General features: G+C 44.3%; 1 protein-coding gene across 1 annotated transcript; it reads left to right on the top strand.

Moving 5' to 3' along the window:
• The first annotated feature begins 16,446 nt into the window (after positions 1-16,446).
• On the top strand, positions 16,447-71,546 carry LOC122919357 (ras-like protein family member 11A-like). The gene is made up of 4 exons (XM_044268323.1): positions 16,447-16,745; positions 23,331-23,387; positions 24,672-24,754; positions 69,257-71,546. The coding sequence occupies exons 1-4, from the start codon at positions 16,625-16,627 to the stop codon at positions 69,722-69,724; spliced, it is 729 nt and encodes a 242-aa protein (XP_044124258.1). The 5' UTR covers positions 16,447-16,624; the 3' UTR covers positions 69,725-71,546.
• The last annotated feature ends 543 nt before the right edge of the window (positions 71,547-72,089 follow it).

The raw sequence follows: 72,089 nt of genomic DNA, 5'->3' as shown, positions 1-72,089 counted from the left end.
AGAATGCACTGATGCACAACCACTTATGTTTCCTGATGATGAGGACATGGCAATACCACCTCAGCATGTCTCTGATGATGACGAAACACAGGTGCCAACTGCTGCGTCTTTCTGCAGTGTGCAGACTGAACAGGAGGTCAGGGATCAAGACTGGGTGGAAGACAATGCAGGGGACAATGAGGTCCTAGACCCCACATGGAATGAAGGTCGTGCCACTGACTTTCACAGTTCGGAGGAAGAGGCAGTGGTGAGACCGAGCCAACAGCATAGCAAAAGAGGGAGCAGTGGGCAAAAGCAGCCGCCAAGAGACTCCGCCTGCTACTGACCGCCGCCATCTGGGACCGAGCACCCCAAAGGCAGCTTCAAGGAGTTCCCTGGCATGGCACTTCTTCAAACAATGTGCTGACGACAAGACCCGAGTGGTTTGCACGCTGTGCCATCAGAGCCTGAAGCGAGGCATTAACGTTCTGAACCTTAGCACAACCTGCATGACCAGGCACCTGCATGCAAAGCATGAACTGCAGTGGAGTAAACACCTTAAAACCAAGGAAGTCACTCAGGCTCCCCCTGCTACCTCTTCTGCTGCTGCCGCCTCGGCCTCTTCTGCTGCTGCCGCCTCGGCCTCTTCCTCCGCCTCTGGAGGAACGTTGGCACCTGCCGTCCAGCAAACGGGATGTACCACCAACACCACCACCTCCGTCACCAAGCATCTCAACCATTTCACACGGCAGCGTTCAGTTCTCCATCTCACAAACATTTGAGAGAAAGCGTAAATTCCCACCTAGCCACCCTCGATCCCTGGCCCTGAATGCCAGCATTTCTAAACTACTGGCCTATGAAATGCTGTCATTTAGTCTGGTGGACACAGACAGCTTCAAACAGCTCATGTTGCTTGCTGTCCCACAGTATGTTGTTCCTAGCCGGCACTACTTCTCCAAGAGAGCCGTGCCTTCCCTGCACAACCAAGTATCCGATAAAATCAAGTGTGCACTGCGCAACGCCATCTGTGGCAAGGTCCACCTAACCACAGATACATGGACCAGTAAGCACGGCCAGGGACACTATATCTCCCTAACTGCACACTGGGTAAATGTAGTGGCAGCTGGGCCCCAGGCGGAGAGCTGTTTGGCGCACGTCCTTCCGCCGCCAAGGATCGCAGGGCAACATTCTTTGCCTCCTGTTGCCACCTCCTCCTACTCAGCTTCCTCCTCCTCTTCTTCCACCTGCTCATCCAGTGAGCCACACACCTTCACCACCAACTTCAGCACAGCCCGGGGTAAACATCAGCAGGCCATTCTGAAACTCATATGTTTGGGGGGCAGGCCCCACACCGCACAGGAGTTGTGGCGGGGTATAGAACAACAGACCGACGAGTGGTTGCTGCCGGTGAGCCTCAAGCCCGGCCTGGTGGTGTGCAATAATGGGCGAAATCTCGTTGCAGCTCTGGGACTAGCCGGTTTGACGCACATCCCTTGCTTGGCGCATGTGCTGAATTTGGTGGTGCAGAAGTTCATTCACAACTACCCCGACATGTCAGAGCTGCTGCATAAAGTGCGGGCCGTCTGTTCGCGCTTCCGGCGTTCACATCCTTCCGCTGCTCGCCTGTCTGCGCTACAGCGTAACTTCGGCCTTCCCGCTCACCACCTCATATGCGACGTGCCCACCAGGTGGAACTCCACCTTGCACATGCTGGACAGACTGTGCGAGCAGCAGCAGGCCATAGTGGAGTTTCAGCTGCAGCACGCACGGGTCAGTCGCACTACGGAACAGCACCACTTCACCACCAATGACTGGGCCTCCATGCGAGACCTGTGTGCCCTGTTGCGCTGTTTCGAGTACTCCACCAACATGGCCAGTGGCGATGACGCCGTTATCAGCGTTACAATACCACTTCTATGTCTCCTTGAGAAAACACTTAGGGCGATGATGGAAGAGGAGGTGGCCCAGGAGGAGGAGGAGGAGAAAGAGGGGTCATTTTTAGCACTTTCAGGCCAGTCTCTTCGAAGTGACTCAGAGGGAGGTTTTTTGCAACAGCAGAGGCCAGGTACAAATGTGGCCAGCCAGGGCCCACTACTGGAGGACGAGGAGGAGAAGGATGAGGATGAAGCATGGTCACAGCGGGGTGGCACCCAACGCAGCTCGGGCCCATCACTGGTGCGTGGCTGGGGGGAAAGGCAGGACGATGACGATACGCCTCCCACAGAGGACAGCTTGTCCTTACCTCTGGGCAGCCTGGCACACATGAGCGACTACATGCTGCAGTGCCTGCGCAACGACAGCAGAGTTGCCCACATTTTAACGTGTGCGGACTACTGGGTTGCCACCCTGCTGGATCCACGGTACAAAGACAATGTGCCCACCTTACTTTCTGCACTGGAGTGTGATAGGAAGATGCGCGAGTACAAGCGCACGTTGGTAGACGCGCTGCTGAGAGCATTCCCAAATGTCACAGGGGAACAAGTGGAAGCCCAAGGCCAAGGCAGAGGAGGAGCAAGAGGTCGCCAAGGCAGCTGTGTCACGGCCAGCTCCTCTGAGGGCAGGGTTAGCATGGCAGAGATGTGGAAAAGTTTTGTCAACACGCCACAGCTAACTGCACCACCACCTGATACGCAACGTGTTAGCAGGAGGCAACATTTCACTAACATGGTGGAACAGTACGTGTGCACACCCCTCCACGTACTGACTGATGGTTCGGCCCCATTCAACTTCTGGGTCTCTAAATTGTCCTCGTGGCCAGAGCTAGCCTTTTATGCCTTGGAGGTGCTGGCCTGCCCGGCGGCCAGTGTTTTGTCTGAACGTGTATTCAGCACGGCAGGGGGCGTCATTACAGACAAACGCAGCCGGCTGTCTACAGCCAATGTGGACAAGCTGATGTTCATAAAAATGAACCAGGCATGGATCCCACAGGACCTGTCCATCCCTTGTGCAGATTAGACATTAACTACCTCCCCTTAACCATATATTATTGTACTCCAGGGCACTTCCTCATTCAATCCTATTTTATTTTCATTTTACCATTAAATTGCGAGGCTACCCAAAGTTGAATGAACCTCTCCTCTGTCTGGGTGCCGGGGCCTAAATATATGCCAATGGACTGTTCCAATGTTGGGTGACGTGAAGCCTGATTCTCTGCTATGACATGCAGACTGATTCTCTGCTGACATGAAGCCAGATTCTCTGTTACGGGACCTCTCTCCTCTGCCTGGGTGCCTGGGCCTAAATATATGACAATGGACTGTTGCAGTGGTGGCTGACGTGAAGCCTGATTCTCTTCTATGACATGCAGACTGATTCTCTGCTGACATGAAGCCAGATTCTCTGTTACGGGACCTCTCTCCTCTGCCTGGGTGCCTGGGCCTAAATATATGACAATGGACTGTTCCAATGTTTGGTGACGTGAAGCCTGATTCTCTGCTATGACATGCAGACTGATTCTCTGCTGACATGAAGCCAGATTCTCTGTTATGGGACCTCTCTCCTCTGCCTGGGCCTAAATATATGACAATGGACTGTTCCAATGTTGGGTGACGTGAAGCCTGATTCTCTGCTATGACATGCAGACTGATTCTCTGCTGACATGAAGCCAGATTCTCTGTTACGGGACCTCTCTCCTGTGCCTGGGCCTAAATATATGACAATGGACTGTTGCAGTCGTGGCTGACGTGAAGCCTGATTCTCTTCTATGACATGCAGACTGATTCTCTGCTGACATGAAGCCAGATTCTCTGTTACGGGACCTCTCTCCTCTGCCTGGATGCCTGGGCCTAAATATATGACAATGGACTGTTGCAGTGGTGGCTGACGTGAAGCCTGATTCTCTTCTATGTCATGCAGACTGATTCTCTGCTGACATGAAGCCAGATTCTCTGTTACGGGACCTCTCTCCTCTGCCTGGGTGCCTGGGCCTAAATATATGACAAGGGACTGTTGCAGTGGTGGCTGACGTGAAGCCTGATTCTCTTCTATGACATGCAGACTGATTCTCTGCTGACATGAAGCCAGATTCTCTGTTACGGGACCTCTCTCCTCTGCCTGGGTGCCTGGGCCTAAATATATGACAATGGACTGTTGCAGTGGTGGCTGACGTGAAGCCTGATTCTCTTCTATGTCATGCAGACTGATTCTCTGCTGACATGAAGCCAGATTCTCTGTTACGGGACCTCTCTCCTCTGCCTGGGTGCCTGTGCCTAAATATATGACAAGGGACTGTTGCAGTGGTGGCTGACGTGAAGCCTGATTCTCTTCTATGACATGCAGACTGATTCTCTGCTGACATGAAGCCAGATTCTCTGTTATGGGACCTCTCTCCTCTGCCTGGGCCTAAATATATGACAATGGACTGTTCCAATGTTGGGTGACGTCAAGCCTGATTCTCTGCTATGACATGCAGACTGATTCTCTGCTGACATGAAGCCAGATTCTCTGTTACGGGACCTCTCTCCTCTGCCTGGGTGCCTGGGCCTAAATATATGACAATGGACTGTTACAGTGGTGGCTGACGTGAAGCCCGATTCTCTGCTATGACATGCAGACTGATTCTCTGCTGACATGAAGCCAGATTCTCTGTTACGGGACCTCTCTCCTCTGCCTGGATGCCTGGGCCTAAATATATGACAATGGACTGTTGCAGTGGTGGCTGACGTGAAGCCTGATTCTCTTCTATGACATGCAGACTGATTCTCTGCTGACATGAAGCCAGATTCTCTGTTACGGGACCTCTCTCCTCTGCCTGGGTGCCTGGGCCTAAATATATGACAATGGACTGTTGCAGTGGTGGCTGACGTGAAGCCTGATTCTCTTCTATGACATGCAGACTGATTCTCTGCTGACATGAAGCCAGATTCTCTGTTACGGGACCTCTCTCCTCTGCCTGGGTGCCTGGGCCTAAATATATGACAATGGACTGTTGCAGTGGTGGCTGACGTGAAGCCTGATTCTCTGTTATGACATGCAGACTGATTCTCTGCTGACATGAAGCCAGATTCTCTGTTACGGGACCTCTCTCCTCTGCCTGGGTGCCTGGGCTTAAATATATGACAATGGACTGTTGCAGTGGTGGCTGACGTGAAGCCTAATTCTCTTCTATGACATGCAGACTGATTCTCTGCTGACATGAAGCCAGATTCTCTGTTACGCGACCTCTCTCCTCTGCCTGGGTGCCTGGGCCTAAATATATGCCAATGGACTGTTGCAGTGGTGGCTGACGTGAAGCCTGATTCTCTTCTATGACATGCAGACTGATTCTCTGCTGACATGAAGCCAGATTCTCTGTTACGGGACCTCTCTCCTCTGCCTGGGTGCTGGGCCTAAATATATGACAATGGACTGTTACAGTGGTGGCTGACGTGAAGCCTGATTCTCTTCTATGACATGCAGACTGATTCTCTGCTGACATGAAGCCAGATTCTCTGTTACGGGACCTCTCTCCTCTGCCTGGGTGCCTGGGCCTAAATATCTGACAATGGACTGTTACAGTGGTGGGTGACGTGAAGCCAGATTCTCTGCTATGGGACCTCTCTCCAATTGATATTGGTTAATTTTTATTCATTTCCCTATCCACATTTGTTTGCAGGGGATTTACCTATATGTTGCTGCCTTTTGCAGCCTTCTAGCTCTTTCCTGGGCTGTTTTACAGCCTTTTTAGTGAAGAAAAGTTCGGGTCCCAATTGACTTCAATGGGGTTCGGGACGAAGTTCGGATCGGGTTCGGATCCCGAACCCGAACATTTCCAGGAGGTTCGGCCGAACTTCTCGAACCCGAACATCCAGGTGTCCGCTCAACTCTACTTAGAATGTCTAGTCTATGGGGGGGAATGTATTAGGACTGGCACTTCTTATGCCAGTATTAATTAGAAAATACAATGTTGTCAAAAGCCTCTTAATAATTCCTGTGCATTTCCTGAGGTGCATACACAAGAATTGAAAATCTAGATTTCTGGCTTCACCCAGTTTTTAGAAAAGTGGTGAGAGCAGTGAAAAACTGAAAAAATTTGCACATTTTAACACTTTTGTGTGGCAGCACCCAAAAGCGGTAAAAAGAAGAGCAGTTTCTCATCTAATCAGAACGCTTTTCAACCCCAGTGTTGCCCTCTGGATTATGAAGATTCGTAGGGTAGGTTTACACAGTCAGATTTTTGAAGACAAAACCAGGATTAAAAAAAGAGGTGAGGTAGTATCTGTCATTTAGGGTATGAAAACACGACTGGCATGCGGCTATACCCTGATACTTATGATTCACACCTGGTTTTTGCTTCACAAACTGCATCAGAAAACCAGACTGTGCAGTATGAACCAGTGTAAACAAAGAAGAAGCTCCAGAGCTCATCCAAGCATCAGCGGGGGTGCAGAGACCCTCTTTGATTTAATATTGATGGCCTTCCCTAAGGATAGGTCATCAATTTAAAAACAGTGGATAATCTCTTCTTGCAAAAACAGCACCATCCCTGTCCACAGGTTGTGGGCAGTATTACAGATCTAACCCATTGACTCCAATGGAGCAGAGCTGCAATACCAGACATAAATGATAGACAGAGGTGGTGCTTTTTTTGGAAGAAAGCAGCCATATTTATCCCTACGTCCTATGACAGCACCAGGAGAGAGGATCCGCATCCCAGGACAGGAAACCCTCAGGTATAAATTAAAAGGAGCCTCTCCCTCATTCAGGTTTTTTATTTTTACATGGGGAGCAGTTTCTCCTTGGATTAAGGCTGGCTGGGCAGAGGTGTGCGCCGAGTGAGTTCCCCGCTACGCACACCTTGAAGACGCATACTGTCGTCGGTCTCTGTACGGATACGGCGGTACTCACTGGAGGGCAGCAGGCACGGAGAGCGATCCCTGCTTCGCCTCATGGCGTTTGGCAGCTGGCCCCCACAGAGCAGGCAAGTAAGAGGGGGCGGAGCTTGAATGAGCGCTTTTTTCAAAGCAGCAGAGCGGTAGTGACGAGCTCAAAGGCGCCTGATACATAAGAGGAAGCGCTAATCAGGTGATACTGGCGTCCCATGCTGGATTCAGAGAATTCTTCAGCCTAGTTCAAGCCTGCCTTAGGATCTTTGCAGGGTTCTTCCAGATCCATGGCCACAAGAGGTATCCCAGTATGGAGAGCTCTGGGGAGAGCCCAAGAGACCCAGTTAACCCTGCACCTGTGGTATGAATGAGGGTATGGGTCTATCTTCAATGTAATGGACTTTTTTGGGGATTATTATTTTATCCTGGCCTTATGTTTTTGTTTTCTTCCTAGGATAAACCTAAAAAAGCGGCCGCTAAAACGCGTCATAAAAAATGTGGCCTCTGTAAAACAAAACTAGATTCCGCTTATACTAAACCGCTATGTGGAGCATGCATTGAAAATACCATTGCTTAAGAATCCCCGGGTATGGTTAGATGCATGAAGAAAATGATTAGGGAAGAAGTCAATAGTACCTTGCAATCTAGAAAAGAACACCGTCACCATAGGCAGAGAGGTTCTAGAGAAAAGTCCGCTTTAACTTTGCGGGATTCTGAAGTTTCCAGTTCTGAGGAATTCCCAGAAAGCGGGGAAGTAGATACAGATTCTTCATCCTCTGATGACGAAGGTGGCGGTAGACCGTTTTTTCCCATTCAAGATGTAGATCAGCTTGTTAAAGCTGTTAGAGCAACCATGAATTTTGAAGATGCTAAAGAAGTCTGATCTGTACAGGACATCATGTTTGAGGGGCTACAAACAAAAAAGAAAAGAGCATTTTTTTATCCAGAAAAATATCGAGGCCATGATCAACAGGGAATGGAAACATCCGGATAAACGCAGTTTCATCCCAGGCTCGGTTAAGAGAAAATATCCCTTAGAAGAAGGTGATTGTTTTTTATGGGATAAAGCCCCTAAAATCGATGCCCCCATAGCTAAAGTCTCACGTAGATCCTCACTGCCTTTTGATTATCTCGGTCAACTCAAGGACGCGATGGATAGGAAGGCGGATAGGTTTTTTAAGAAGAACTTGGGAGTCCATTGGAGCGTCATTTAAACCTAATATCGCTTCTACTTGTACGGCGAGAGCAAAAGTTTTGTGGATTATACAACTGGAGGCTCAGATAAGGGATAAAACCCCCAGAGCAGCAGGTTTTTGGGCTGATGCATCGGCTGATGCTGTTAGACTGCTGGGGCCTCATCTATGGCTAATTTTGCTCATCGAGCATTATGGCTGAAAAATTGGTCGGGTGATGTAGCCTCTAAAAGTCGCCTTTGTAGCATCCCATGTGAGGGTAAATACCTTTTTGGCTCAACCCTAGACAATATCCTAGAGAAAGCAGGAGATAGAAAGAATGGTTTTCCATCTTCCATTCCTCCTTCCTTTTGTAGACAGAATTTCTCTTTTCAAAGGGGCAGGCGGTTTAAGGATAGGGAAAAAAGGCCAGGGAGAAAGAACGATAAGTGGAAATTTTCCAGATCCAGAGCTATTATTATTGTTTTTATCAGGAATCAGCCCTCTGATACTGCCAGAAAAGATAATCCACAATGATTAAAAAATCTCCTCCCAGCCTGGACAAAAATAACAAACAGCACCTGGATCCTTCGATCATTAAAAGAGGGATTCAGAATAGATTTAAAATATTCCCCTACAGAAAAGTTCAGAGTAACCCAAGTAGGACGCTCAGTTCAGGCCTCCTTAGAAAAAGAGGTTTTAAGTCTTCTTCAGAAGGGAGCACTTATTCCATGTCCAGAAAGAGAAGAAGGTACGGGATACTATTCCACTCTCTTTTTAGTCAAAAAACCAAGTGGAGACTACAGAACGATTATAAACCTAAAGTCTCTAAACAGATATCTACAATACAGACGGTTCAAGATGGAGACAATAAAGGACTGTTTTATGGCAGTATTGGACATCAAGGATGCCTATTACCATCTTCCTATTTTTCCAGAACACCAGAAATACCTCCGATTGACACTGAGATTTCAGGGGCGATTTAGGCATTTTCAATTCCTGGTATTGCCCCTTGGGATGTCAATGGCCCTGATAATATTTACAAAACTGGTCTCAGAGATGGCAGCCCATGTAAGGGAAAAGAACATCCTGTTCGTACAATATCTGGACGACTTCCTGATTGTAGCCCAAGTCAAGAATGTTTATATCATGCTCATCAGGTGACACAGATCATGTCGTCCTTGGGTTGTATCCTAAACAATGAGAAATCGAGGCTATTCCAGAAAGGAAGCAGCGGTTCCTGGGAATAATGCTGAACTCAGTGGTTCAGAGATCCTTTTTAACTCCAGAAAAAATCCAGACAGTAAGGTCAGTGGTTCACTCCCTGATAGACAACCCTCGACTTTCTATAAGGAAAGTGATGTCAGTGTTGGGAACCCTGACCGCCTGTATCCCGTTTATGCAGTGGTCCCAGGTACATTGCAGAGCTCTTCATTGGGAGATCTTAGGGCCTTGGTCAGGCGAGGCAAGAGACCTGGAGAACAAAGTTTTAATCTCCGCTCAGACATGTCAGGCCCTAGAGTGGTGGCTTTCTCTGGACAATCTGGTCCAAGGCGTTCCTTGGAGAATAGTTAACCCCCTTGTGATAGCCACGGTGTCACAACCAGACATCTGAGAAGCTCTGACAGATGCCTTTCAGAACCTCCTCCTTGAGCTTTCTTTGTTTTGGTTTTCAGTTCCTCATCTCGTTAGCCTCTCTCAGCTGTCATGTAGTTGGACTGATTGCATCCCTTTAAATTCCTCCCCATAATGCATTAGTGTGCGGTTTATACAACTTCCTGGAGTGTGTGTGCATGCTGATCCTATTTCCCAGTCTTCTACAAGATAAGTGTTGTACATTAATTTGTGATTTTCTGTTTGCTGGATCCCAGGTGACCCTGACTCCCTCCGTGTCTAGTGTAGGGAGCCGGTGGTCGTGTCCCCTCACTATTGTAGGGTATTCAGGTGTTATACAGTCGAGGTACGAGGATATGCGATCATCTACCATTGGGATGTTCGCATAGGCTGAGCAGTCAGGGAGAGTGCCAGGTCTTATGCAGGGGTCTCCCTTTTTGTTCCTTAGTTTTGGATCCAGTGAGTCATATATTCATTTTGTATTGTCTTGTTTCCTGTACACCTTCCGTGACACACGGATGCCAGACCACAAGGATGGGGGGCGCATGTGGGGGAGACCTTACTCCTTACTTATGGGATTGCCCAATATTGGACAATTCTTCAAATCTGAAAGAACTCATGGCCGTCCTTCGGTCCCTACAGGGAGTTCTTCCCCTAATCAAAGACTGACTGTGAAGATATTATTTTTCCCTAATAGAAGGGAGAGCCTTGTCCTTGTCAGCCCTTTACATCAGAGGGGTGGACAATTGGAAGGCGGATTATTTGAGCCATCGTCTCTGGATCAGAGGGAATGGTCCCTCAATCAATCAATTTTTTCCAGGATAGTCAAACTCTGGGGATTACCACTAATAGATTTGTTTGCCACCAGAGCAAACAGGAAGGTGGAGAAATTTTTCTCCCTATCTCCAGCAGACTTTCCGAACGCAGTGGACGCCTTGCTTAAGCCGTGGAGCCAGGGTCTATTATATGCGTTTCCCCCTCTTCAGATTATCCTCAGGGTTTTAAAGATGGTCATAGAGGTCAGGGCAAAGATAATACTCATAGCTCCTTTTTTGCCCCAGCGAGCATGGTTTTACTGGCTAAGGATCATGTCTATAGCCGATCCCTGGGTCCTGCCGGAGATCCCGGATCTTCTAATGCAATGCCCAATTGTTCATCCCCCAGTGAAATAACTCCATTTGACGGCGTGGATTTTGAGTGGCACTTGTTAGACAAAGGGTTATCCAAGTCTGTTGTTTCTACCATTTTGCTAAGTAGAAAACCGGTAACCACCAAAATATATGCCAGAACTTGGGGGGGGCAGACAGACAAGACAAATAACGGAATGTGAACGGACCGGGTCAGAACCAAGAGAGCTATGCAGTACAAAGGGTTAAGCAAAGAATGGTCAGGAGAAGCCGGGGTCAAATACCAAGAGAGTAGAGAAGTACCAGAGGAGTCCGCAAAGAGTAGTCAGGTGGGAGCCGAGGTCACAATACCAGGAGGGATGCGTAGTACAGGAGGAGCAGGCAAAGGATTGTCAGGGAACAGGATCAGGTGAGTAATCAGTAGTCCAACAAATAGCCAGGAGCCTAGAATTAATAGGCAACCTGTGGCCAGCAGGCTGCCTGTATTTATAGTGGGGTCTGAGGGTCATGTAACGTGGCCAGCGTCACATGACCGACAGACAAATAAGTTGAGCACTGAGTGATCAGCTCGGCGCTTAAGGCAGACCTAGGAGCAGGGAGCCTCCCAGCTAGCAAAGCCACCCTGGGAACGAGGCCAAACACAGATCCTCGCTCCCGAAGCTAAGCAGCAGGTCTGCGGCTGATGGGAGACCGAGTGCGGCTTTGGCGCCCCGTGACACTTGGATTATTAGGTTATGTAATTCAGTATCCAGGCGTCTCCCCTCTAGGATGCTTAGGACTCCGCCTTGGGATCTCAGTCTAGTATTACAGGCAATGGTTAAACACCTTTTCGAACCTATAGACATCTTGCCGATCAAAATGCTGACTTTGAAATGTATGATAGGCGAGCTTCAATCCCTCTCCATAAGTCCTCCATACACTATCATTCAGGAAGATAGAATTTGTCTTAGACCCGATCCAGCATTTCTCCCTAAAGTAGTATCGGACTTCCATAAAGCCCAGGAGGTGATTCTCCCTTCTTTCTGTGCAGACCTCAAAAACCAGAGGGAGGCAGAGTTTCACTGTCTGGATGTTAGGAAATGTGTTTTAGAATATATGGATGCTACGAAAGACTGAGAGAAAGTCGTCTTCCTAATTTGTTGTGTTTTCCAGTCAGAACAAAGGAAAATCAGATAGTAAGCTAGATGGATTAAACAGGCTATTTCTCTAGCTTATCTTTCTTTTCAGAAACCTGTTACTTCCGGATGGTCGGCCCATTCTACCAAAGCAGTCTCTACCTCATGAGCAGAAAAAGCAGATGCCTCCATACAAGACATATGCAAAGCAGCAACTTGTTCTTCTGCTTCAACGTTCTACAGGCACTACAGATTAAATCTCCCAGCGGTGTCTGATCTTTCTTTCGGGCGTAAAGTCCTTCAGGCTGTGGTCCCCCCCTAATTTTTCACTCTCTGGGATATCTCCTAGTGCTGTCATAGGACATAGGGATAAATGATAATTACTTACCGGTAATTTGATTTTCCGAAGTCCATGACAGCACCCTTCTAATTCCTCCCCTATTGCCTTCCTTTTTTCTGTTTCCAAAATATTGGTGATGGGTCTGAGTTCTATTTTCACAAGGTGTGCAAAAAAAAAGGGGGGGGGGGGGAGGGGAGAAAATTCAACACTAACCGAGGAAGAAAGGAAGGTTGGATTGGCCCAAATGGAATGAATGAATCAAAGGTGGTCTCTCATCTCTGAAAACTACTGAATGAGGGAGAGGCTCCTTTTAAGTTATACCTGTGGGTTTCCTGTCCTGGGAGGCGGATCCTCTCTCCTGGTGCTGTCATGGACTTCAGACGGGCGTTGCGGGAAAATGTGCAGGTGCGTTACGGGAACACCCGCGATTTTTCTGCGCGAGTGCAAAACATTGTAATGCGTTTTGCACTCGCGTGAAAAAAATTGCGCATGTTTGGTACCCAAACCCGAACTTCTTCACAGAAGTTCGGGCTTTGGATCGGTGTTCTGTAGATTGTATTATTTTCCCTTATAACATGGTTATAAGGGAAAATAATAGCATTATGAATACAGAATGCATAGTCAAATAGCGCTGGAGGGGTTAAAAAAAATATATTTTTAAACTCACCTTAGTCCGCTTGTTCGCGTAGCTCGGCATGTCCTTCTGTCTCCTTTGCTGAACAGGACCTGGGGTGAGCATTAATTACATGAACAGGACCTGTGATGACGTCACTCCGGTCATCACATGTTCCATCACATGATCTTTTACCATGGTGATGGAACATGTGATGACCGGAGTGACGTCATCACAGGTCCTGTTCATGTAATTAATGCTCACCCCAGGTCCTGTTCAGCAAAGGAGACAGAAGGAGATGCCGGGCTACGCAAACAAGTGGATTAAGGTGAGTTAAATAATAATTATTATTTTTTTAACCCCTCCAGCGCTATCGTACTATGCATTCTGTATTCAGAATGCTATTATTTTCCCTTATAACCATGTTATAAGGGAAAATAATAATGATCGGGTCTCCATCCCGATCGTCTCCTAGCAACCGTGCGTGAAAATCACGCTGCATCCGCACTTGCTTGCGGATGCTTGCGATTTTCACGCAACCCCATTCATTTCTATGGGGCCTGCGTTACGTGAAAATCGCACAATATAGAGCATGCTGCGATTTTCACGCAACGCATAAGCTCATGTGAACAGCCCCATAGAAATGAATGGGTCGGTATTCAGTGCGGGTGCAATGCGTTCAACTCACGCATCGAATCCGCGCGGAATACTTGCCTGTGTGAAAGGGGCCATAGTCATTGCAATTATCAGAGATGAGCATTTGCATACCGGCTTGTTACCAATAACTGGCCTCTGTAAGGCTGGGTTCACACGGGCGTGACAGATTGGCTCAGGATGCGTTCAGAGTGCGTTCAGTGAAACTCTCAATATTTTGCAAGCAAGTTCAGTCAGTTTTGTCTGCGATTGCGTTTAGTTGTTCAGTTTTTTCCGCGCGGGTGCAATGTGTTTTGATGCGTTTTTCATGCGCGTGATAAAAAACGGAAGGTTTACAAACAACATCTCTTAGCAATCATCAGTGAAAAACGCATCGCACCCGCACTTGCTTGCGGATACAATGCGTTTTTCACGCAGCCCCATTCACTTCTATGGGGCCTGTCCTGCGTTACAAACGCAGAATATAGAGAATGCTGCGATTTTAAAGAATTGCAGAAGTGATGCGTGAAAAAAAATGCTCATGTACACAGCCCCAATGAAATGAATGGAGCCGGATTCAGTGCAGGTGCAATACGTTCACCTACCGCATTGCACCCGCGCGGAAATCTCGCCCGTGTGAACTCAGCCTAAAAGATGCCGTGGATCACCCAGTGCACAGGCTCGTTCATCATGTCTGTGCAGCAGCTTGTAATGTGTAACAGTGATTTTCTATGGGGACAAGTGTCAGTGTGTCGTCCCCATACAGCGGAGGAGATTGCTGCATGTAAATGATCGCTGCAGCGGCCCTCATATCTGCTGATGCACTTTCTCACTTCCACTTCAAACTAATTTTTTAAAGGTTACATGATTTTGTAATAACTTGTCAGGCTGCCAAGAAAATATCAGTTTACTAGACTAGTAAATATTCAGGAGAGGTTGTATAGCTTGAAGCAACAGAGCAGGTTTAGTGTTCTAATATTAGAATATTTGTTAATGTACAGTAGGATCTTGGGAACTGTGAAGACACTTATTCCAGATATTATGGAGGAGGCTTATGTTAAAGGGGTTTTCCACCTTTTAGATATTGTCACAGAAACAGACTTCTCAATTACATTGCCTGTTAACGGCGCTGCAGGTCCCAAAGTGAAGTGGGTTAATTCAAACAGTCAGTCAATAAATCTTAGTATAGGACCGCACTGCTCCAAAACTCCAGAAGTTATCCCTCATTTGGTGAAGGCCAAAAACCGCATTCAGATATAGGCAAGCATCGATGGTTGACAGGACTTCTTTTGTATTCAAATCAATCCTTCTGTGGAGACCAAATTTGTGCAAATAGTGAAGAACCACCAATAAGAGTAAAATAAGCTAATAATTTATTATAGTCACAAACGTAACAAAGTTTCAGGCATATCATATAGTTATATCCGTCCTCATGTCTCTGCCCGAACTAGGTTTCGCATTCGCTTCATCAGGGGCACACACTGTTCTTCACTATTTGTGCAAATTTGGCTTCCACAGAAGGATTGATTTAAATACAAAAGAAGTCTTGTGGACCATCGATGCTTGCCTATATCTGAATGCGGTTTTTGGCCTTCATCAAACAAGAGATAACTTCTGGAGTTTTGGAACAGCGCCGTCCTATACTAAGATTTATTGACCTTTTAGATACTGTTGACCTACCCTAGTAGTAAAATATGAAAAGAACGCTCTATCCTCTGTGTGGTGGACGGCGTACTGAAGCTCAGGTCCCAGTTTAGCTGCAGCGGCATGGTCACTACGCGGTGGATGGAGCCTTCTGCTTCCGTTTTTGTTATGTTTACAGCAGCTGCCACAAACAGCTAAGCGGTGGGGGTGCAGGATGTTGCACCGCCACCAATCTGTTATTGATGATCTTTCTGGAGGACAGGCCATAAATATTTAAATGGTGAAAAGCCCCTTTAGCCATTTATGATCCCTACAGTCGTGGTCCAACACTCAAGGACACATTTGCGCAAATAGTGAAGAACAGTGTGCGCCCCACATCTGTGAGCCCTACATTTTCCTTTTGGCTTGAGATATCTTAAGATGAATGGCGTGCGATAACCTGCCTGCTCTGTCAGGGCATCGCGAGCAACGCAAAAGTATTATTTTATTTAAGCTGGTCATCTCAGAAATGAACGGGTCCACTTGCGCTCCACAAAAAATGCTGATTGGACACAGACCAAAACTACAGTCATGTGCAGGAGGCCTAAAAATATGTCTGCCTTTAAAAAAGTAAAATGAATTCTGTGAGAAATAGATTGTGAGATAATATTATACATAGCAGTAAAAGATGTCTGCAGAATTCATGGCTCTGACAGCAGTCTGAGAACGTTTGCTACAAGCGGGATGTTGAGGAGCCTCTAACGCCACATTTTGTATCGGTGTATGAAAGGCTGCGTGTTTTATAACTGACTCACAGGCTCCAGGACTCATTGTTCTCTGTCTCCCTCTAGCAGGGTGTCTCACAAGAATAAGGATTAAATCAATGAAGTCTGAACTCTTTCTCAAACTGAAGAACCAGCAGTTTTTCTTAACTGTTTCTATACAGAATATCAAATGCTGCATGCCAGTCTTTCAGACTCAGTAAATTCCACCTTCTGTGGACAATAAAGACATTTTTGCACCATTGACCATACAAGTGATGTACTGTGTATCTGATTGCATTAGTTATTTGTAAGTTCCCTGGATAGTAAAGTCTTCCCATTTCAGCAAAGGATATGATTATATGTCAGTTACTTACAACTAGTTGGATAATAAGCTGCAGCACGCAGATACTAAAAAGCAGAATATGGATTTCTTAGTAAAAAGTTGATAAGTTGTGTTTCAAGATCCTTAGTGTTATATCCAGTCTCCTCTGGAAATGTAATGTACTGTGTTTGTGCAGAAGGTTATCTTCAGAAGAAGGATCTAAGGAGGAGATACAGTTAAAATCACTATTTCCCATGTCCCCTCCCCATGGAATGTCAATGTAGAACTTCTGATTGGAGGCTGAATGTAGGAATCAGTTTTCACTCAGGCTGGGAAAGAAAAGTTCCCCTCTGCCTTTGAGCGAGTCCCTCAGTGTGGGGACAGTTCTGTCTTGGCTATGGAGGTCTCAGCAGCCTGACCTACATTCAAACAATGATATGAGATTCCAGAAGCTGCGGAACCTAATATTAACACCTCATCATTCCCATTGGACTTTTTCCGTACTCGTCCCCGTAGACTATGTCCCAGTATTCCCATAACTATCTACTAGTTCCTATCCCTGAATACCCTCTCTTGGACTGTGATGCTAACAGGAACATCAAGATTGTGGTTCTGGGTGGCAGTGGTGTGGGAAAAACAGGTAAGACTGTAACTGAGTCTAGAGTAAGGACTGATCAGCTCAAAGCGTATGTAAATTGTTTATTCAAGTAGTAGTAATATGCATGATATCACCAAGAAGATGCTGATGCACTACAGCTCTCATTATCCTCATTTTCCTCCACATGCACCTTTTGCAAGCTATATAGTCAGATAACGTTGTATATTCTGTGGCTGTGGTTTTTTCGATATTGCTCGTATTAGTGTCCATAAGGTGACCTTTCTTTAGCATTTCTGTGTCCAGTACTAGTACAGTTTAGCATAGAGGATTATGGTTGAAACTCAACATTTAAGATCAACGACCTGGTAGCCCAATGTGCCTGCAGGTTTCACAGAAAGGGATTCTTTTGTACATTCTGAGCATTGTAGACAGTTATATGGAGATTATATATGTGTCAAAGCAGAATCAAGAAATGCATATTCATGGAGGGCTCATCTTACTGATCGTGGCCATCTGCATGATATACCAATCACTTTAGGCCTCGTTCACATTTTTAAGCGACGTGTGCTATCTGCATTTTCCACAGCACATGTACCCACTGATTTTAATGTGTTTGTTCACACATCACATCATTTGGTCCATGATGCGAACCAAAAATGTCCATTGAAGTCTATGGGTCCATGAAATACCACTGACACAACAAGGGTGGCATCCATGTTCTGTCAGCGTTTTGTGGACCATTGGTAGGAGATGCTCTGGAAATCAATTTTCAGTTGAGCAGTGTCTGTGGAATACGGATGACACACGGAGGGAAAAAAACGGACACTGATGGAACATGGAGAGATTTTCCATACGAAACTGAAATGTGCGCGATGCCTGACATCGCAGTAAGTTGCATGGAACTAGGTGAGCAAATATAGACAAAAATGTAAAATCTCAAGCTGAGATTGCCACAGTGACAGTACTAGTATACTAACAGACCTTGCGCAACTTACATGACGTTTTTTTTCTTTGCTCGTTTCACATATTACAAAGTAAAATTGACAAGGAGAAGTTACAGCTGCCACCTCAGTCCTTATTCCTTTGTGTTGAAGACCGTCAAGTGAGGTCACAGCAAAGTTGCATCAAGTTGTAACTTCTATACATCTTCTTGATTAAGACGCTGTGAGAAGCACGTACAGTGAATTCCTAGTGGCATGTCTGCCACGTAACAGTCTCAAAATAAAAGATAGCCATCATTTAGCCCATGGCTTAGTCTCGCATCACAACCATGGCCTCCCATTGACATATATGCTGGGAAAAGTACCAACATCCACCTCCGATGGAGGCCTGCAGCTTTTCCCATGATACTGGCATGCAGTGAGATATCTCGCCCATAGGGTCAAACATTCTGGTAGTTACCAATACATTTAAGGATTTGTCATTTTTAAAAACTAGCTAAAAACACAGATGTAATAGTGTCTTTTGTCTCACCTGGAGGACCTGCAGTCACGGTTATATCATTTTATGGCAGCTTTACAATGAAGGGTGACTATAGTTGGTTTCGGTGCCTAGACAATCAATGCATAATACAATGAGGCCATTATTTGTAACTGTGGGAGGTTTAGATGCAGTAGTATCTGAGGGGACTCAGGGAACACCATCTTTTTTTCTCTGAACTTTGACTTTAAAGTGTACATTATATTTGGGTTAGAATGCGGTGTCTATTATCCCTGCGCGGTGACATCACTGTAGTCCTTAGCCATTAGCTATGACATTGCTGTCTATTACTTTTATTCTGTGCAATTCCCCCTGTTCTTTGGCATCACTGTGCACATTAGTACAATATTGTGACATCACAGTCTACAATAATTCCTTCCCATAACTTCACAGTTTAAAATCATGTTATGACATCACTGTGTACATCATCCTGCACTGTGACATCACCGTGACTATTAGGCTACTTTCACACTCGCGTTTTGTGTGAATCCGTTGTGGACGGATCCGTTCAGGTAATACACCCGTCTGCATCCGTTCAGAACGGATCCGTTTGTATTATCTTTAACATAGCCAAGACGGATCCATCTTGAACACCATTGAAAGTCAATAGAGGACGGATCCGTTTTCTATTGTGCCAGATTGTGTCATAGAAAACGGATCCGTCCTGGCACACATTGCAAGTCAATGGGGACGGATCCGTTTGGCTCAGTTTCATCAGACGGACACCAAAACGCTGCAAGCTGAATGGAGACTGAACTGATACATTCTGACTGGATCCTTTTCCATTCAGAATGCAAACTGATCCATTTTGGACCGCTTGTGAGAGCCCATGACTGATCTCACAAACGGAAAGTCAAAACGCGAGTGTGAAAGTAGACTTACTTCTGTTTATAGATTTCACTTATTTATTATGCCTGTACCATGACATAATTGTGCCAGTACAGGGATGATCCATACAGTGATGTCACAGTACGAAGATAATAAATACAGTGATGTCATAGTACGAAGATAATAAATACAGTGATGTCATAGTACAAGGTAATGAATACAGTGATGTCACAGTACGAAGATAATAAATACAGTGATGTCACAGTACGAAGATAATAAATACAGTGATGTCATAGTACAAAGATAAATACTGTGATGTCATAGTACAAGGTAATGAATACAGTGATGTCACAGTACAAAGATAAATACAGTGATGTCACAGTACGAAGATAATAAATACAGTGATGTCATAGTACAAGGTAATGAATACAGTGATGTCACAATACGAAGATAATAAATACAGTGATGTCATAGTACAAGGTAATGAATACAGTGATGTCACAATACGAAGATAATAAATACAGTGATGTCATAGTACAAGGTAATGAATACAGTGATGTCACAGTACAAAGATAAATACAGTGATGTCATAGTAAAGGGTAATAAATACAGTGAAGGCACTGTACAGAAATAATAATTACAGTGATGTCACAAAATAAGTTTAAAAGGGTTTTCCAAGATTTAAATACTGATGACCTATCCTCTAGATAGGTCATCAGTATCTTATGAGTGGGGGTTCGACACCCAGGACCCCTGCCGATCAGCTGTTTGAGAAGGCATCGCCACTCCTATTTAAGTCTCGGAAAACCCTATTAATGAATGCAGTGAAGGCACCTTACAGGGATAGTACATACAGTGACGTGCAGGGTCGGACTGGCCCACCAGAGCCCAAGCTCTGACAATATTGGACCGGTAATAAAACAGGGCCCTTAAGGTCCAATATACAGGGTGGGCCCAAGGTACTTCAGTCCTACACTTCAGTATTGTAGTATCCTTGTACTGTGACATCACTGCTGGCAGAAAATTCACATGGATACAGTAGCAGCGAAGTTTATAAAACCTCATCCGCAGGCTGTGGAAAAAAATCTGCGCAGATTTTACATTTTCAATTCATAGCGTGAAATCCACAGCAAAATCCAAGAGAAATCTGCATGTAACTCAGGTGGATATTGCAACAGACTAGTCATAAATTTTTTTAATTGATTGTGGAAAAATTTGCAACACATTTATCCTGCAGAAATTACAGCCCACGAGTAAGTCCCCTAAAAAGTATTTCTGTGGAGTTAGATCACTGTGCGCTTTCTCAGGGCGTAAGTTTGGCGAGGGAATTTGGGAACTAGTTTCTGAGATGGCCCAACTGTTTTCTATCACGTAGGAGGCCACCAGTCACCTCTTCTGACATGGTCTGTTTAGTAATTACTAGCCTTCCCCATTTAACAACAACTGTGGAGCATCTTATTATATGGTGCCATTCCTCTATTATTCCTTCTAGAAGCTTAAAAATGAATTGAGGGTTTCCAGCTGGAGAAGGGGGGGGGGGGGTCCTGCACAGTCTGGCACTCGAAGTTGGCCATTTATTCATAAACTTTAAGGAGCAATAACAGAGGAACATTACAACATAAGAATAGATGCCAACAACGGTGATGGACCATGTGATTGGACCATGTGATCTGAGGTCACCACAGGTCCTTTAGCCGGCAGCTCATCATTAAAGAAGTAAGAAGAGACCGGCAGCTACGCGATCAAGAGGAGAAGGTGAGTTAATTTTTTTTTTAACCCTCAATTGACCACCTACTAAGCATTCTGTATTAAGAATGCTATTATTTTCCCTTATAACCATGTTATAAGGGAAAATAATAACATCTACACAACACCTGAACTTTGGTTTTTTATCGCGCGCGTGGAAAACACATTGCACCCGCGCGATACAAAGTGAACATCAGAACGCAATCGCAGTCAAAACTGACTGCAATTGCGTACCTACTTGCGTGGGTTTGCCGCAATACACCGGGACGCATCCGGACCTAATCCGGACACGCTCGTGTGAACTCAGCCTTAGGCTACTTTCACACTGGCGTTTCTGGGTCCGCTTGTGAGATCCGTTTCAGGGCTCTCACAAGCGGCCCAAAACGGATCAGTTCAGCCCCAATGCATTCTGAATGGATAAGGATCCGTTTAGAATGCATCAATTTGGCTGCGTTTGGTCTCCGTTCCGCTTTTGAGGCCTGACGATGCAGAGCCAAACGGATCCGTCCTGACTTACAATGTAAGTCAATGGGGACGGATCGAAATTGACACAATATGGTGCAATTTAAAACGGATCCGTCCTCCATTGACTTTCAATGTAAGTCAAGACTTTTTTTGAATGAATAATGCAAATGGATCCGTTATGAATGGATAAAAGCATTTGCATTATCGGTGCGGATCCATCTGTGCAGATACAAGATGGATGTGAAAGTAGCCTAAACTGCATGCAAATTACTGCTGCAACTGTACCCAACAAGTTGCACAATGTACAGTCATCATACTTATAAATTACCTTATATCAAAAATAGAAAAATTAGGCAGCACTCCAAAAGTAGGTGAAATTAGGCCGCCTCATTATTCTGTTTTTGGATTATTATGAGTTGACAGCTCTGCTTTTATTTTAAATGACATCAAATATGTATAGTTTAATGTCTGTATCATGATTTTACATACCACATATGTATTGTTCCTGGCTTGTATAGCTTTTTTCAGTTTTCTTGAGCTTTTTAGCGTATACCAACTTAAGCAGCCCAACTTACCACAAATAAAATAATCGTTAATTTCTAACGAAAATGTGTTTTCCCTTAGTCCTAACAGCAGCACAACTGGGGTATAACTGCCCCTGTGGACAATCAGGACAGGTGGAACTTTTATTAATTAAATCAAAATAAAGTGAAAATTAACGAATTAGGCCCCTATAAAGACCTCCCCAAACACACACACCGTGCGAAATGTTAAGTAATAAACCCACAAAAAATTTGAGGGAGGGATATACGTGTGCTGCTTTTAGGACTAAGGGAAAACAAATTATCATTAGAAATTCCCTTACGTCCCAACAGCAACCTAACTGGGGACTTAGCAAGAAGAGAACCTATGAGGGAGGGTCTTCCAGCTGAATTGAATTCAAGACAGACGTGCCAAAGGCGGTGTGTTCTGAACTCCTTAAGTCAAGCCTATAATGGCTTACAAATGTAGAGTGGGAATTCCATGAGGCAGCAGCACAAATGTGCTCCAAAGGTATTGGGCTCCTCTCAGCCGTAGATGCAGCTACTGCTCGGGTAGATTAAGTGTGGATAAAAGCAAGGGGCGCCAATCCCTGAGCGACAAAAGCTTCTCTGATGGCTTCTTTGATCCAACGGCTTAAAGTCGGTTTAGAAGTTTTAAGACCTTTGTTCCTTCCGGCAAAAAGAATGAAAAAATTCTCGGATCTTCGAAAGTCTTTAGTTCTTTCTAGGTGTTTTCTCATACTGGCAACATCTAGGGTCTGTAAGACCTGCTCTTCTTCTGACACTGGAGATGGATAAAAAACAGGTAAAGAAATGACCTGGTTTAAATTGCGGAAAGAAGGTACCTTAGGAACAAAGGTAGGGAGAAACCGCAGGAGGACTCTTTCTAGTAAAAATTGCATGGTCTGTGTGTTTGGGGAGGTCTTTATAGGGGCCTAATTATATAATTATAACTTTATTTTGATTTCATTAATAAAAGTTCCACCTGTCCTGATTGTCCACAGAGTCTGTAATACCCCAGTTGTGCTGCTGTTGGGACGTAAGGGAATTCTGGGTATAACACTAGTGTGGTAGGATTTAGGTATTGTATCTTATAAGAAATCTCATGGGGGAGTACAAATCAATGGACGTGTGCAGCTTAGATTTTGATTTGGGATAAAGGGCATATATCTGACAGTGCATGATGATCGGCTGGAGAGACATTCATAGAAAGGCATGATTTATAACTTCTAATATGACCTTGAAGAACAAATAAAGTTCACAGATTTGCACTGGGACATTGTTCTTTCAAAACTTCTATTCTGAGCAGTTCACAAATTAAGAGATGTCAAACGATCAATCAATTAGCATGAACAAAAAGTGTAGATTGGTCTAAAAAGCTAGCCTGTCATCGCCTCACCACCCTCTAAAATAATTATTGAGAAGGAAAGTTTGCCTATGTTCACGTGAAACCACAATTCATAGGGTGAGAAAAGTGCAGCAGGGCAGTAATTTAAGACTGAATAAATATGTATCCTGCGACACTACAAAACATGCACTAATCAAGGGATTTCTTTCTTTGTCCTAGCTCTGGTCGTAAGATTTCTTACAAAGAGATTTATTGGAGACTATGAAGCAAACACTGGTAAGTTTGAACAGAGGGCGGAGAGTAGGATCAATTGCCCAGCATGTGCTTAGTAAATGACCACGTCTTGCATAGTAGCCTGTGGATTCCTGGTTGTCTCTTCTGGCACAATCCATTTTATCTGAGGACTAGCCTGTCCTTTACCTACACTAATTGTGTCTTCTCCTAGAGCAGAACGTTTAGGTTTCCTCCATTCCTTTGTTGTAGTGTGTATGGGTGTTTTTAAACTTCCAGGACAATTGTGTTATTCATCATCCTATTTAGGCATCTCCTTGGAGGTCATTCATTTAAACCACTGGCCATTACCCTTCCTATAAATCTAGCTTTCTTATATTTCCTCTGAGATTTCCTAACGGCAGTTACTGAGCGCGACCTCTCGGATAATAACCTTTTCAGCCTGTCTTGACATTATTCTACTCTGTAATAATAACTGGAGAGCAACAGAATTGATTCCACAACCTGAAATGGACTAGAAACCAGGTTGTGAATGCTTCATTAGGTACATCGACATGGGACTAAAATGTTGTGGAGGATTTACAGGCAGCCAATCTACAGTGTTAATTGACCGGCCATATGAATTTTAAATCTGCGGCATATGAACTTATGCTGCGGGTTTTTACCGTGGATTTCACATGAAATTAACCATTCCTGCAAAATCTGCAACAAATCTGCATAAAATGAATCTGCAGCTTAATCCACAGTGGATTTCTCCAACTCCATTTACACCCCAAATGGACATACCATCACAATCCACAGCATTATTTATAGTCTGTGCAGTGTTGCAATAGGTGACAGAAAGGTGCAAGAAGGTATGCCCATACATTCCATATCTTACACTGGGGCTAAGCACTGACCTTGGTCATGACACAAGTCGCACGACCAAATAGATCGCAGTGCGACTCGCAAGTTGACACAAAAGCAACCCCTGAATTGCAAAAAATCAGTGTTGGATTTAATATTTGTGATTCTAGGGTCACAGTCGTGCAACTTTCGAGTCACGCTACAATCCCATTCAGTTCAATGGCTGCACTGCTACATAGCGATCTTTGGTCGTTCGATGGGTGTTGTGGCCAAAATCGCTATGTGGTCCCAGCCTTATGGTACCAGAAATGACTTCCAGTTATTTCCAGTTACTGTCATGTGCTCTAAGACCTGCACCAGATATCTCCGGGAATACATTTAAGACACCAACATATAAAACATAGCAACATGGGATTTTCTTTTTGAATTTCAATGTACAAAATTGAAGCTCAATTCATAAAAATTTGTTTTCATGCTCTGCAGGTGCATTATACTCAAGAAAAGTGACAATCGATGGGGAACAAATTTCACTTCAAGTGCAGGACACACCCTATGTTTCAATGGAGGTAAGCTATATGATGCTATTAGCCTATATCCATTGTTACATTTTTGGGATATATACAAAATTCTCAATCTACACATCACACATATACTTGTAACTATGGTGGAACTATGATTTGCCAGGTTTTAGTATTTATTGATTAACATACTGTAATCCATTAACTGCTGGGTATAAGAAAGAATTTATGAGTACACTAGAATCCTGTTCAGTCCTTAGTTTGTGATGGTTGATGTTTGATCCCTTGGTTTCGTAATTGTTTTACAGAAATTCTAAAAGTACTACCGGTTGACTATCATGCCCCCACCCCTTGGAGATTTAGAAAACATAAAATACGTGTTCATAATATACGACCCCAGTTCCAAAAATGTTGGTACGCTGTGTAAAATGTAAATTAAAACAGAATGCAATGATTTGCAAATCTCATAGACCCTTATTTTATTCACAATAGATCACAGAACACAAATCAGATGTTTAAAGTGAGACATTTTACCATTGCATTAAAAAAATTACTTATTTAAAACTTGATGGCAGCAACACATCTCACACAAAAAAGTTGGGACAGGGCCATGTCAACATCTGTAAACTTCTGGGAAGTGAGGAGACCAATTGCTGGAGTTTTGGGAGAGGAATCTTGTCCAATTCATGTCTATAGAATTCTAGCTGCTCAAATATCTTGGGTCTTCTTTTGGAATTTTTTTGGTTTTATGATGCGACAAATGTTTTCTGTTGGTCTGGACAGCAGGCAGGTCAGTTCAGCACCTGGACTCTTCTTCTGTGTTATGACTGATGCAGTACGTGATTTAGCACTGTCTTGCTGAAATATGCAAGGCCTTCGGTGAAAGATATGTTGTCTGGATGGGAGCATAATATGTTCTTCTAAAACCTGTATATACTGTTCAGCATTGACAGTGCCTTTCCAGATGAGTAAGCTGTCCATGCCATAGGCACTAATGCAACCCTATACCATCAGAGATGCAAACTTTTGAACTGTACACTGTTAACAAGCAGGAAGGTCTCCCACTTATTATGTCCACAGGACATGGCGTCTGTGGTTTCCAAAAAGAATTTAAAATTTTAATTCATCTGACCACAGAACAGTTTTCTATTTTGCTTTGGCCCAGAGAAGACATCAGAGTTTCTGGATCATTGTTGACATATGGCTTCTCTGTATGATACAGCTTTAACTTGCATTTCTGGGTTTCATTGTGAACTGTGTTTACAAACAATGATTTCTGGAAGTTTAACTGAGTTTTTAATGTAGTGCCGCCTGAGGGTCCTGAAGTTGTTCCAAAATTTGTAGACACAGTATTTTGAAGATTGGTGAACCTCTGCCCATCTTTTCTTCTGAGAGACTCTGCCTCTCTAAAATGCTCTTTTTATACCCATTCATTTGACTTAGTTGCAAATTTCTCCTCCAGCTGTTTTTTTTTTTTTTATTGGTACCACTTTTCCAGCTTTTTGTTGCCCCTGCCCCAACTTCTTTGAGATGCGTTGCTCCCATCTTTTTTTTTAATTAGTTATTTTTTTCATGAAAATGTGTTCTATGATCAATTGTTAATAAAATATGGGTCTATGAGATTTGTAAAACATTGCATTCTGTTTTTTATTTACATTTATTTACATATAATACAGCGTCCCAACTTTTTTGGAATTGGGGTCTTAATATATGTCTAGGGCTCCATGCCAACACTGCTTCACCTGCTTCACTTGCAAGATGCAGTATTGCTTACTACTGTGATTAAACCTCATTGTTTCCCTGTGGAAAACAGTTGCTAGAGATCTTATGCAATCGTCATAAAGTTCTTTGCAATTTTTTGTGCTTGGAGGAAACTTTAGGCATCTCCGTAGAGCCTTAAGGAGTATCATATCATCAGGATCATCTTGATAAAAATGGACCCTTTCCTACCACCATGGTTTACAGATAGTAGTGGAAGCCAGGGCCAGGGGCTATCCATAGTACTTAGTATATTGGGCAGACTAGATGGGCCAAATGGTTCTTATCTGCCGACACATTCTATGTTTCTATGTTTCTATGAAGCCATCTACTGCCAAAATAACTCACATAGAAGAGCTACTGGTAGCATCAGTTACAAAAAAGGCATTGAGCAATGTAATTATAAAGTACCAGGCACATGGCAGCAAATGCTCTTTTTGGAAGGAAATCAATGCCAGCCCATTACATGATAAGCATTTACAAGTTTCAATTAAATTCAATTCCTGTTGTCTAAAGTCCTCTTTACATGAGACTATGCACAGATAATTACAGTGAACAAACCGGATGTTCACAGTAAGGGCTCATGCACATGAACGTATTTTCTTTCCGTGTCTGTTCCGGGTTTTTTTGCGGACCGTATTCGGAACCACTTCACTTCAATGGGTCCGCCATAAAAATGGAAGTTACTCTGTGTGCATTCCGTTTCCGTATGTCCGTATTTATGTTCTACAAAAAAATAGAACAAGTCCTATTATTGTTCGCATTATGAACTAAGATAGTGTCAAGGAACCATGAACCAGACGTACAACAAGAGATAAGTGGAAATAAGAAGGCTTTATTGAAAATCAAGCTGTAAGCAAAAGTCCAAACGGATGGCTAAACCGAAGCAGGGTCTTGCGTAGACAGAGGTCAGGAACCAGAAGGGTAGTCAGACGAAGCCTGGATCAGGAACCAGCAGGGTAGTCAGACGAAGCCAGGATCAGGAACCAACGGGGTAGTCAGACGAGGCCAGGATCAGGAACCAGAAGCAGCAGCAGTCTTAGAAGCATGTGAACACAGGAGGACCAAGCAAGGAACTGAAGCCACAGACCTCCTATATATATGAGCTAGGCATCCAGCTCCTCCCAGTGGGAAGGAGAAGCCGCAGGGTGGGAGGCTACAAGAAACCCAGAAACCAAGATGGCCGCCAGCACATGTCAAACGAAGGAGAACAGTGAGAAGGTAAGACCATGACAGATAGTACTGCTTTATTAGGGGCCAGCTGTTCCGTTCCGCAAAATACGGAATGCACACGGACGTCATCCATATTTTTTGCAGCTCAGTGTTTGCATTTTTCATTTAGCATTTTCATTTTTCACTCACCGCCTTCCCATAGTGCTCTTTTTAATTTTTCCGTTCACATAGCCTTATGAGGGCTTATTTTTTGAGGGACAAGTTTCCCAATTCCAAATGGGGTGGAATTGGGAAAAAACACAATTCTGATAAAGGTTTTTATTTTTTATTACACTGTACACTAGGCAGTAAAATTGACCAACAATACCACACTTGTATAATTTTTCTTTTAATACTGAAAAAAAAGTTAAAACCTTTGAGGGAAAAAAAAGACATTTTATAATCATATTCTGACCACTATAACTTTTTGTAGTTATGTGTATGGGGCTGTGTGAGGGCTCATTTTTTGCTGGGCGGTCTGTTCTTTTCAGTGATACCAATTTGAAGTGTGTGTGACTTTTTGATCACTTTTTATAAAAAAAAAAAGTTGGGAAGTGACACAAAATGTCAAATTGGCTTTTTTTTTTTTCCCATTACGCCATTTGCCGTATGGCCTTAATATTGTTATATTTTAATAGTATGGGCATTTTCACACGCGGCGATGCCCATGATGTGTTTTTTTTTTATTGGTTAAGTAATTTTATTTTAAGGAAAGGGGGGTGATTTGAACTTTTATATTTTAGATTTTTTTTATATTTGTAAAAACTTTTTAAAGTTTTTACTTTTTTTTTAAGTCACCTTGGGTGACAATAACTGGCAATCATTAGATTGCCCATTGTGTTCACTGATGGCTAAAAAAACATCATTAAACATTTAATTTGGAATATAACAATACAATGCTGCCACCTAGTGGCCTGTATTGATATATTCCTGAAATAGGCACCGAAGCCTGCTTGAGGCTTCATTCTATTTCAGCAAAGTAACAGGTTCCCCGTACTCAGCCTGGGAACGCTGTTAGGCTACTTTCACACTTGCGTTTGATCGGATCCGTTCTGAACAGATCCGATCATATTAATGCAGATGGAGGCTCCGTTCAGTACGGATCCGTCTGCATTAATAACTTAGAAAAATTTCTTAGTGCGAAAGTAGCCTGAGCGGATCCGTTCAGACTTTCAATGTAAAGTCAATGGGGGACGGATCCGCTTGAAGATTGAGCCATATGGTGTCATCTTCAAGCGGATCCGTTCCCATTGACTTACATTGTAAGTCTGGACGGATCCGCACGCCTCCGCACGGCCAGGCGGACAGCTGAACGCTGCAAGCAGCGTTCAGCTGTCCGCCTGGCCGTGCGGAGGCGAGCGGAGCGGAGGCTGAACGCCGCCAGACTGATGCAGTCTGAGCGGATCCGCATCCATTCAGACTGCACAGGGCTGGACGGAAGCGTTCTGCTCCGCTCGTGAGCTCCTTCAAATGGAGCTCACGAGCGGACAGCAGAACGCTAGTGTGAAAGTAGCCTTACTGGACCGGAAGCGCGCGACTTCCGCTTCCGGATTGATCAGATGCCATGGTCACATTTGACCACGGCATCTAAAGGGTAAAATGTATGCGATCAGCCTTAAAATAGCAGAAACCCCACGGCTATGGCGCCTGCTGCACACGCAATCGGGCGCCATGTTTAAAGACCGGACCGATGATGTGCATGTACGTCATCAGGCGTAAAGGGGTAAAGTCAGCAATTAACTCCACTATATGGGGACATACACATGTTCATCACTCCATAGATTCTTTGTTTCTGGGCAGCAGGTCCCTGTTTACAAAGGATAAATTACTGCCCAAACAATAATTATGGATGCCACATCAACAATGCTTTCACCCATTGAACAAGTGTTTGGGTTTTCCTGATAATTGGCCCATGTCAAAGGGCATTAAAGCTTGGTTCTAAATCCTGAATTTTGACCCCGGTCAGATTGCTAAGTCCATTGTCATGTCCACAAGTCACCATTATCACCAATAAAGGTGTTTTTGCAAGGCTTAGATATTGTAGACATCCTCATGATACAGTAGATCATCAATATCAGATTGGTGGGGATCCGACATCCAGAAACAAAACCTTTTATAGTTTCTGGCCCCAGGCTGCCCGGAACAGCTGATCATAGGAGTTATCCGAGGGATAAATAATCAGTATATAAGTAGTGGAAAATGCGTTCAATCACTATTGTACCAGCAAAACAGTTCCTTTGGCTGCTGATAGAAATCCCTCCTGAACCCCCTTACAAATATAGTCGTGCTATGCCCAGCAAAATGATTAACAATGAACATCATACTACAACATGCTATCAAGGTATTATTATGTTTAAAAAAAAGCTAATACCAAAAGATAACAGTTTTGGTGGGCTCACTCTGTTCAGCCCTGAGCAATAAGGATTTTGGATATTAAAGCGTACATAAACATTCAACTAAATTTGTTTTCAAAGTGTTAGAAATACCCTAAAAATAATTTACTACCAAAAGCGGCCCACGAAGTTCGGGTCTCCTGAAGTGCTGTTCACTACGGCGTGTACAGAATCCGTACACCTCAACCTCATACATGGCTGTTGATTTGCATAACATATACTGGCGAGAGCTGTCCTGACAGGAGTACACCTCGCTGCTCCTGCCTCTGCCCTCCGCTGAAAGCTCAGCCAGAGAACATCATTGCAGGATACCCTATGCAAAACACACCTCAAAGCACCTGCCTGTGCCCTCCACTGAAAGCTCAGCCATAGAACATCAGTGCAGGATACCCTCTGCACAACACACCTCACAGCACCTGCCTGTGCCCTCCTCTGAAAGCTCTGCCATAGAACATCAGTACAGGATACCCTCTGCACAACACACCTCACAGCACCTGCCTGTGCCCTCCACTGAAAGCTCTGCCATAGAATATCAATACAGGATACCCGCTACACAACACACCTCACAGCACCTGCCTGTGCCCTCCACTGAAAGCTCTACCATAGAACATCATTGCAGGATACCCTATGCACAACACACCTCACAGCACCTGCCTGTGCCCTCCACTGAAATCTCTACCATAGAACATCAGTGCAAGATACCCTCTGCACAACACACCTCACAGCACCTGCCTGTGCCCTCCGCTGAAAGCTCTGCCATAGAACATCAGTGCAGGTGTCACCAGCAGATCTCTGAGAAGTTCTGATAGACGTTCTTCAGTACCTCCTGCATGATCTTCTCTTGTTTTGCTTTCGCTTTGACATCTCTCCTCCCTCTCCCAGCTATCATCTATTAGCAGTGATTGCATCCTTATATATCTCCTCCCATACTATCTCACTTTGCGGTTTATACAACTTCCTGGATTGGGCTGATGCTAGAAGCTGCTACTGCTGCATCCACAAGATAAGTCTGTTCCTTTATTTCTGTTTTACTGTGGGCTTGATCCTAGGTGACCCTGACTCCCTCCGTATTAAGTGTAGGGAGTTTGTGGTCGTGTCCCCTTACTATTATAGGATGTTCAGGTGTCATACAGTCGAGGAACGAGGGTATGCAATTATCTACCATAGAGATTTTTGCATAGGCTGAGCAGTAAGGGAGAGAGCTAGGGCTGTTACAGGGCTTACCCTTTTGTTCCTTAGTTTTGGATCAAGTCAGTCGGATCTTCATTTGTGTCTTCTAGTTTTCTGCAACACCATCCGTGACAGCAGGATACCCTATGCACAACACACCTCACAGCACCTGCCTGTGCCCTCCACTGGATGCTCTGCCAGAGAACATCAGTGCAGGATACCCTATGCACAATACACCTCACAGCACCTGCCTGTGCCCTCCACTGAAAGCTCTGCAATAGAACATCAATGCAGGATACCCTCTGCACAACACACCTCACAGCACCTGCCTGTGCCATCCACTGAATGCTCTACCAGAGAACATCAGTGCAGGATACCCTATGCACAATACACCTCACAGCACCTGCCTGTGCCCTCCACTGAAAGCTCTGCAATAGAACATCAGTGCAGGATACCCTATGCACAACACACCTCACAGCACCTGCCTGTGCCCTCCACTGGATGCTCTGCAAGAGAACATCAGTGCAGGATACCCTATGCACAATACACCTCACAGCACCTACCTGTGCCCTCCGCTGAAAGCTCTGCAATAGAACATCAGTGCAGGATACCCTCTGCACAACACACCTCACAGCACCTGCCTGTGCCATCCACTGAATGCTCTACCAGAGAACATCAGTGCAGGATACCCTATGCACAATACACCTCACAGCACCTGCCTGTGCCCTCCACTGAAAGCTCTGCAATAGAACATCAGTGCAGGATACCCTCTGCACAACACACCTCACAGCACCTGCCTGTGCCCTCCACTGGATGCTCTGCCAGAGAACATCAGTGCAGGATACCCTATGCACAACACACCTCACAGCACCTGCCTGTGCCCTCCACTGGATGCTCTGCCAGAGAACATCAGTGCAGGATACCCTATGCACAATACACCTCACAGCACCTGCCTGTGCCCTCCACTGAAAGCTCTGCCATAGAACATCAGTGCAGGATACCCTCTGCACAACACACCTCACAGCACCTACCTGTGCCCTCCGCTGAAAGCTCTACCATAGAACATCAGTGCAGGATACCCTGCACCTATGTTCTCTGCAGAAATTTCAGTGGAACGCATTGAGGACAGGCAGGAGCAGCGATGTGCTGTGCAGAGGGTATCCTGCACTGATGTTCTCTGCCACAGCTTTCAGTGGAGGGCACAGGCAGGTGCTGTGAGGTGTGGAGGTGTAGATTCTGTAAAAGCTGTAGTGAATAGCATATCAGGAGGCCTCTTTTAGTTGTAACATTAGAAAATCAATAAATAATGTATATTTTAAAAATTATTTTGATCTGGTAGGATTCTGACATGGAGGTCTGATAGGGGTCTGGTGGAAAATTAAGAAGGGGGTCCAGCTTCCAAAAAAGTTCTTTAATCCAATGACACACAGAATTGTTAAAAATCCAACATAGCAGACAGGTCTACGCGTTTCGGATACTCTAATACAGATCCTTATTCATGACAAGTTTGGTGCTCAATGGCTGCAATCCTAAATAGCCCGATTTCTGACGATCACAGGTGAATGAACATGCTAGGTCCCGCCTCCTGTTAACGTGCCAGGTGAAGATGAAAATCAAGGTAAAAATAAAAAGTTGGATGAAACAAAAAATACATTGACTCTAAAAATATAATGTGAAAATAAATCAGTAATGCAGGATCAAATCATGTTTGCGATTTAAACCTGCTGGGACACGAGAGCCCATGCGAAATATCAAATAGGATTCCCTATTAAGGAGTTTTCGCTTATAGTCCCCACCTCTGGTAGGAGGATTGACTCTTTCCAGAGCTTGAACCTGTAAACCTGCGGTATCGCCCTGATGAGAAACCGCGAAGTGTAGACTGGTCGCTGAAACGTTTCTTACTTTTGTATGCGGAATATCCGAAAGATGTTTGCAGATTCTTACTTTAAGGCTGTTTGTCGTACAGCCGACATATTGAAGGCTGCATATGGAACAGGTGATACAGTAAACCACATGGTTAGTGTTGCAATTAACATATTGATTATTGTTAAAGGTGTTATGCTGGGACAAATTTTTGGTGCTATACTAGGCGCATGGCGAGCAATGCATCTGACACCCGCAGAGCTGATGTCAGACCACTGCTCGTCACAATTTAAAACAGATAAATGCTTTCTGACTATGGCACATATTTGCGAAAATTCAATACTGTAGTTAGTGATGAACAAAGGGACATTTTGCGCAACTGTATTATGCTTCCTGTTCTGGCGTGTTTTTTGGTCGGGTCGTGTTGTCTCTGGAAAAAACTGTTTGTCTCTGGATTTATTAGACGCACTAGCTTTTGCAAGCTCTAATGTCCAAGGGGGATATCTGCGTTCCGTGTCCTCTCTGGAACAATTTTACTTGGCCCGAATAAATTCCCCTTTTGGAATATTGTGGACCACGTGTGGAAGATGGCAAGATGTAGCCATGAGAGTAGTATTACCAGCCGTATCCTTGCGGAACGTGCTGGAATAAACCTGTTGTGCAACATAATCACCCTCCAAGGAAAGATCAAGAAAAGTAATGGTGGGAGTGCCATGTAAAATGGTGAATTTTAAATGTCATTGATTGTTATTGAGAAATCTCCCAAAAGAGGGTACGGCCGCCGAATCGCCCCGACCATATGAACAGCAGGTCGTCGATATAACGGCCGTACCATCTCAGTGAGCCACTCCAAGGATTATGCACAGAAAACAATTAATGGCACTCCCACCATGCCATATAAATGTTTGCCATGGAGGGCGAAAAATGTCGCCCCCATGGAAACTCCTGCCAATTGTAGGAAAAACCGTTGAGCAATCATGAAAACAATTATGTTTAAGCAAGAACAGAACAACACGACCCGACATCTATACTCTTGAAAAGTCAGAATAAACCTTCAAAAACCAGTCTGGCATGGAAGTCTGACCTAAGGTCTGATGGGGGTCTAGCATAGAAGTCTGATCTGAGGTCTAATAGGGGTCTAGCATTGAGGTCTGATGGGAGTCTGATCTGATGTCTGATGGGGGGTCAGATGTGAGGTCCTGATATGGGGGTCTGAACTGAGTTCCTGATATGGGGGCCTGATGTGAGGTCCTGATTTGGGGGTCTGATCTGAGGATCAGATATGGGGGTCTGATCCGAGGATCTGATATGAGATCTGATGATAAATATTTTTTTCTTATTTACCTCTTTATAAGGGCTCATTCACACGAACGTGTGTGACCCGTGCCTGTGCTGCGGCCCGAAAATTGCGGGCCACAATGCACGATCGCTGGCCGTAGATCAGCCGCATCGGATCGCGGACCCATTCACTTTAATGGGTCCGCGATCTGCCCGTTCTGCAAAAAGATAGGACATGTTCTATCTTTTTGCGGAACGGAAGTACGAGACGAAACCCCACGGAAGCACTCCGTAGTGCTTCCGAGGGTCCCGTTCCATGCGGCCGTTCCGCAATTCCGGATTTGCGGACCCATTGAAGTGAATGGGTCCGCATCCGTGATGTGGAATGCACACGGAACTGTGGCCGTGTATTGCGGCCCGCAATACGGCCACAGATCACACACATTCGTGTGAACTCGCCCTAAAACCTAGGGTGTGTCTTATTATCAGGTGCGTCTGATAAAGCGAAAAATACAGTGATGCATTTGGTGCAAAGTACACCAACTCAGTCAAGCAAAATTGACTTCAAATATTACCCTCATGATAAATTCCCCCATTGCCTTTGAGAAAAATAGTAATCCAGTCCTGCTCAATTATCCTTACATAATGGAGTGACTATAGAGAGGCTGTCATAAAGAATCCTAAAACACTCCCATGGAGATGAAGTCTCACCTCTACAGACCCTGCCAGCATACTGACATCACCATGTCATATCATGTATACCAAGACCTCATCACAGCTGCAGTATCATATCATTTCTATATTATTGTAAAAATCAGGTTACATCATACATTTACAGATTATTAGAAGGTTATGGTCGCAGAGCAAATGAACATTAATATCTTTACTCTGTCGGATAAAGGAATGTTATCAGTATTGGGAATATGAGCAGCTTATGGTATCAGGTCAATGTTAGACTGTAAGGTACTTTCACACTTGTGTTTTTGTTTTCCGGTATTGAGTTCCGTCCTAGGGGCTAAATACCGGAAAAAAACTGATCAGTTTTATCCTAATGCATTCTGAATGGAGAGCAATCCGTTCAATATGCATCAGTTCAGTCCCTTTTAGGTTTTTTGGACGGAGAAAATACCGCAGCATGCTACGTCAGCTTCTCTATCTTTGAAATCTCACGCAGGAGCAACGGGGAGTATTGCCGTTGCATCTGGAGCCTCTGCTCTCTCTGTAACTGCCGTGCCCTCTGCACTTTGATTGACAGGGCCAGGCGTGATGATGTTTTCACTGCCTGGCCTTGTCAATTAAAGTGTAGAGGGGGCGGCAGTTGCAGAGAGAGCAGAGCCTCTAGGTGTAATGGCAACATTGCCATTGGTCCTAGAGGGTCATTTGCATATATTAAAACATTTTCTCAGCAATGAGGACATATGAACATGGGACCAACACAGATGCCTTCAGCTGCCAAGCGCACATGTAACAGGTCAGCCAGTGTCATAGGTACAGATCTGCTGACAGATTCTGTTTAAATATCATCCTAATCCAAGGAAACCCTTTAAGTAAACTGGTATGCAGTGATTTAATTTCAAGCAACAAAGCTAAATACAAGGTTATGTTCACAGAGAGCTTTTTTAATTTTTATTTGAGTATATCACACACACTAAAATAAATCTAAAATACGCCCACAAACGGCAACGTGTAAAAAAAATAAAAATAAATGATGTCACCTATGGCAGCTCAGTGGTTAGCACTGGTGCCTAGCAGCGCTGGGGTCCTAAGTTCAAATCTGTCCAAGGACAACATCTGAATGGAGCTTGTAGGTTCTCTCCGTGTTTGCATGAGTTTTCTCCGGGTACTCTGGTTTCCTCTCACACTCCAAAGACATACTGATAGGGACCTTAGATTGTGAGTCCTATTGGGGACATCAAGTGATGCAGAATATGTCAGCGCTATAAAAGTGAATAGAATAAATATACTTTTGAATTTAGTGGAAGGTGGAAATATACATTGAATATCTTTCATGGGTTTCTTGTAATTTTCCGCCTCTGGGATATATGAACATGGCTCAAGGGACGCAGTATCTGGGTATGCAAAGACACATTTATCATGATAATGGCGTATTACATTCTAGAATAGTAAAAACTATTCTAGATAAACACAGCCTGACCTAGCCACATTGTCATATAGTCATAGATACAAATGTATATTTTCTGAAACCACAGCATCAAGAAGGTCTTTGTGACTATCGGTCCGGGGGCTTGATACATTGCGTTTGCATGAACTTTTTAGAGGGTGGTTTATAGATAGTGGAAAGTGTTGCTTTATGAGTCCCATTGCCAGGACATGGAAATGTATGCACGGTCCCATCAGATAACGGGACGTTTCAAATCCTTCTGTCAGCAGTGAGGTTAATGCCATATTAAACTTGTTTTGGGAGAAGATCCAAGTTGAATAACCATACAAATTCCCAGGAAATGATGCAGGGAATATCTTAATTGTAATTAGCCAAGAATGAGTCATGGTGATGTCTTATTTACAATGGCTCCCGAGATGGACCATTTGCTTTTCTTGCAAAAGTTTAATTATAATAGATGAATAAAATAAAACCATCTGCATATAGTTTCTCTACCTTTGAATGTAAAAAATGACATTTTGATAAATATATATAGAAATTAAGTCTTGGTAAAGAAATATATTAATGAACTTATATCTCAAGTAGAAGTTGAGTTTCAGCCATAAAAAGACTAAGAAGAACCTCTCTACATAGTGTAAGTGTTGGTACGTGACACACAGATTTAGGATTGAGGCCAGGATTTACCACTTGAACAAGCATAGACTCGAAGTCCATGGATGAGCCCTGCAAACTTACGACATGCTTCAGCAGCCAAGTTTTTTTAGATCTGGAAATATGTCCTACAGCACGAAAACAATGGGCATTCGATGCAAATGTGCGGTGAGGCTGGAAAAGCTTGTAAGTAGGGAGTATGTCTTCAGGTAGTGGATATAGCACACGAAGCCTATGATTAGGAATATTAAAATGTAGGTTGTGTCCAGTGTTCCCTCTAAGCCTTGGCAGCTGCTGAGCGGGGTCGGCTCAGAGCTGGGCACAGCGCCATCAAAGGTGGGCGATAGGAAAACCTAAGATAATTGTCACTTCAAAGAGCATACAAACCTTAGCGCCATCCCATACAATACAGTATAACCCCTGCACCATCCCGTACAATATACAGTATAGTCCTCTCTGTGATCACTGGACATTGGTCTCCATATAAAAACCATACAGGGGGAAAAAAAATCTTTGATCCAGAGAACTTACATAGAAAAACTAATAACCAAGAGGCTAAACAAAACCCAGTTTCTGACCCTTATGTTAAAACATAACTTTCATTTTATTGCTCTAATACCTAAACACCTAAAGGAAAAAAATAATTTAAAAAAGCTGCTGTTTCTCTAGATGACCTTATGTTGATAGTAGTGGTAATAGAGTCTCAAGGGTCTATAAAAGCATCTACACTATTTTTACAAATCATTGAGACTCTATTAACACTACTATCAACATAAGGTCATCTAGAGAAACAGTAGGTTTTATTTTTTTCCTTTCTCTTTAGGTGTTAAAATAGAACTTTAAATTAGATTGCTCTAACACCTAAAGGGGGAAAAAAGAAAGACTGTGCTGGGCTGGCGGCGCTGCTGTTGCTGTGGGCTGTGGCAGGGCCGGGGTGAAAAGGGGAGAAAAATAAGTTATAAAAAAGTCTGATAAATACCAGTGTGAATGAAGGACTGTTAAAAGGGGTTAATAACTACTGAAGGCCCTTCACAGTAGTTATTAACCCCTTCAGCAGTCCCCCCTTCACTGAAGAGGGGACTAGTGAAAGGGGTTAATAAATACTGTGAATGGGGGACTGCTGAAGTGGTTAATAAATACTGTGAATGGGGGACTGCTGAAGTGGTTAATAAATACTGTGACTGGGGGACTGCTTAAAGGGGTTAATAACTACTGTGAAGGGCCTTCAGTAGTTATTAACCCCTTTTAACAGTCCTTCATTCACACTGGTATTTATCAGACTTTTTTATAACTTATTTTTCTCCCCTTTTCACCCCCGGCCCTGCCACAGCCCACAGCAACAGCAGCGCCGCCAGCCCAGCACAGTCTTTCAATTTCTTTTAGACCAGACACGGCCACTACCTCAGCAAACTCTGTGCCCACGCTCCTCAGAGTTCCCTTCCTTCTCCCACGAATCCTGCAGCGCCAATAAGTGCGCGAACAGCAGTGTGTGTGTGACGTCTGACGTTAAAGAACACAGTGACGACTGACGTTATGTAGGCGGCGCCCCGCTGTGCTGAGCCGCACAAGACTACGAGGAGGACGTCGGCGCCGTCACGCACATAAGTCTGACGAGTGACGACAAGAGCTGGCATTTTGCCAGCAGCGTTAGCGAACTAGGCTGAGTGAGCGGGCATTATAAAATTGTGAGCGGGGCCACAATAATTGCTGCGCGGCCGCCCACCCGCGCAGCTTAGAGGGAACACTGGTTGTGTCCCATCTAAAGTACAAGGAAGATTTCTGAAAATAAATAAGAGTTTAAAAAATGAATAAATCTAAAACACTGGGGGCCGTTTATCATTCCCTTTGTGGCAGAATTCTAGCAGAAAAAAAAGTTGCTAATTTTATTGCACGCCATTTTTGAGCAAAAATGTTATGACTTTTTGTGATTTTACAGCGGCCTTGTCACTTTAAAAACATGGCCTTAGTTAGCCACAGTGGCGCTTAAAAAGTTTGTGAACCCTTCCGAATTTTCTATATTTCTAAATAAATTTCAACCTAAAACTACATCCCATTTTCACACAAGTCCTAAAAGTAGATAAAGATAACCAAATAAAAGAAATGAGTAAAAAATAGTCTGTGAGCGTCAAAGATATGTGAACCAATGTATCTGGTATGAAACCCTGGTGCAGCAATAACTTCAACTATACATTTCCAGTCCTGCACATCGGCTTGGAGGAATTTTAGACCATTCCTCTGTACAAAAGAACTTCATCTGTGTTATGTTGGTGGGTTTCCCCCTATGAACTGCTTGTTTCAGGTCCTTCCACAACATTTCTATTGGATTAAAGGGTTTCTGTCACCAGAATTAACCCTATTAATAAACTAGCTGACATTATCGATGTGTGCTAATGTCAGCTGAACCTACCAGCCTATTCCTACTTGTATCTATGCCCCCGTTACTCCAGAATTATAACATTTATAATATGCTAATTAGCCTCTAGGTGCGGGGGGGGGGGGGGGTGTTACCCCTGCTTCTAGAGGCTCCGTCCTCCCACCTCTGGCCACGCCCTGCTACACTAGATTGACAAGGCCAGGCAGCCTTCACCTCCAACTGCCAGCCCTGTGCGCTGGGGAAATCTCGCGCTGTTCAGTATTCGGCGCAGGCGCAGTGAGGAAGCCAGCAGCTGGTGAACGCCCTTCACTCACTGCGCCTGCGCAGAATACTGAATGGGACGGCGCAGACGTGAGGTTTACACGGCAGAAAGGGTTGGCAGTAGGAGACCAACGCTGCCTGGCCCTGTCAATCTAGTGTAGCACGGCGTGGCCAGAGGTGGGAGAACTGAGCCAATTAGCATAATTTACCAGTTATATTTCTGGAGTAACACGGGCATAGATAAAAGTAGGGATAGGCTAGTTCGGTTCAGCTGACATTAGCACATCACTAATGTCAGCTAGTTTAATAGGATTAATTCTGGTGACAGAAACCCTTTAAGGTTAGAACTTTGACCTGGCCATTCCAAAACTTTACTTTATTCTTCTAACACTCAGCAAGCAGGGAGAGATGAAATATACAATTACACAATATGCAGGTGAGGTATATTTGTCAGTGCTACATCTAAAGAAACCTAAAGAGAGGGATTGTAATTTATTTGTATTTTTTTTGCAATGAGAAGTATTGGGTACGAAGCTGAAAACTAAAATGACCATATAGAAAATAGTGTTTAATGTTTCTATTTTTCCGACTGAAAGCAGAAGGGAAACCACAAGAAAAAAAAGCCCGATTAGAACACTCTGTAGTTTAGATAAATCACAGCAGCCATTACTCATATGCTCAACCAAGTGGTGGCTGCTGAAATTCTTCGGCCACATGACCAAGGTAAGTACAAACTAGAAATGCTTTGATCTCAGTTTGATGGTAACAGAATCATTCATTTGAGGGGGAAAAACTACTACCATAATAGCTCACAGTTAGGTGAGTTCATGTTTTAAAAAAGCTTTGATTATAAAGACATTTTCCATAATAATATAATATATAATAAGGTCATTTTCTTTAATTCAATGTCATTTTTTATTCATCCCATCCTTCTATGAGCAGATCTGCTTAATTTTAGAGTTAGATTCAAACCACTGAGTTTGCTAAGTTGAAAACCATTTCAAAGGCGTGGAATGGGCAGTTGTGTGGTTTTCTTACAATATATCATGCATGACAGATTAAAGGGATTTTACTGGAGTCAAAAGAAACATTTAGTAAGTCATGAGATGATAAGAAAAGAAACAGCTAACCAATAGGCTTTGTGTAAAATGTCCCTTGTCCCCGCTGCACAAAACCCATCGTCATAAAGGCCATCAGTCACCTTCTATGCTCCTTATTAGAGATGAGTAAATCGATTCTAAACTAATCAGCTTCGTCATGAAATTCTTTTGATAAGCGAATTAGAATTTTTGGTGATTCGCATCATAAGAATAGCACAAAACAGCGCCCACCACCATTTTACTTTAAAATGCGAGGGCAGGGTGAATAAAGACAGAGAATCACATAACCCTGGGCAAGGCCCCAGCCAGGGGGGCTTGCCCACAATGGTTTGCAGGCAGCCTACAGCCGTTTAGGAGGCAGGATATTGGCTGGTCTATCAGATGCCATTGTGAGCTCAGCCACTGATGTGAGAGGATGTATCTGACGTATCTCTGGCAGACATCAATTACAAACACAAGCCAACCATGTTAGGGTCTTGCAAGGATAGTGTAGTGATATATTTAACCACTTCAGCCCCGCTAGGTGAAACCCCCTTCATGACCAGAGCACTTTTTACACTTCGGCACTACACTCATTTCACCGTTTATCGCTCGGTCATGCAACTTACCATCCAAATGAATTTTACCCGCTTTTTTTCTCACTAATGGAGCTTTCATTTGGTGGTATTTTATTGCTGCTGACATTTTTACTTTTTTTGTTATTAATCAAAATGTAACGATTTTTTTGCAAAAAAATGACATTTTTCACTTTCAGCTGTAAAATTTTGCAAAAAAAAACGACATCCATATATAAATTTTTCGCCAAATTTATTGTTCTACATGTCTTTGATAAAAAAAAAATGTTTGTGCAAAAAAAAAAAATGGTTTGGGTAAAAGTTATAGCATTTACAAACTATGGTACAAAAATGTGAATTTCCGCTTTTTGAAACAGCTCTGACTTTCTGAGCACCTGTCATGTTTCCTGAGGTTCTACAATGCCCAAACAGTAAAAAAAAAAACCACAAATGACCCCATTTCGGAAAGTAGACACCCTAAGGTATTCGCTGATGGGCATAGTGAGTTCATAGAACTTTTTATTTTTTGTCACAAGTTAGCGAAAAATGATGATGATTTTATTTATTTATTTTTTTCTTACAAAGTCTCATATTCCACTAACTTGCGACAAAAAATAAAAAATTCTAGGAACTCGCCATGCCCCTCACGGAATACCTTGGGGTGTCTTCTTTCCAAAATGGGGTCACTTGTGGCGTAGTTATACTGCCCTGGCAATTTAAGGGCCCAAATGTGTGAGAAGAACTTTGCAATCAAAATGTGTAAAAAATGACCGGTGAAATCCAAAAGGTGCACTTTGGAATATGTGCCCCTTTGCCCACCTTGGCAGCAAAAAAGTGTCACACATCTGGTATCGTCGTACTCAGGAGAAGTTGGGGAATGTGTTTTGGGGTGTCATTTTACATATACCCATGCTGGGTGAGAAAAATATCTTGGTCAAATGCCAACTTTGTATAAAAAAATGGGAAAAGTTGTCTTTTGCCAAGATAGTTCTCTCATCCAGCATGGGTATATGTAAAATGACACCCCAAAACACATTCCCCAACTTCTCCTGAGTACGGCGATACCAGATGTGTCACACTTTTTTGCAGCCAAGGTGGGCAAAGGGGCACATATTCCAAAGTGCACCTTTCAGATTTTGCAGGCCATTTTTTACACATTTTGATTGCAAGGTACTTCTCACACATTTGGGCCCCTAAATTGCCAGGGCAGTATTACTACGCCACAAGTGACCCCATTTTGGAAAGAAGACACCCCAAGGTATTCCGCGAGGGGCATGGCGAGTTCCTAGAATATTTTATTTTTTGTCACAAGTTAGCGGAAAATGATGATTTTTTTTTTTTCTCTTTTTTCCTTACAAAGTCTCATATTCCACTAACTTGCGACAAAAAATAAAAAATTCTAGGAACTCGCCATGCCCCTCACGGAATACCTTGGGGTGTCTTCTTTCCAAAATGGGGTCACTTGTGGCGTAGTTATACTGCCCTGGCAATTTAGGGGCCCAAATGTGTGAGAAGAACTTTGCAATCAAAATGTGTAAAAAATGACCGGTGAAATCCAAAAGGTGCACTTTGGAATATGTGCCCCTTTGCCCACCTTGGCAGCAAAAAAGTGTCACACATCTGGTATCGCCGTACTCAGGAGAAGTTGGGGAATGTGTTTTGGGGTGTCATTTTACATATACCCATGCTGGATGAGAGAAATATCTTGGCAAAAGACAACTTTTCCCATTTTTTTTATACAAAGTTGGCATTTGACCAAGATATTTTTCTCATCCAGCATGGGTATATGTAAAATGACACCCCAAAACACATTCCCCAACTTCTCCTGAGTACGGCGATACCAGATGTGTGACACTTTTTTGCTGCCAAGGTGGGCAAAGGGCCATATATTCCAAAGTGCACCTTTTGGATTTCACCGGTCATTTTTTACACATTTTGATTGCAAAGTTCTTCTCACACATTTGGGCCCCTAAATTGCCAGGGCAGTATAACTACGCCACAAGTGACCCCATTTTGGAAAGAAGACACCCCAAGGTATTCCGTGAGGGGCATGGCGAGTTCCTAGAATTTTTTATTTTTTGTCGCAAGTTAGTGGAATATGAGACTTTGTAAGGAAAAAAGAAAAAAAAAGAAAAATCATCATTTTCCGCTAACTTGTGACAAAAAATAAAAAATTCTAGGAACTCGCTGTGCCCCTCACGGAATACCTTGGGGTGTCTTCTTTCCAAAATGGGGTCACTTGTGGCGTAGTTATACTGCCCTGGCAATTTAGGGGCCCAAATGTGTAAGAAGTACCTTGCAATCCAAATCTGTAAAAAATGGCCTGTGAAATCCGAAAGGTGCACTTTGGAATATGCGCCCCTTTGCCCACCGTGGCTGCAAAAAAGTGTCACACATCTGGTATCGCCGTACTCAGGAGAAGTTGGGGAATGTGTTTTGGGGTGCCATTTTACATATAACCATGCTGGGTGAGAGAAATATCTTGGCAAAAGACAACTTTTCCTATTTTTTTATACAAAGTTGGCATTTGACCAAGATATTTTTCTCACCCAGCATGGGTATATGTAAAATGACACCCCAAAACACATTCCCCAACTTCTCCTGAGTACGGCGATACCAGATGTGTGACACTTTTTTGCAGCCTAGATGCGCAAAGGGGCCCAAATTCCTTTTAGGAGGGCATTTTTAGACATTTGGATCCCAGACTTCTTCTCACACTTTCGGGCCCCTAAAAAGCCAGGGCAGTATAAATACCCCACATGTGACCCCACTTTGGAAAGAAGACACCCCAAGGTATTCAATGAGGGGCCTGGCGAGTTCCTAGAAATTTTTTATTTTTTGCATAAGTTAGCGGAAATTGATTTTTTTGTTTTTTTTTCTCACAAAGTCTCACTTTCCGCTAACTTAGGACAAAAATTTCAATCTTTCATGGACTCAATATGCCCCTCAGCGAATACCTTGGGGTGTCTTCTTTCCGAAATGGGGTCACATGTGGGGTATTTATACTGCCCTGGCTTTTTAGGGGCCCTAAAGCGTGAGAAGAAGTCTGGAATATAAATGTCTAAAAATGTTTACGCATTTGGATTCCGTGAGGGGTATGGTGAGTTCATGGGAGATTTTATTTTTTGACACAAGTTAGTAGAATATGAGACTTGGTAAGAAAAAACAAAAACAAACAAAAAATTTCCGCTAACTTGTGCCAAAAAAAATGTCTGAATGGAGCCTTACAGGGGGGGGTGATCAATGACAGGGGGGTGATCAATGACAGGGGGGGTGATCAATGACAGGGGGGTGATCAATGACAGGGGGGTAATCACCCATATAGACTCCCGGATCACCCCCCTGTCATTGATCACCCTCCTGGTAAGGCTCCATTCAGACGTCCGTATAATTTTTACGGATCCATGGATCGGATCCGCAAAACACATGCGGACGTCTGAATGGAGCCTTACAGGGGGGTTATCAATGACAGGGGGTGATCAGGGTGATCACCCCCCTGTCACTGATCACCCCCCCCTGTAAGGCTCCATTCAGATGTCCGCATGATTTTTACGGATCCATGGATACATGGATCGGATCCACAAAACACATGCGGACGTCTGAATGGAGCCTTACAGGGGGGTTATCAATGACAGGGGGTGATCAGGGTGATCACCCCCCTGTCACTGATCACCCCCCCTGTAAGGCTCCATTCAGATGTCCGCATGATTTTTACGGATCCATGGATACATGGATCGGATCCACAAAACACATGTGGACGTCTGAATGGAGCCTTACAGGGGGGTTATCAATGACAGGGGGTGATCACCCCCCTGTCACTGATCACCCCCCCTGTAAGGCTCCATTCAGACATCCGCATGATTTTTTACGGATCCATGGATACATGGATCGGATCCACAAAACACATGCGGACGTCTGAATGGAGCCTTACAGGGGGGTTATCAATGACAGGGGGTGATCAGGGTGATCACCCCCCTGTCACTGATCACCCCCCCTGTAAGGCTCCATTCAGACATCCGCATGATTTTTTACGGATTCATGGATACATGGATCGGATCCACAAAACACATGCGGACGTCTGAATGGAGCCTTACAGGGGGGTGATCAATGACAGGGGGGTGATCAATGACAGGGGGTGATCAGGGAGTGTATATGGGTGATCACCCGCCTGTCATTGATCACCCCCTGTAAGGCTCCATTTAGACGTCCGCATGTGTTTTGCGGATCCGATCCATGTATCCATGGATCCGTAAAAATCATGCGGACGTCTGAATGGAGCCTTACAGGGGGGTGATCAATGACAGGGGGTGATAAGGGAGTGTATATGGGTGATCACCCGCCTGTCATTGATCACCCCCCTGTAACGCTCCTTTCAGACGTCCGCATGATTTTTACGGATCCATGGATACATGGATCGGATCCACAAAACACATGCGGACGTCTGAATGGAGCCTTACAGGGGGGTGATCAATGACAGGGGGGTGATCAGGGAGTGTGTATGGGTGATCACCCGCCTGTCATTGATCACCCCCTGTAAGGCTCCATTCAGACGTCCGCATGTGTTTTGCGGATCCGATCCATGTATCCATGGATCCGTAAAAATCATGCGGACGTCTGAATGGAGCCTTACAGGGGGGTGATCAATGACAGGGGGGTGATCAATGACAGGGGGTGATCAGGGAGTGTTTATGGGTGATCACCCGCCTGTCATTGATCACCCCCCTGTAAGGCTCCATTTAGACGTCCGTATGCGTTTTGCGGATCCGATCCATGTATCCGTGGATCCGTAAAAATCATACGGACGTCTGAACGGAGCCTGACAGGGGGGTGATCAATGACAGGGCGGTGATCAATGACAGGGGGGTGATCAGGGAGTTTATATGGGGTGATCATGGGTGATCAGGGGTTTATAAGGGGTTAATAAGTGACGGGGGGGGGGTGTAGTGTAGTGTGGTGTTTGGTGCGACTGTACTGACCTACCTAAGTCCTCTGGTGGTCGATCCTAACAAAAGGGACCACCAGAGGACCAGGTAGGAGGTATATTAGACGCTGTTATGAAAACAGCGTCTAATATACCTGTTAGGGGTTAAAAAATTCGGATCTCCAGCCTGCCAGCGAGCGACCGCCGCGGGCAGGCTGGAGATCCACTCGCTTACCTTCCGTTCCTGTGAGCGCGCGCGCCGGTGTGCGCGCGTTCACAGGAAATCTCGCGTCTCGCGAGATGACGCATATATGCGTGACTGTGCGCAGGGCTGCCACCTCCGGACCGCACATCTGCGTTAGGCGGTCCGGAGGTGGTTAATGAGGTAGATTGAATTACTAGGTAGAAAGATATATCAGCAGGGAGAGCATAGGTACAGTGCACTGAGTGTCTTACAGTGAGGGCAGCTGCTGGAGCTGTTCATGGCGTGCACTGCGTGCACAATGATCCTTCACAAAGGTCTTTTTTTCTGTGCATAAGTCAGCTTTTGTTAAAAACCTGCTACAAAGCTTCAACAGTTCATGTGTTTTATAGGCATATTCCTAGCACTGCCAGCAGCAGCATATATTTAGCTGCATACACTGTGCAAATGTGCCTTATTCTTCCCAAAAGATAGTTGCAATTTTGCCACAATTTGTCATTTCACATTTTAGTGCATCAATAAAAGCCTACAGTGCGTTTGTAGCAGGGAACGTTTAATTTCTCCTCTGTTTATAAAAAAATAAATACATTATAGTTACAATTTTGCTACAGTTTATCAGTGCACAATTCAGTGCATTTTAGTTTGTCAATACCAGTGTACAGTGTGTTTACAGCAGGGGTTGTTTAATTGTGCCTCTGTTTATTACAAAAGAAAACTGTTGCAATTTTTGTTGATGAGACAGGAAGCAGAGTTCAGCTTTGGATTTTGAAACTGTAATTTATGTGAATAAACGAAGTGTCACGTCATAGACATGAGACGAAGCAAGTCTTGCAATATTTGCCACAAGTTTGCAAAGACCTCTGCGGAGCCCATACATTTTACGATAGGACAGAGGCTATTTTGTTAACGAACTTTACAAATAAATACAGCAATCCAAACCCGATTCGCTTAACACTAAAGGTCACCATGTAGTCCAAGCCATGGTCTCACAAAGACAGTGAGGGAGAGATACTGCAGCAGCTGTCAAATTTCCTGTTTTACTCTTGATGGTTTTTATGTCAGTGAGAAGTTTTCTAACCATTTGCAGTGGAACTACAATCACAGAAAGGGGCACTGCAGGCTTCTGGAAGGTGGAGATGATTCTTTCCTCCTTATTTACTTTTAAAAAAAAGTTATAACAATCGGTCCATTTGAATATAAACTCCACTATGGCAAAAATCTTAGATTATAAATTTACTATAAAATGCATAATTTTAGTGAGATTGTGGATGTACAATAGTAAATACATTTTATGGTTGCATTAAAGGGAATCTGTCACCAGTGACCTCCCTATCAAACTGTTGCATAGACACATAACTGTGGTTCACCTAATTGAAACGCTGTTTTTCTTTTGTTAGGGTCCATTCACACGTCCTGTTTTTTTTCATCCTGAAAAACGGTCCGTTTTTTTGCGGATCCGTTGTTCCTGAAAATGTTTCCGTATGTCATCCGTTTTTTGCGGATCCGCAAAAAACGGAAACATGTATACATTTCAATAATCAAATAAAGTTGTTTGGATTTCTTTGAAAAAAAAATGAAAAAAAAAAAAAAAAAAAAAAAATTTGCTATGTGTTTCCAGGAACGGATTCCGCAAAAAACGGAAGACATACGGAATGACATCCGAATGTCATCCATTTTTTGCGGATCCATTGACTTTGTATTGTACCAGGATCCGATTTTTCAGGACAAGAATAGGACATGTTTTATATTTAAACGGACATGCGGAACGGAACAACGGAAACGGACAGCACACATTGTGCTGTCCGATTTTTTCCAGGACCCATTGAAAATGAATGGGTCCAGATCTGGTCCTGATCTGTTCCTGAAAAAACGGAACAGATCAGGAAAGAAAAAACGGACTTTGTTCCTGAATTATGATACTTTTTCTTAATATGCAAATTAGGCCTTTGGTGCAATGAAGGTGTCGCCATTTCTCTTGTTTAACCCAAGCTCCACTCCTTTCTGTGGCCAGCCCTTCCCTGTCTGCTTTGGTGGACAGGAGCAAGCAGCAAGGGAGCGGCTAATCACAGAAAGGAGTTGAGCTTTGGTGCAACAAGAGCAAAGGTGACACCCTCATTGCACCAAAGGCCTAATTTGCATGTTAAGAAAAAGTATCATAAATTTGGAACAGAGCCTCAGATCAACAAATGAAAAACAGCGTTTTAATCAGATGAACCACAGCTACAGTCAGGTCCATAAATATTGGGACATCGACACAATTCTAACACTTTTGGCTCTATACACCACCACAATGGATTTTAAATTAAACGAACAAGATTTGCCTTAACTGCAGACTGTCAGCTTTAATATGAGGGTATTTACATCCAAATCAGGTGAACGGTGTAGGAATTACAACAGTTTGCATATGTGCCTCCCACTTGTTAAGGGACCAAAAATAATGGGACAATTGGCTTCTCAGCTGTTCCATGGCCAGGTGTGCGTTATTCCCTCATTATCCCAATTACATTGAGCAGATAAAAGGTCCAGAGTTCATTTCAAGTGTGCTATTTGCATTTGAAATCTGTTGCTATCAACTCTCAAGATGAGATCCAAAGAGCTGTCACTATCAGTGAAGCAAGCCATATTTTAGGCTGAAAAAACAAAACAAACCCATCAGAGAGATAGCAAAAACATTAGGCGTGGCCAAAACAACTGTTTGGAACATTCTTAAAAAGAAGGAACACACCGGTGAGCTCAGCAACACCAAAAGACCCGGAAAACAACTGTGGTAGATGACCGAAGAATTCTTTCCCTGGTGAAGAAAACACCCTTCACAACAGTTGGCCAGATCAAGAACACTCTCCAGGAGGTAGGTGTATGTGTGTCAAAGTCAACAATCAAGAGAAGACTTTACCAGAGTGAATACAGAGGGTTCACCACAAGATGTAAACCATTGGTGAGCCTCAAAAACAGGAAGGTCAGATTAGAGTTTGCCAAACGACATCTAAAAAAGCCTTCAGTTCTGGAACAACATCCTATGGACAGATGAGACCAAGATCAACTTGTACCAGAGTGATGGGAAGAGAAGAGCATGGAGAAGGGAAGGAACTGCTCATGATCCTAAGCTTACCACCTGATCACTGAAGCATGGTGGTGGTAGTGTCATGGCGTGGGCATGTAAGGCTGCCAATGGAACTGGTTCTCTTGTATTTATTGATGATGTGACTGCTAAAGTGTTTCGGGCAATATTATCTGCTCATATTCAGCCAAATGCTTCAGAACTCATTGGACGCCGCTTCACAGTGCAGATGGACCATGACCCAAAGCATACTGCAAAAGCAACCAAAGAGTTTTTTTAAGGGAAAGAAGTGGAATGTTATGCAATGGCCACGTCAATCACCTGACCTGAATCCGGTTCAGCATGCATTTCACTTGCTGAAGACAAAACTGAAGGGAAAATGCCCCAAGAACAAGCAGGAACTGAAGACAGTCGCAGTAGAGGCCTGGCAGAGCATCACCAGGGATGAAACCCAGCGTCTGGTGATGTCTATGTGTTCCAGACTTCAGGCTGGAATTGACTGCAAAAGATTTGCAACCAAGTATTAAAAAGTGAAAGTTTGATTTATGATTTTTATTCTGTCCTATTACTTTTGGTCCCTTAACAAGTGGGAGGCACATATGCAAACTGCTGTAATTCCTACACCGTTCACCTGATTTCGATGTAAATGCCCTCAAATTAAAGCTGACAGTCTGCAGTCAAAGCACATCTAGTTCGTTTAATCTCAAATCCATTAGGGTGGTGTATAGAGCCAAAAATGTTAGAATTTTGTCGATGTCGCAATCTTTATGGACCTGACTGTATGTGTCTATGCAAACAGTTGGGGAGGGAGGTCCCTGCTGACAGATTCCCTTTAAGTATCCCTTTGTGAACCCAGAAACAGTAATTTAAACTAAAAGTGTTTGCATTATGGAGAGCTATGATGATGAACATAGTGCCAAAAAGAATCCCGTCTAATAAAGGTTGGAGTCTGTCTTTCTGCACTTTTGCATTACGTGACCTGGCCTAACTCCTGACTCACATATTCCAGACACTTGCTGTGAAAAAAATTACTTTCAGCAGAGCAGATGAATACTCCAGATCAAAGTAGGTGAAGGAGTAAAAATTGGGCAGAATACAATTAATGTGGACTGCAGAAATTCTTTTGTACTTTATGGGGTCATATATCATAGAAGAGTACTGATAATGATATACAGTAGTGAGGCCCTGCAGTTCTTCATCACCTTCTATTAAGTGTTACCTTCTAGATGACATTTTCTTAGAAAAACACGTAAAAACCGGTGGATTCATTTTCTTTTTGGTGTGTATTTTTGGCAGAATCTATTATTTTGTTTATGATGCTATTTCTTTTTTACTTTACATTTGGCAGCCTGTTTGCTAACACATTTTGAATGTAGGATAAGTGGACGGTAATATATGGATTTTGTGGCACAGTACAGGCTGATGTGTGGGATATTGGGAAATGTAAGGATACAGGATCACGTAACAGATACTAAAACAAAATATGGTACAGTGATGGGTCACGTGTTGGTAATTTGGCATAGTAGATGTCTGATGGATGATATTACAAGAATGGAACATAATTAAAGGGGTTATGCCATAATTGTTGTTAATAATAATAATCGGACATAATGCAGTACATGACAATCTCTTTCTAGTAAAGCTAGAACCAGCCCTGCACCTCACATGGCTCCAGAGATCTCCCCATTCGTTTCTCCAGTTGCTCTGCTAGATTCTCTTCTGGCTGGCAGCTCAGAGGACATGCTATTTCTCAGGGGGCATCTCCTTTCTGCTGCAGCCCTCTCTCTCTATCCTAGCTCAGGCATGCGTCCTTTCTGCTACAGCTCTCTCCCTAGCACAGCTCATTGAGTGTGTCCTCTCTGCAGCAGTTCTCACCTAGCACAGCTCATTGAGTGTGTCCTCTCTGCAGCAGTTCTCACCTAGCACAGCTCATTGAGTGTGTCCTCTCTGCAGCAGCTCTCTCTCTATCCTAGCTCAGGCATGTGTCCTTTCTGCTACAGCTCTCTCCCTAGCACAGCTCATTGAGTGTGTCCTCTCTGCAGCAGTTCTCTCCCTAGCACAGCTCATTGAGTGTGTCCTCTCTGCAGCAGTTCTCTCCCTAGCACAGCTCATTGAGTGTGCCCTCTCTGCAGCAGTTCTCTCCCTAGCACAGCTCATTGAGCGTGTCCTCTCTGCAGCAGTTTTTCCCTAGCACAGGTCATTGAGTGTGTCCTCTCTGCAGCAGCTCTCTTCCTGTAACTGTCACTGCTCCAAACAGTAGCTTAGGTTTGTGACAGTTGAAGAATGGAACTTAGCGTGTGCAACCACATCAGTAGGCGGACGTGCACCTCACTATACAGATTAAACACCAGGGGCCACCATTATAATGAAGTAAAGAGAATATGTTACAACTGGAGGGCTTTTGTAACAGAAAGTTTTTTGCGCTGGATTATATTACCCCCTTAAATGGGTTTGACCCCCTTTTTGTGTTGAAGCTGGCCCGGTGATCAGCAAGCATCGCTGCGTGGCAAGTCCGGAGCCTCAGGGCTCCATACCATCCTCTCAGCAATTTGCAAGCGATGAGGTGAAAAAATGCCACACTTAGCATTGTCCAAGGCATCTAAGGGGTTACACTGCTGCGATCTGCATTATCTCTGATTGTGGTAGAGAGGGCAGGGTACCAGCCAAATATAATACATCTAGCACCTGCAAGTGATGCTTGAGACCACGGCTCCTGAGACCACGGCATCACAGTAGTACAGCGCTAAGTGGAATGGACAGAAGGGGAGGGATTTAATAAATCAACAAGAGCATTACCTACTAGCTTATTCTCCAGAGGTGCCGCCCTGGCCCATGTATTGCTGCAGCGGTGACATGCCCATATACTCCTGTGACCACTGCAGCCAGCCACTGCTTTTATTGTTTTATCACCTTCCCTTCCCCTTGGGCAATTTTTTTCCCTAACTTAGGCAACCCCTTTAAAGGAGTCGTCTCATCAGGACAAACACTGTCCATATGCCCTATTACATGGTTGTCAGCAGGGAAGGATCACTGCTCAGCGACCTCTTCTGGGAGCCAGAGGCATGATCTGCTGCAAGCGGTGGACCTCACTCTTGTGTACTTGGGCTTTCCAGGTAGTTCATGGACAGCACTTCATCTGAATGGCCACCGGGTAATCGTCCTTTACACCTGTAGGGGTGTAGTCACACGTGAAAGGTTCATTGCAGAAATTTCTGCAAATGAAAATCAGTTCATCTGAATGGGGCTGTTTTTCTGGCAAGCATATTGAATACTGCTAGCTCCATCCAGATGAATGGGTCTGCCGCATGTGAATTCACCCCAAGGGTACCTGCACACAATGCAGATTACGCATGTTTTTTCTACGTGTACAGTACCAGCAAAGTAAATGAGATATGACACAACTCGTGTACCCTTTGCTTTTTTTCTTCTGTGCAGAAATTGACCTGTTGTGCAGAATTTAAACTCTGGAGCATGTCAATAGTTTGTGCGGTTCCCCATAGACTTTAAAGGGACACTGACAGGCCCAATTAGCATATTTAGGTATATATATGTCAGTACAGGTCTTCTAAAGTCTATTAAAATCATCTAAGTAGCCCCCCTGTCCACCTTATAAATACCGAAATATAAAGTTTTATAACCTGCTTGTCCGGTCACCAATCTGCCCAAGGGGCGGCGTTTCATCTCAAAATGCGCCCAGCCAGCCGCTCCTAACTGCCGTTCTGAAGCCCCGCCCAGCTCATCAATATTCACTTTGCTGGGCGGTGGCTACAACTCTCCCGACTCAAAATCCTGCGCATGGCCCATTCAATCCTCTGGGCACGTCCTCCGTCCAATCTTCAGCGCATGCGCCCGGCCGGGGTCACATCGCGCCTGCGTACAGAGCGCTGCAGCCTCTGCTTTATGGGCATGCGCCGGGCACTTGAGTCGGGAGAGTTGTAGCTGCCGCTCAGCGAAGTGAATATTGATGAGCTGGGCGGGGCTTCAGAACGGCAGTTGGGAGCGACTGGCTGGGCGCATTTTGAGATGAAACGCCGCCCCTTGGGCAGATTGGTGACCGGACAAGCAGGTTATAAAAATTTTGGTATTTATAAGGTGGACAGGGGGGCTACTTAGATGATTTTAATAGACTTTAGAAGACCTGTACTGACATATATATACCTAAATATGCTAATTGGGCCTGTCAGTGTCCCTTTAATGGGGTTATTTACATAGACAGAAAATCTGCACAAATATCTGCAACTAAAAACGCATAAAAACTGCAATAAATAGTGTAAATTTGTGTGCATTTTTCGTGCCATTAGTGTGAATATTCTGGATATAATTCTGCACCGTGCAGGTACCCTAAAATGCCTGTTTGGCTGCAGCTCATTTTTCTGGAGACTGGTGCGGCTGGACCTGCGGTGATTATGATGGCGGCGTCTCCCTGTCCCTGTTACTGGGGTTGTTTACGATGCGACAAGGACTCCATCTAAAGGCGCTACCAGTCTTTTTGACTTTTCAGGACGAAGATAATACCGTAGCACTTGCCGGATTGCCCGATCAGGCAATAATTTATATTGCAATGTATTAGTGCGGGATCTGGCATTAAAAGTGACGGATCCATCCTTCCGGTCTGATCATGTGCAGACTGTTAAAAATGTGAAAAAAATAGAAACTGATTTGTTTTTCCGTATGACAAACGGACAGACGGATCCGTCCTCGCAATGCATTTGTGAGACGGATCCGCATCCGTATCCGTCTACAAATGCTGTCCTTTTGCATGCAGATTGCGACGGAACTGCTTGCCGGATCACTCTGCCGCAAGTGTGAAAGTACCCTTATTTCTGCAATATGTGCGGTTTTATCTGTCTCCTGGCATCCATTCTGTGCAGATGGAGGTTAAATATGTAACTGTGATAAATTAAGCAGATGTTTGGTTATCTCCCGCTATTCCAAGAGTCATGAAGACGGCAGGAAGAAACGTTTATGCGCTGACAGAGAAGAGATCTTGCAGCACAGACGTGTCGATGACACTGCAGGCAATAACCCTTAATTGTGGAGTTTTCCCTTACGTCATGTGTATGAGAAGGAAAACGCTATGTTCTCACGAGTGACTCCGCGAAGCGTCCCAGGCTGACAAGAACAGCTGCTGACAGTCTGGAACTATCTAGATCATTTCCTGTGCAAGGATAGTATAGGGAAGGAAATGGACAAATTAGGACAAGGAGACTTGGACTGTCCGACCATAGCCACTCAAGTTTCCATGAGCTCCTTCTAATGTGGTTCTTATTCTCAAGGTCATTTCATAGGGCGCTGACACGGTGATGTCATCGCGGAGAATTAGGAATAACAACATTCAGTAACTCACTAAGGAATCAGATACCTTTGACTCTAATGCTGACGCAGTTTTCGTTTTCTGTTTTATATAACTTTTTATTGGCCTGCGCAGTTTCTATTCCTGTTCCATGTAGCATATCACACATCTTGCCTTAACCCTAGCTGCAGTGTAAGGTCGCACACAAGATTTGTTGTTTCTAATGGTCTGTTTTCATTGTTCACATGCATATGTGATTAATTATGGAAACAAGTCAGCCCTGTGATGTTCCAGCAGTGTTAGCAAATTGGATGCAAAAGGTTATAACTGGGAAATTCACCATTAAACCAGGCACTCTGCATTGTCGGGCTAGCTCTGCTGGATCTTTCACTTAGCGATCTGGTGCTTCATTCTGCAGATGCAGATGAGCAGTTAAAGGGAATCTGTCACCTTGTTTTACCATTTGTACTGTAGTGCCCTCCAACATCATTCCAGATGGCTTTTTATGATGGTCCTGCTGGAAGAATCGCCTAATGTATGATGAGACATGCACCTCGTTAGCCCCTGACTGGAGTAGTTCTCACTCCTCTTTTATGCCTGTTTCCGGGTGTAAAAGATGCCAAATTTGTTGAGGCCAAAGTCCCGTCCGCTGACACTCCCAAATGGTGAGCACAGTGCAAAAACCTTTTTTATGCCAAAAATGGCGTTGTGTGGCATGCAAAGTAAATGACCCCCATTGTCATTGGTTTACCAGTGAATTTCCTGCTGATAGACTAAAACATTCTCCTATATATGGGATCAGAAACCTTTTGCACTCCAGCTGTGGTGGAACTACAACTCCCAGCATTCACACTTGCTACACTGTTCTCAGAACTTTCATTGAAGTGAATGGAGCATGCTGAGAATTGTAGTTTCGGCACAGCTGGAGTGCCGGAGGTTGCTGACCCCTTGTCTATATCGACCTCAAAGAACAAGATAAACACATTGACATGTACAGTGGTGTATAGTAATAGACTGTGACATATGCACCTCTTGGGGGATCGTATACATTGACTTATGTTTGGACCCAGAAATATTTGTAAAAGTTTAAAAGCAATAAACTTGTTAGGTCCAGGGGTGCACCTTTAATGAGGCCAGGGGAGGCGGCTGCCTCAGGCGGCGGCATCTAGTGGAAACAGGGGGCGGCAATCTAAAACAGTAGAATGACAGTGCTGTGGAAGACCTGCCTCAGGACATGCTGTCATGACAGAGAGCTGCCGCCTGCACTATATGCCTGGGTAGTAGTGAGGGGGTGCAGACGGGGCATGTGTGCTGAGAGGGCCCCAGGGCGGGTGACAGTCCTCCCTCTGCATGGACTCTAGACTCCCAAGGCAGATCCTGGCACATCCAGTGATCAGTTGTTCTGAACTACAGACTGTGTTGGATAGACTGTGGGTAGGAGAAATCTGCTCCTCCCAGCCGGTACTGCTGTTAAAGGCCTCTTTCACACTTGCGTTGTCCGGATCCGGCGTGTACTCCATTTGCCGGAATTACACGCCGGATCCGGAAAAACGCAAGTGAACTGAAAGCATTTGAAGACGGATCCGTCTTCAAAATGCGTTCAGTGTTACTATGGCAGCCAGGACGCTATTAAAGTCCTGGTTGCCATAGTAGTAGTGGGGAGCGGTATACTTACAGTCCGTGCGGCTCCCGGGGCGCTCCAGAATGACGTCAGTGCACCCCATGCGCATGGATGACGTGCCATGTGATCACATCATCCATGCGCGTTTGGAGAGCCCTGACGTCACTCTGGAGCGCTCCGGGAGCCGCACGGACGGTAAGTATACTGCTCCCCCGCTCCCCACTACACTTTACCATGGCAAACAGGACTTTAGCGTCCCGGCAGCCATGGTAACCACTCAGAAAAAGCTAAACGTCGGATCCGGTAATGCGCCGAAACGACGTTTAGCTTAAGGCCGGATCCGGATCAATGCCTTTCAATGGGCATTCATTCCGGATCCGGCCTTGCGGCAAGTGTTCAGGGTTTTTGGTCGGAGCAAAAAGCGCAGCATGCTGCGGTATTTTCTCCGGCCAAAAAACGTTCCGTTCCGGAACTGAAGACATCCTGATGCATCCTGAACGGATTTCTCTCCATTCAGAATGCATTGGGATAAAACTGATCAGGATTCTTCCGGCATAGAGCCCCGACGACGGAACTCTATGCCGGAAGAAAAGAACGCAAGTGTGAAAGAGCCCTAAGAATTACTACTAGTTACAGCCCCCCTGCCCCCTACCCTCTCTTATTCCTTGGCTAGCTGTGGTGCCTGTTAACCCTTAATCTCTTATCTAGCAGCTGGTGTTTATGCAGCCAGACTGTCCGAGGGTTGGTGTAAATGATGCAGTTGTGTAGTCAGGGCCGAGGTCGGAAAGGGAGGGGGAGGGTTGTCAGGCCATGCAGTGCTTGGATCTGGCCTAGTACAGGGTGCTCAGTCCTGTCTTGTGCCCATCCCTCTAGCTGCAGGACTGCCCTTTCACTGCATAATGGAGCCAAAGGAATACTGCATAAAAGTGCATATGTGTAGTATGTGTGTCTGATGTGTAGTGTGTGATGTATAGTATGTAATAGTGTGTGATGTATAGTATGGACTAGAGTGTGATGTGTAGCATGGACTAGTGTGTGATGTGTAGTATGGACTAGTGTGTGATGTGTAGTATGGACTAGTGTGTGATGTATAGTATGTAATAGTGTGTGATGTATAGTATGGACTAGTGTGTTATGTGTAGTATGGACTAGTGTGTGATGTGTAGTATGGACTAGTGTGTGATGTATAGTATGTACTAGTGTGTGATGTGTAGTATGTAATAGTGTGTGATGTGTAGTATGTACTAGTGTGTGATGTGTAATATGTACTAGTGTGTGATGTATAGTATGTACTAGTGTGTGATGTATAGTATGTAATAGTGTGTGATGTGTAGTATGGACTAGTGTGTGATGTGTAGTATGTAATAGTGTGTGATGTGTAGTATGTAATAGTGTGTGATGTGTAGTATGTACTAGTGTGTGATGTGTAGTATGTAATAGTGTGTGATGTGTAGTATGGACTAGTGTGTGATGTGTAGTATGGACTAGTGTGTGATGTGTAGTATGTACTAGTGTGTGATGTGTAGTATGTACTAGTGTGTGATGTGTAGTATGTAATAGTGTGTGATGTGTAGTATGTACTAGTGTGTGATGTGTAGTATGTACTAGTGTGTGATGTGTAGTATGTACTAGTGTGTGATGTATAGTATGGACTAGTGTGTGATGTGTAGTATGTACTAGTGTGTGATGTGTAGTATGTACTAGTGTGTGATGTGTAGTATGTACTAGTGTGTGATGTGTAGTATGGACTAGTGTGTGATGTATAGTATGTAATAGTGTGTGATGTATAGTATGTACTAGTGTGTGATGTGTAGTATGGACTAGTGTGTGATGTATAGTATGTAATAGTGTGTGATGTATAGTATGGACTAGTGTGTTATGTGTAGTATGGACTAGTGTGTGATGTATAGTATGTACTAGTGTGTGATGTATAGTATGGACTAGTGTGTGATGTGTAGTATGTACTAGTGTGTGATGTGTAGTATGTACTAGTGTGTGATGTGTAGTATGTACTAGTGTGTGATGTGTAGTATGTACTAGTGTGTGATGTATAGTATGGACTAGTGTGTGATGTGTAGTATGTACTAGTGTGTGATGTGTAGTATGTACTAGTGTGTGATGTGTAGTATGTACTAGTTTGTTATGTGTAGTATGGACTAGTGTGTGATGTATAGTATGTACTAGTGTGTGATGTATAGTATGGACTAGTGTGTGATGTGTAGTATGTACTAGTGTGTGATGTGTAGTATGTACTAGTGTGTGATGTGTAGTATGTACTAGTGTGTAAGGTGTAGTATGGACTAGTGTGTGATGTATAGTATGTAATAGTGTGTGATGTATAGTATGTACTAGTGTGTGATGTGTAGTATGGACTAGTGTGTGATGTATAGTATGTAATAGTGTGTGATGTATAGTATGGACTAGTGTGTTATGTGTAGTATGGACTAGTGTGTGATGTATAGTATGTACTAGTGTGTGATGTATAGTATGTATTAGTGTGTGATGTGTAGTATGGCCTAGTGTGTGATGTGTAGTATGTAATAGTCAGGGGTCAGCAACCTCCGGCACTCCAAGTGTTGTGAAACTACATCTCCCATCATGCATACTTGCTTGGCTGCTCTCTAAACTCCCACACAAGTGGAAAGAGCATGCTGGGAGTTGTAGTTTCACAACAGCTGGAGTGCCAAAGGTTGCTGATCCCTGTACTAGTGTGTGATATTTAGTATGTACTAGTGTGTGATGTGTAGTATGTACTAGTGTGTGTTGTGTAGCATGTACTAGTGTGTGTTGTGTAGCATGTACTAGTGTGTGTTGTGTAGCATGTACTAGTGTGTGTTGTGTAGCATGTACTAGTGTGTGTTGTGTAGCATGTACTAGTGTGTGATGTGTAGCATGTACTAGTGTGTGATGTGTAGTATGGTCACAGAAAATAATGCACTATAATACTAGATGCAAGCATAACATATGGACTAAGCCCTCACTCTATTGATAAAATCTGAGACACTTGGTCAATACATTTTGATCAAAACACATCTAAGCCCACCTACCAAGCGACAAGGTGGTCTCAGTTCAGGCTGAACCTGCCTATGCCGTTATGCATTTAAGTTCATGAGCGCAGACCCCACACATATAATGTGTTGGTCCTAGTTGCCTCCATGTGCAGCAGCAACCGGTAGGAGGAGGAGCACACACAACTACATGTACCACCAACTTTTTTACTTTTTTTTTATAACTATTAGCCCCCTTAGAGGCTAGAACCCTTGTCCTATACACCCTAATAGAGCTCTATTAGAGTGAACAGGACTAGGGCAAGAGCATCCTGGCTGTCATGGTAACCGATCGGATGCCCAGCAATTTCACTGCTGGGGCTTGCATAGGAAGCTGCCACTGCCACCAATGAAAATACTGAGGGGAAGGGGGGGGGGGGGAGATGAAGATAATTAACATGAATATAATACTGAGGAGGGGGGACTGTTAACACTGCGCTACGAATGCATATAATTAACTAATAAATACAAATGTAGGCTGTGGGTGCCGGCTGTATCACACAGCTCGCAACCAGCCTCAAAGACGGAGAACGGCGATCCCACTGAACCCCGTCAATTAACTCTTAAGGTGCGGCACCTGAGGGGTTAATTGACGCAGTTCAGTAGGATCCCTGTCATTGAGGCCTACATTTGTATTTAAGGGTTAATAATATGCATTGGTGGTGCAGTGTTAACAGTCCCCCCTCCTCAGTATTATAATCATGTTAATTATCTTCACTGGTGGCAGCGGCAGCTTCACAACCCCCTCCCCTCTCTTCTCATTAGTGGCAGTGGCGGCTGTGTCACCGTGGGGAGGGAGGGACTCCATCCTTCTCCACTGTGCTGGCTCAGGAGAACATGGTGCGCACCCAGGGCAGTGCGAGCCATGTTCTCTAAGGCTGGGTTCACACCTGAGCATTTTACAGCGCATTCCTACGCACTGTAAAACGCTCAACAGGCAAAAACCAATGATTCCCTATGGGCATGGTTCTCACCTGAGCGTTTTACAGCGCCTACGAACGCGCTGTAAAACGCCCTACGCCCCAAGAAGTACAGGAGCTTTTTTGGGGGCGCATTGTTGCGCGTTCCCGCACATAGACCTAGCGGGAACGCGCAACAAGGGGCATTTGCTTGTTTCTTCGCACGTATGTAAACGCCCGATAAGCACGCTTGTAAACAGCGCTTATCGGGTACGCTTATGTGTGAACCCGGCCTAAGAGATACTAGGCTGTGCAGTAGTGTAGCCTAGTGTCGGAAAATAGCAAATCCCAATATCGTATCGATTGGGTAAGGAAAGTTCGATACCCGGTGCAACCCTACTTCTTGGTGCAGTGTCCAGACAAATGCCGCTTGATGGAGCTAAGACATAAAATGGTCCGCAGCACTCAAATTACATAACCATAGCAGCAGGGGCATTGCTAGGGTCTGAAAACATTCGGGGCACAAGCCCACTGTATTAAAATTTGCATAATAAGAATTAACATACAAGCCAATGTACAGATTTTATTCTTCCATACATAGGCTATGCCGCTATCCAATCACAGCGGAGAGCATCACAGCCAGGGAGAAGGTGAGCTTTTATTTTCTCCCTGGCTGTGACGCTGTCCGCTGTGATTGGATCACGGCTGAGGATGGGGGAAACCCTCAGCCGTGCGATGACAGAAAATAATGGTCGCTTTAAGGCCAGGACAGAAACCAGGGAGCAGGTCACCTCCTAATACGTCCCTAATTCTGACCCTTACTCCTAGCTGTATGAGCCAACCCTGATGGTAGGAGGGCTCATACTCCGGAACCTAAGGTCCCTACTAGCCCTCAGGGTAGCCCTGGACAAGGAGCAGGGTAAGACGACCTGTTCCTCCTAAACATGGAGGAACAGGAGTCTCACTGGCCAAGCTGCAAGGAAAGGGGAACATATACAGCATATGGCAATGGCAGGTAAGTACCACACCTACCTGCCACAGACACACAGCCTGAAACCCATGTACAAGTGCTGCTGTCCACAACAACACAAACGGACACAGCCCACACCACACATCACACAGGAACCCATAGCTGCAATAAACAGAATGACCATAGAGACATCTTCATAGCATCATACATAAACTTATGACCACAAGGGTGGCCCTCACTGGATAGATGGTATATGACCAGGAGGATGACTCCAGCATAACACAAGGCTGGAGTACCCCCCAGATACAGGCATCTAGCGGAAGCTAAATAGCCCAAGTAGCCACACCCACACACAGACACACCCAGTGTTCACACACTAGGAAGGAAGTTAACCCTTCCAACACCAGGCAAGGGAAGAAAGCCACTTAAAGGGGAAGTGTACAAACAACATCACACTGCACCTGTTACCGCCGGCAACGACATGCGTGGCAGCCATGTCCTGGGAGCCAGCCAGAAGGCCGAGACACTGCCACCACTTGTACACAACACCACACTTTGCCACGGGCAAGCGCAAGTGAAGAAAAGTGTCACAATGCACACCATAGGCCGTGACAACGGCACAGCCAGGGAGAGGGAGACGCCAATTGAGAAACCCTGGTGTCTCCTCCTCCCTGTACCGATGCTCTGTATTAGCATACTGAGTGGAAAAACTACAGGTGGGCACAGCGGGGAGTAGAAGCGATGTTTAAAAAAAAAAACAGGCAGGGTGGCAGCATCAGCGGGTGTACCCCACAAGTAAAGGTATTTATCTAGAGTAAAACAAAACCATGAAAGGTCCTCTTTAAATGTATTTTATTGTGATATATGTGAAGTAAAAAGACAATGATACATGGCTTTAAAATGTTTTAATAAATTAAAGGAATGTGTGGCGTGCATTTGTATTCAGCCCCCCTAGTCAATACTAGGCCAAAAAGTTAAACTTTGGTCTCATCTGACCAGAGCACCTTCTTCCACATGTTTGCTGTGTCCCCTGATTGGCTTGTGGCAAACTGCAAACAGGACTTCATATGGCTTGCTTTCAAAAATGTCTTTCTTCTTGCCACTCTTCCAAAAAGGCCAGATTTGTGGAGTACACAACTAATAGTTGTTCTGTGGACAGATTCTCCCACTGAGCTGTGGATCTCTGCAGCTCTTCCAGAGTGACCATGGGTCTCTTGGCGGCTTCTCTAATTAGTGCTTTCCTTGCATGGGCTGTCAGTTTAGGTGGATGGCCATGTCTTGGTAGGTTTGCAGTTGTACCATACTCCTTCCATTTTCGGATGATGGATTAAACAGTGCTATGCGAGATGTTCATAGCTTGGGATATTTTGTTAATAACCTTACCCTGCTTTACATTTCTCCACAACTTTATCCCTGACCTGTCTGGGGTGTTCCTTAGTGTTTTTTCATGATGCTATTTGATTACTAATGTTCTCTAACAAACCTCTAAGGCCCTCATGCTCTTTACAGTGGCTCAATATTCTGACTAAAAGAACAGGGGCGTAGCTAGAACTGACTAGGCCCCACAGCTAATTTTTGCACAGGGCCCCCTCTTCATGACCAGTGATGATCAGTTCGCAGTGTTCGCCAGTGAACACATGCGGGCTGCCATCTTTAGTAAGGTAGACTCACCCGTCCAGCGATGCACAGGTAAGCCCTTACCTGTGCCGGGAGCCGGTCTGAAATAAAATGCAGTCACCGGGAGCAGGGAGTTCCGAGAACAGCCCGATGAAGGCCCCCGGCGGCTGTTCTCTGAACTGCCTGCTCCCGGTGACTCTGAACTGCCTGCAGGCCGGCTCCCGGCACAGGCACAGGTAAAGGCTTACCTGTGCATCGCCGGACGGGTGAGTCTACCTTACTAAAGATGGCAGTCCGCATGTGTTCACTGGCGAACACTGTGAACTGACCATCACTGTTCATGACCATCCTGGCATTGCATGTGTGCATATGTAAAAGTGGGTTCGCATCACCTTTTTACTTTCTGTTTGACGTATACGTTGTATCCTGCAGAGTCTGGCAAAAAAGTGTACTTTCTTTTACAATGGAATCCTATATATGCCACTGTATAACATCAATCTGAGTCATCCGTTAAGGTATGCGTTTTTTGTATATGTTAAACGCATGGCAAAAAGGTGATGTGAACCCAGCTTAAATGTGCCAAAATAAGCATTTGTACACAGCGGAGCAACATGGCAGAGAAGGGAGGATGCCACGTACTGTAGGCTATATTACAGAAGGCTGGTCCTGGTGGTCAGTGGTGTGGACTGTGTTCTACAAGGCTCATTTACTCTACTGGGAAATACAGGCCACACTACAGCATAATATACTGGAATCTACAATATACACTGTATATATATTTGCCCTACAACCAAATAATAATACCACCATACAGTGACCTTATAACGCCTCCATACAAGGACCGGATAGCACCTATATACAATGACTGGATAACGCCTAAATACAGTGACCGGATAACACCACCATATTGGACACAAAGTCATACAGTGACCGGATGACACCACCATACAGTGACTGGATAATGCCGCCATACAGTGACCAGATAACACCTCCATAGAGTGACTGGATAACTTGCCATACAGTGACAGGACAACGCCAGCATACAGTGACTAGATAAAGCCTCCATACAGTGACTGGATAACCCGCCATACAGTGACTGGACAACTCCGCCATACACTGGATAACACCTCCATACAGTTCCTGGATAATGCCTCCGTACAGTGACTGGATATACCAGTATTAGAGGGCACAGTACAGGGTATGGTAAGGGGGCACAAAGGAGGGTATAAAAGGACATAGTACAGGGTAGAAAGCGTATTATAGAGTATAAGAGGGCATAGTAGAGGTTAGGAGGCACAGTACAGGTGTATCCCCTTATACCCTTTTACTGTGCCGCCAACAGTATGTTTAGGGGGCATAGTCCAGTGTAAGGTTCGGCACAGTCCAGGGTATTAACCTCACCAAAGCTGGCATGGAGTCTGAAGGAGGAGGGTCCTGACTCCTAGCTTGCAGGCAGGCAGCAGCGGTTCTCAGAAGTGGGTAGTGGGCGGCAATTTAAAGCTGCAGCTTGGTGGGCATCCAAACGTGAGGCTGGGGGCGGCCATACAATATGGCTGGGTGGAAGGGCGGGCAGCCCTTCAACCGTGCGGGGGGCTGAGCGAGAAGGCGGGCGGCCATACAAACGTGCAGGAGGGCGGCCAGCCATTCAAACGTGCGGGGTAGCTGGGCGGGAAGGCGGGCGATCATACAAACGCGTGGTGCGGCTGGGCAAGAGGGTGGGATGTCAGAGCACAGCCAGGGTCTATCTGAACGATTGGTGGAGCAGCTGCTTACGCCCACTGCTGCTCCACCAATCAGATAACAAAGTGCATTCATTCAGAGGAGAGGTAGGAGAATCCCTCTCTCCCCTCTCTAGTTTCATTACAGTCCGCAGCAGTATGAACCCCCCCACCACCGTCAGGGAAAGAGTGAAATAGCCAAATAAAAAAAATGATAATAATTTAATAGGGCCCTGATGGAGCACCAAGTCCATGGATCAGAACCTGATAGGTCCATGATTCAGTGCTCCATTAGTCAGAAACACTAGCACACGGTAATATAGCAGCTGAGCAATGAGCCCACTGCTAATCCCCCCGAGCACACGTAGAAATAGAGCATTACATCGTTGCTAAGGATGCTGTCGGGTCACCAGGGGGCGTGGCTCTGCAGCGAGCGCAGCCTTGCCAATGCTGAGGATCGCTTTGTATGCATGTTCTTGTTCTTTTGATTATGCAGAAATAAATGGCAGGCAGACACAGGAAATTCACTATGCAGAAAGCAAATGTTTCACATATGGCTTCAATAACCTACTTGCGCAGTTCACAGCTTATTGTTACAGCAGTGGTGACAATAGATCTCATGGGGCCCTCACAGCAAAATTTAACAGTAAAACGGGGCCTCAGTTTCTGGGTTTGTACAAAAAGGCTTCAGCCCTCCTAGGAGCAACAGGATCTCCTACCACTCCATGTGGCTTCTACCACGCTCTGCACTCTTCTTTTTTTTTGCCAGCCCTGTTATAAGGCCAATGCAACAGGATCACCATATGCTGTCACTTGGGATGAGCGAATCGACTTCGGATGAAACATCTGAAGTCGATTCACATAAAACTTTGTTAGAATACTGTAGGGAGCGAGCGCTCTGTACAGTATTAGAATGTATTGGCTCCGATGAGCCAGAGTTGTTACTTCGCGAAGTCTCGCAAGACTTCAGGTAATAACTCCTAGGTATTCACCAGGTACAGTCACCATCACTTCCTTATGTGATTATTCTTTTTTCTCTATCTCCACACTGACCTTGTTCCGGATCCAGCTGACATCACAGCGATGTCAGCAAAACCCTGGATGAGGTAGGACCAGTTAGTTCTTTTGTTTAATGCAAGGTGTATTAGTGCCGTCATGTACCCTAGGATAGATTTTATTAGGTGGGACTGGGTGAGTATAGTTATGCAGTTATCCAGTACAAATGTTAACGATACACAGGGTAACATTGAGGAGGAGGATGTCAGTGTCTAAGTACTAAAGGAGCAATTACAGATCCCGCTTGATGGCTCTGCATTACATGATGCAGCCACGTTAATTCACAACACATGAGTTGTTTCCAAGACTTGACTTGGATAACAAACATCATGAGTCATAACGTCCACGCTCATGTATCGCAATTTCATTTATTATCATTTAAAACAGGACTTCAGAGCTTTTTTCTGCTGGATCTGAGGTTAATCCTCAACCCAAACACTGAATTTTAAATCTTCCCAGGGTTGACTCTTGATAAGAAGAAACAGCCAACAGACTTAAGACATGGAGCAAGCTCATCCATCAACTTGTTACTCACAATCTCATGTATGCTGCTCACACATTATATAAACAGGAGGGGATGCGGCTGAAGAATCTCTGCTGACCGTACAGCTGTGCCGTCTACTGCTTTCCTGTTAGTACAGTATGTGTTGTAAATCTGGAACAGACCATATGTGGGATCAGTGTCCAGCCTGGACACACACGTGCCACACTGGGTAAAATGTTCCAGATTTCTATTTTAGAAGAAATTTCACCCTATTCATTGGAACAGAGTTGTTTTTTTGAGAAGCACATAGGGGGTCATTTATTAAGCCGAAATGCACCTATATTATGCATATTTCAGGAGCAGATTGCGGCGCAACAGCTAGTTCTGCAACTTCACTCACGCCAGGTCTAAAAAAAAAGAGGGTGGGGAAGGGGACGGGCTGTTTCAGGCGTAGAAAAAGGTCTCAATGTACCACCAACTCCTCTGGCCTAAACTCAATCCTCTAACAGTCCCAAACCCGAAGCAGGTCGGCCGGCACCACTCCTGTCAGTTTAATAATGGCTCGAATCCTACTTATCACAATCAACTACCTTATGTGTTCACCCCCAATTCCTCATATACCATATTCCTTAATACCAATTTAGAATCGGTGGAGGATCGGCGCCTCTACATAACTTCGTCAGAACCAGTTTAGGGGTTTATTAACACCGGTCTTAATAAATGTACCCCCATAGATTTCTTTAAGCCTCATTTAGATGAGTGACATCAGCATGGATTTTGTATTTTATCCTTTGTTTGTATGAATTCCCTTTGGGTACGCCTTGTTCATCCCACACCCCATAAATACTTTGAGCACTTGTTACTTTAAAATCACAGATTAAGGGAATAATATGGATTATCTTGTAACATTGGCACCTTTCAAGGGGTGGACTGGCCATAGACCCTACAGCAAAATGTCCTGGTGGACCGATGCCCTGGGGGCTGCTCAAGCCCTACTCACGGCTGCTAGCTGCAGGTACATATCGATTGGATGATCCTAGCATTAATACTCGGAGCAACAGGTGCTTATGTACCTGGGCTGCGGATGCAGATGCCCTCCGGATACCATCCTCAGGATAGCAATACAGTTGAATACTGTGGTGGAGGTGGCAGTATTTTGTTCTGCACTGTGGCATTTGGTTCTGCTGGGATAGTATTTTGTGCTGCGCTATGATATTGCTGGCCCTGTCTACTTCTGTTGTCCCTGCCTACTTGTGCTAGCCCTGACTACTTGTGCTGCCCCGTCTTTTGTCAATTTGCATCCGCCTACAACATAGGGCCACTTTTTTCCTGGGCATCTTTAAGTTCCCATTCCGCCCCTGTGGATATATTAGGCAGCTAATGAATAGTCAATTTCTAAAGGTGATGTGATGGAAACAGGAAAAATGGGCAAGTGTAAGGATCTGTATACATTTTGCAAGGGGGTAAGGCCTTATTCACACAGTCAGTGTTTGGTCAGTGATTTCCATCAGTGATTGGTAGCCCAAAACAGAAGTTGATCCTCCACTAAAATAAGGCATAATGATCGTATTTGCACCTGTTTTGAGGTTTGCTGCATGAGGGTGCAGTATTAGACAGGTGGTTTCGTAATATGGCTGTAGATGTACACTGATAGGTTAACGGGCCTCCTATGAATTTGGCCTCCGGTGCATAAGCATGCCTGTATGTCTTGGAGAGGGAGATTATATTATCACTTTCACTGGAGTAGATTCATTCTTTGCACAGTGATGTGAAATGTCTTGGCAATAGAAGCAATAGGAAATGAAATAATATGTACACGTGGTAAGTCAAAATCAACTACACCTTCTTCATTTCACTGTGCGAGGCACAGCCAGGATGGGTGTAGAGCCCAACTGAATTTGACCTTTCCATTGCTAGATATAATGAATTCATGTGCTTTGTAGATGTCAATGGCTGTAATACACAGATCCAACCAAGGTGATCTTCTCCAGTCAGGCTAATGCTGATTATCATCATACATGAATCATACATGTGGATGTGCTTTGTTGGTGAACCTCTTTAAGTAACATATTCATCTCTGTAAAATCATCAAACAGGTCTATGAAACATAACATCAGTAATGGGGTCCTAGTTTCGAATCTGACCAAGGACAACATCTGCATGGAGTTTGTATGTCCTACCTATGTTCATATGGGTTTCCTCCAGGTACTCTGGTTTCCTCCCGCACTCCAAACACATACTGATGGGGAATTTAGATTGTGAGTCCCACTGGGGACAGTGAGAGATGATAATTTCTTTAAAGCGCTGCGAAATTTGTCAGCACTATACAAGTAAGTAAAATACATTTAAAAAATAGGGAAATAGACGTTTCAATTAGAAGTCATTTTCTTCACTTCTTACTGGGTTTACAGACATAGCACACAGCGACTTTGTTCTAACAAAGCTTTTCTTTACTCATGTGAAAGACACAAAGATGTGTGAATATGTTATACAATTATGCTGTCATATACTATGTACATTTTTAGATTAGCAGAAAAAAGTACAATATACTTGGTCATAATATTCATCTATTTAACATAGCTTATGTAGTGCTAGCATATTCCGTAGTGCTGTACACAAATTCACAATCTCATTGGGACAATCTTATTTCCCAATATCATATAGTTAATGAACAGTGTCAATATATAGACAAAATGAAAGTGCATACACACTACATAGAATTAAAGGTAAAAAAGAATAATATAAGGGGAATGAGACTAGAAAAAGCAGCTTTCTTTTGAGTAGTCTAGGAATCATGGTGGTCAACAAAGGAACCTTCAGGGCCAGCAATGTAAAATATGCAAAAAGCTGTGAAATCCATACTTTAAAGATGAAATATCGTGCCCCATTTCTCAATTTTCTAAACCTGCACCCCTCTTGTTTTTACAGGAAGACTCAGACAGTATTTGCTGCCAGGAGCAAATCAATCGATCCATTTACTGGGCAGATGGCTTCGTTCTTGTGTTTTCAATCACAGACTACAATAGTTACCGAGTGATTAGACCTCTGTACCAGCACTTACGAAAAATTCACCCAAACACCAAAATCCCACTTCTTCTGGTAGGAAATAAAGCTGATCTCTTGAGGGCCCGGCAGGTGGAATCTGATGAGGGGCTCCAGCTAGCCAATGAACTGACTGGCACATATGCTGAAGTATCTGCCAGAGAAAATTATGAAGGGGTATATGGAGCATTCTACCAGCTTTGTCAAGAGGTTGGCAAGATGATTTTCAGTTGTAATGGAGAAAAACGAAGAGGACTCCATCTTGTCCGGCCTAGGTCTCCCAACATGCAAGACCTGAAAAGACGTTTTAAGCAAGTGTTATCCTCTAAAGTCAAGTCTACCACAACCCTCTGACCAAGACTGCACGAGTAACAGGAACTGTCACATTTCAGATGTATTCATCAAATCAACTTCCTCATCAAAATGTATCTCCAGAAATTGCACTGGAACAGTTTGTGTTCCTTTGTGCGCCAACATTGCTAGTATTTGTGGAATGTGAAACCTCAACATATTATGCAGCTGTATTTAACACGTACCTGTTACATATACACAGATGAAAGAAGAGGGAAGAAGGACTTCTCCGGGTGTTGATGGCATAAATCAATCCAATGGTTGTTCAATATTTATTTGCAGTGTAACATATCTGAGGAAGTCTAAAGCCTAAGGAAGGGACTGCTCCAAATCTGAAACGCATTGAATGCTACACTGCAAATAAATATTGGAAAATCAAAATTGGTTGATCAATGCCAGCAGTACCTGCAGAAGTCCTTCTTCCCTCTTCTGGTTAGTTTGCCTTCTGCAGACACCTTGCTGGTCATTGGGCTGCAACTTCTCTATAAAGCTTCCAGATTTCTCCTACCGCACCTCTTTTTTCTTATATCCAGGTAATGTCCTATGCGTGCCTTCTTGTGTCTCTTTCTATGATAGAGATTTATCATACACACAATTCAAGCATCCTTGGACTGGCAATAGGGAACCATCTTCTATGAGGTCATGTACTGGAACTCGACACGCTGCCATTTTCATACAGAGGTGCACACATATCAATTTCACAGTAAAAACAAAATAGGTATCTTGTGCCAGAAGATGCTGCATCACACAGCTAGTCTACCCTAGGAACTGTTCTGCCACGTGCATTAGGCATTAGAAGTGAATGCCCACAATTCAGGGGTCTACATTTCTGTCAGATTTCTGTAGGCAGCTCTCTAATTCCTCTATATCGGGGATCAGTAACCTTCGGCACTTCAGCTGTGGTTAAACTACAACTCCCAGCATGCACACTTAGCTGTTTTCAGAACTCCCATAGAAGTAAATGGAGCATGCTGGGAGTTGTAGTTTCACCACATCTGGAGTACCGAAGGTTGCTGACCCCTGCCCTATAGAGATAAAGAAAATAACATGACAGGTAATCACCACTAGGGGGAGCATAGGAGTTTATTGCATATCTTCATTTTGCAGTTCGCAGTGAATACTGATAATTAGGGATGAGCGAATCGACTTCGGATGAAACACCCAAAGTCGATTTCAATACTGTACGGAGCGATTAAAACGAAGATTTATGCGAATCGACTTCGGATGTTTCACCCGGAGTCGATTTGCTCATCCCTACTGATAATACATTCATATGAACATCTGAGCTTTAGTCATATATCTCTTATAATCTTTGTAATTCATTATGGGGTAATTTATGAACAGATATAAGGCACTTTGTGGCATTTATCTGGCACAGATTCTATGTTGTAGCAGAATCTACAACTTCTTCCCCACTTATGCCAAGTCTAAAAAAAAGGGGGGTGCGGTGGGGAAGGGGACGGGCCGGTAGGTCTTTCTCATTCTTTATTTTCTACATTTGTTTTAGGCGTAGAAAATAGTCTAAATGTAAGACAGCTAGGAAGCTATCTTACATTGAGGATCAGCGGTGGATGCGCCAAAGTTATGTAGAGGCCGGCACCATTACATAACATCAGCGATCCACCGCCAGCGCAGGGTCTTAATAAATGAGCCCCTATGTCTTTACAACGTGGCCATAAAATTTGTTGTTTGTTAATTTTTGGATAAAAGGTCCAGGATGGCAAACCTGAAATACTACTAGGAGGAACAGAAAATACATGGACACTTATATAAAAGTATTAATTTACCATAAATTCTCCATGAGCTAAAGTGGCGCAAATTTTATCATACATTTTAAAAAGGATGCACAAACATACAATAATCTGCAGAAGTACTATATACTGGTGTATCCACCAAAAAAACTGTAACTGAGAAGGCAACTTGGAGCCTTGTTTTTGGCAGAGAAGACCTCTGGACATCTGGCACCTGACGGAGCGTGGTACCACTGCACAGTCCACATGACTCCACAGTACAGAAGTAGGCAGAGAGGTATTCCATGAGCTTTAGTGCGGTCTCACAAAAAATAGAATTCCACAGTACACAGTGGTAATATGACAGCCATACACTTCTGTAGGGTCTTAACTGTACCGCTATACTTTTACAGGGCTTCTAAATGTGAATATCACTAAAATATAGTACCATAATCAGCAACATATAGCGAGTACATTGAGTGCCGCACAGACACCTGCAGTAAGGGGTTGCATAGTAATGTACTTCTGAGACTGCAGCGATTGACTTCAGAGTACATTCACAAGACCATGTCTATTTTACACTTCACAAGATGTGGATCCGCAAAATATGGATGACATCTGTGTTGTATCTGTTTTTT

This window comes from Bufo gargarizans, chromosome 9 (genome assembly GCF_014858855.1).
Source record: "Bufo gargarizans isolate SCDJY-AF-19 chromosome 9, ASM1485885v1, whole genome shotgun sequence".
Lineage (NCBI taxonomy): Eukaryota > Metazoa > Chordata > Amphibia > Anura > Bufonidae > Bufo > Bufo gargarizans.
Note: the sequence above shows the minus strand (reverse complement) of the source record. Positions and strands in the feature narration are given on the sequence as shown.

Coding starts and splice junctions, on each gene's coding strand:
- LOC122919357 (XM_044268323.1), top strand. CDS start 16,625: ATGTCCCAGTATTCCCATAACTATCTACTAGTTCCTATCCCTGAATAC. Junction 16,746..23,330: donor CAGTGGTGTGGGAAAAACAG/GTAAGACTGTAA, acceptor TCTTTGTCCTAG/CTCTGGTCGTAAGATTTCTT. Junction 24,755..69,256: donor CACCCTATGTTTCAATGGAG/GTAAGCTATATG, acceptor TTGTTTTTACAG/GAAGACTCAGACAGTATTTG.